Genomic DNA, 72,089 nt, shown 5'->3' with positions numbered 1-72,089 from the left:
ATTTTTCTCAAATGCAATCTTGTTTCCTTCTTGTCTGAAACATAAACTAACCATATCACTGTAGGGAACATGTTACAGTATCATGCTTTCCGGTTACAGTATAGAATTTTCAAGATAGAGGATTATTTATGGGAAGAGAGGTAGGTGATTTTTAGCTCGACTATACGAAGTATATGGAGAGCTGTCCTACTCGCCCCGGCGTCCGCGTCCAGATTTCAGATTAAAGTTTTGGTGCAGTAAAATATTTTTCACTATAACTTTGTCATTTCTTAAGGTATCAACTTCAAATATATGTTCCTTATCATCAACCACATCTTATGTGACAAGTTTCATAACTCTAGCATCAATATTTTCAGATTTATCTCCCCTTGAACTTAGAATTTTTCTTAAAAAATACTGCTTTTTAGCTCGACTTTTCTATGAAAAGGGGAGCTATCCTACTCGCCCCGGCGTCGGCGTCGGCGTTGGCGTCACACCTTGGTTAAGTTTTTCGTACCACCCCACTTTATTTCAGAAGTATTACAAGTATGGCTTTGAAACTTACCATACTTGTTCACCATCATAACCTCCATCTACAGACAAGAGTACATAACTCTGTCAAGGTTTTTGACAGAATTATGGCCCTTTTTTGACTTAGAAAGTGTATTGAGCTTGGTTAAGTTTTTTGTACCACCTCACTTTATTTCAAAACCATTGGAGGTATTGCTTTGAAACTGACCATACTTGTTAACCATCACGACCTTCATCAACAGACAAGAGGACATAACTCTGTCAAGGTTTTTGACAGAATTATGCCCCTTTTTGACTTAGAAAATACATTGAATATGGGTAAAATCCACTTATTGCCTTAACCCTTTGAGATATTGCTTTGAAACTTTTAATGCTATTTCACATCATTACCCCCATCTGTACGCAAGAGAAGGTAACTCTGTCAAGGATTTGTTTTAAAAATTAAGGCCTTTTATCGACTTAGAATCTTGGTTAAGTTTTTAGTACCAGTCCACTTTTTGACTGAACTGTTTGATACAACTATTACTTGTATTATAAGGTAACTATAATACTTTCACATACAAAGTCAAATCTATATATTATGCTGATTGTACAAAAATATACTGCTTCCTTGGCATAGATTTCTTGAAAAATTATGTTATTATGTCATTTACCAAGGTGTTCTGAGTGACGTAAAAATACCTTATTCTCTCAAAGTGGGTTTAATACTATTAAATTTATTTAAGGCTCAACTCAGTTTTTTTTTCTTTCTTACCAGCCCTCTTTTGACTTAAACATTTCAAACTTTGCTGCAGTGTTCAAGGGTATCACACAATTCAGTAAAATAATTCTTCACTAAATATCTTAATGCTCATGGCCATTGTTCACTTTAAAAATACAGAGATTCTTGTATTGCCTTTTACTGCAAAAACTTTTTTTATTGGCAAGCAATAAAAAAGTCGAGCGCGCTGTCTTACGGACAGCTCTTGTTACTGTTACTTCTTTATTTCTTAAGGGATCAACCCCATACTTCAAATATATGTACCTTATCATCATCCCCATCTTATGTGACAAGGTTCATAACTCTAGCACAAATATTTTCAGATTTATCTCCCCTTGAACTTAGAATTTTCCTCAAAAAATACTATTTTTTACTGTTACTTCTTTATTATACCCCCAAAAACGAAGTTTGGGGGGGTATATAGGAGTCACCCGGTGGTCGGTTGGTCGGTCGGTCGGGCGGTCGGTCGGTCGGTCGGTCGGTCCAGACGTCCGTTGCATTTTCCTTGTCCGGACCATATCTTGAAGACTAATGGTTGGAATTCAATATAACTACATACAATGGTCAAGCACATTGAGAGGAAGTGCAGTGCACAAGAACCATAACTCTATCTTGACTAATTACAGAGTTATTGCCCTTTGTTACTTTTCCTTGTCCGGGGCATAACTTGAAAACTACTGGTTGGAATTCAAAACAACTTCATACAATTGTCAAACACAATAAGGGGAAGTGCAGTGCACAAGAACCATAACTCTATCTAAAGTAATTACAGAGTTATTGCCCTTTGTTACTTTTCCATTGCTTTCTTTTGTCCGGACCATAACTTGAAGACTAATGGTTGGAATTCAATATAACTACATACAATGGTCAAGCACATTGAGAGGAAGTGCAGTGCACAAGAACCATAACTCTATCTCGACTAATTACAGAGTTATTGCCCTTTGTTACTTTTCCTTGTCCGGGGCATAACTTGAAAATTACTGGTTGGAATTCAAAACAACTTCATACAATTGTCAAACACAGTAAGGGGAAGTGCAGTGCATAAGAACCATAACTCTATCTAAAGTAATTACAGAGTTATTGCCCTTTGTAACTTTTCCATTGCTTTCTTTTGTCCGGAGTATAACTTGAAGACTAATTGTTGGAATTCATTATAACTTCATACAATGGTCAAGCACATTGAGAGGAAGTGCAGTGCACAAGAACCATAACTCTATCTTGACTAATTACAGAGTTACTGCCCTTTGTTACTTTTCCATTGCTTTTTTTTGTCCGGAGCATAACTTGAAGACTAATGGTTGGAATTCAATATAACTTCATACAATGGTCAAGCACATTGAGAGGAAGTGCAGTGCACAAGAACCATAACTTTATCTTGACAAATTACAGAGTTATTGCCCTTTGTTACTTTTCCTTGTCCAGAGCATAACTTGAAAACTACTGTTTGGAATTCAATACAACTTCATACAGTTGTCAAGGACATTAAAAGGAAGTGCAGTGCATAAGAGCCATAACTCCATTTTGACAAAATACAGAGTTACTGCCCTTTGATACTTTTCCTTGTCTGGAGCATAACTTAAAACGTACTGGTTGAAATTCAAAACAACTTCATACAATGGTCAAGCACAAAAAGAGGAAGTGAAGTGCACAAGAACTATAACTCCATCTTCAGTATTTATAGAGTTATTGCCATTTGTTCCTTTTCTTTGTCTTTCTGGACTTATTACAGAGTAATTCAATAAAACTTCATCAATGGCCAACCACATTGAAAGGAAATGCAATATACAAGAACCACAACTATCTTTAATTGCCCACAACCATAACTCTATATTTCAATTCTTTTACAAGATATTCTGTTACTAGTAACATCCTCATTTCCGAAGCAGTCTTGTGGGGGTATTAATCACATTTAGTGATAGTTCTAGTTTCTTAAGGGATCAACCTCATACTTCAAATATATGTACCTTATCATCATCCCCATCTTATTTGTCAAGGTTCGTAACTCTAGCACCAATATTTTCAGATTTATCTCCCCTTGAACTTAGAATTTTCCTTAAAAAATATTGTTTTTTACTGTTACTTATTTATTTCTAAAGGGATCAATTTCATACTTCAAATATATGTAACTTATCATCATCCACATCTTATGTGACAAGGTTCATAATTCTAGCACTAATATTGCAAGAATTATCTCCCCATACACTTAGATTTTTTTACTAGAAAAATGTTATTTTTTACTATAACTTTTTTAGTTTTAAAGGTATCTACCTCAAACTTCAAATACTTATTCCTTATCATCAATTACATTTTATGTGACAATGTTCGTAACTCTTGAAGCAATATTTACAGATTTATCTTTCTTTGAACTTAGGATTTTCTTTAAGATATATTATAACTTCTTTACTTTTTAGCTCAACTATTCGAAGAATATGAGAGCTATTGTAGTCGCCCCGGCGTCGGCGTCTGCGTTGGTTAAAGTTTTTTGTAAAGTCAAATATCTCAATTATTACTTGAGATATTCAATTGAAACTTACAATACTTATTTATAGTAACAAGGTACATCAGATTGACAAGTTGGATAACTCTGCCTACAATATTGACAGAATTATGCCCCTTTTTAACTTAGAAATTTTGGTTAAAGTTTTTTGTAAAGTCAAATATCTCAATTGTTGCTTGAGATATTCAATTGAAACTTACAATACATATTTATAGTAACAAGGTACATCAGATTGACAAGTTGGATAACTCTGCCTACAATATTGACAGAAATATGCCCCTTTTTAACTAAGAAATTTTGGTTAAAGTTTTTTGTAAAGTTAAATATCTCAATTAATGCTTGAGATATTAAATTGAAACTTACATTACTTATTTATAGTAACAAGGTACATCAGATTGACAAGTTGGATAACTCTGCCTACAATATTGACAGAATTATGCCCCTTTGGAACTTAGAAATTTTTTGGTTAAAGTTTTTTTGTAAAGTCAAATATCTCAATTATTGCTCGAGATATTCAATTGAAATTTAAAATACTTTTTTATAGTAACAATGTACATCAGTTTGCAAAATTGCATAACTCTGCCTGCAATATTTGCAGAATTATTTGCCCCTTTGAAACTTAGAAATATGGGTAGATGGCAGTCTGGAGATTATGCACATCTTTTCTTTTCTTCCTATGTTGAAAATTCTGGTTGCTATGGCAACAAATAGTCTGAAAATATGGCAATTTAACACATAAACTGGATCCAGCGATAACTCAAAAAGTACTGAAAATATTTTTATGAAACTTAAAATATGGGTAGATGGCAGTCTGGAGATTATGCACATCTTTTTTTTTCTTCCTATGTTGAAAATTCTGTTTGCTATGGCAACAAATAGCCTGAATTTCAAGATTTCTAATTTAAATTTTTCAGCTTTTTCACTATAAGTTCTTTATTTCTGTAGATGTTTACTTCAAACTATAAGTATAAGTTTCTGGTCATCAACCACATCATATGTGACAAGGTTTACAACTCTAGCACAAAAATTATCAGTATTACCTCCCTTGAACTTAGAATGTTTATAAAAAAAAAGGTTGTCTTTTTAGCTCACCTGAGCTTGCTCAGGGTGAGCTATTAGGATCGGTGAATGTCCGTCGTACGTCGTCCATCGTACGTCCACAATTGCTTGTGAACACACTAGTGGTCACACTTATGACTCAATCATCATCAAACTTTGTCAGGATGCTTGTTTAGTCAATTGCTCGGATGAGTTTGAAACTGGGTCATTTCGGATGGAAAACTAGGTCAAAGGAGCTAAAAATAGAAAAACCTTGTGAACACTCTAGTGGTCACATTTTTGACCCAATCATCATCAACCTTTGTCAGAATGCTTGTTTAGATTATTGCTTGGATGAGTTCGAACATGGGTCATCTCCGATGAAAATCTAGGTCACAGGAGCTATAAATAGAAAAACCTTGTGAACACTCTAGTGGTCACATTTTTGAACCAATCATCATCAAACTTGGTCAGAATGCTTGTCTAGTCAATTGCTTGGATGAGTTCGAACATTGGTCATCTCTGATGAAAACCTAGGTCACAGGAGCTAAAAATAGAAAAACCTTGCGAACAGTCTAGTGGTCACATTTTTGACCCAATCATCATCAAACTTTGTCAGAATGCTCGTCTAGTCGATGCTTGGATAAGTGTGAACATGATTTATCTCGGATGGAAAACTAGGTCACAGGAGCTAAAAATAGGAAAACCTTGTGAACACTCTAGTGTCACACTTTTAGCTCACCTGTCACAAAGTGACAGGGTGAGCTTTTGTGATCGCTTTTCGTCCGGCGTCCGGCCGTCCGTAAACTTTTACTTTAAATGACATCTCCTCATAAACCACTGAGCCAATTTCATCCAAACTTCACAGGAATGTTCCTTTGGAGGTCACCTTTAAAAATTGTTCAAAGAATTTAATTCCATGAGAACTCTGGTTGCCATGGCAACCAAAAGAAAAAACTTTAAATATCTTCTTTTAAAGAACCCAAAGAGCTAGAGCTAAGATATTTGGCATGAAACATCTTCTAGTGAGTGTCTACCAAGTTTGTTCAAATAAAAGCCCTGGGGTCAAAATTGGCCCCGCCCCAGGGGGTCATTGATTTTCCCTATATGCATATAGTAAAAACTTATAAAATCTTCTTTTAAAGAACCCATAGAGCTAGAGCTAAGATATTTAGCATAAAACATCTTCTAATGGGTGTCTACCAAGTTTGTTCAAATAAAAGCCCTTGGGCCAAAATTGGCCCCGCCCCAGGGGGTCATTGATTTTCCCTATATGCATATAGTAAAAACTTAAAAAATCTTCTTTTAAAGAACCCAAAGAGCTAGAGCTAAGATATTAAGCATCAAACATGTTCTAATGGGTGTCTACAAAGTTTGTTCAAATAAAAGCCATGGGGTCAAAATTGGCCCTGCCTTGGGGGTCATTGATTTTCCTTATATGTGTATAGCAAAAACTTAAAAAAATCTTCTTTGAAAAAACCCATATAGCTAGAGTTTAGAAATTAAGCATGAAACATCTTCTAGTGAGAGTCTACAAAGTTTGTTCAAATAAAAGCCCTGGGGTCAAAATTGGCCCCGTCCCAGGGGGTCATTGATTTTCCCTATATGCATATAGTAAAAACTTAAAAAATCTACTTTTAAAGAACCCAAAGAGCTAGAGCTAAGATATTTAGCATGAAACATGTTCTAATGGGTGTCTACAAAGTTTGTTCAAATAAAAGCCCTGGGGTCAAAATTGGCCCCGCCCTAGGGGGTCATTGATTTTCCCTATATGCATATAGTAAAAACTTAAAAATCTTCTTTTAAAGAACCCAAAGAGCTAGAGCTAAGATATTTAGCATGAAACATGTTCTAATGGGTGTCTACAAAGTTTGTTCAAATAAAGCCCTGGGGTCAAAATTGGCCTCGCCCCGGGGGTCATTGATTTTCCTTATATGTGTATGGCAAAAACTTAAAAATCTTCTTTGAAAAAACCCAAATAGCTAGAGTTTAGATATTAAGAATGAAACATCTTCTAGTAAGTGTCTACAAAGTTTGTTCAAATAAAAGCCCTGGGGTTAAAACTGGCCCGCCCCAGAGGTGTCATTGTTTTTAACTACTATGTGTATAGTAAAAAGTTAAAAAATCTTCTTTTAAAAAACCCAATGAGCTAGAGGTTAGATTTTAAGCAGGAAATATCTTTTTGTTGGTGTCTACCAAGTTTGTCCAAATAAAAGCCCTTGGGTTTAAATTGGCCCTGCCAAAAGGGGGGGGGGGAGGTCATTGTTTTTCATTATATGTGTGTAGTAAAAACTTAACATCATGAAACATCTTCTAATGTGTGTCTTCCAAGTTTGCTCAAATAAAAGCCCTGGGGTTTAAACTGGCCCCGCTCTGGGGGCCTATATACAGTTGAGCGACCTCAGGGCCATCATGGCCCTCTTGTTGACTCAATTATCATCAAACTTGGTCAGGATGCTTGTCTAGGTAATTGCTCGAATGTCAAGCTCGAATATGGGTCACCTGTGGTCAAAAACTAGGTCACACTGCTCAAATATGGATAATCGTTGTAAACACTAGTGGTCACATTTTTGACACACCTGTCATGAAACTTGGTCAGAACGCTTGTCTAGGTAATTGTTCGGATGAGTTTGACGGGTCAGGTGAGCGATCTAGGGCCATCTTAGCCCTCTTGTTTAAATAACTTCTTTATTTCCTAATGTATCATCTACTTCAAACTTAATATATATGTTTATTGTTATCACTCAACATTTTTGAGAAGGTTAAATACTCTAGCAAGACTATTTCCAGAATTATGTCCCCCTTGAACTTAGATTTTTTTCGAGAAATTGGTATTTTTATGCCCCCACAAAGTGGGAGCATATAGTGTTGCACTGTCTTTCCGTCTGTCCATCCGTACGTCCCGAAATCTTGTGAACGCAACTCCTCTTAAACTGGATGGCAGATTTTGCTTAAACTTACAGGAATGAACAACCTTAATGTGTAGATGGTAGTAAATGAAAGAATTTTTGCTTTGACCAAATTTAACAGAATAATCGCCTTTTGTTGACTTTTCACTTTATACTATGTAGAAATTTTGTGAATGCAACTCCTCTTAAACTGGATGGCAGATTTTGCTTAAACTTACAGGGAAGAACAACCTTAATGTGTAGATGGTAGTAAAGGAAGGAATTTTTGCTGCGACCAAATTTAACAGAATTATGGCCCTTTGTTGATTTTTTCACTATATACCATATAGAAATTTTGTGAACGCAACCCCTCTTAAACCGGATGGCAGATTTTGCTTAAACATCCAGGGAAGAACAATCTAATGTGTAGATGGAAGTTAAGGAAGGAATTTTTGCTGCGACCAAATTTAACAGAATTATGGCCCTTTGTTGATGTTTTCACTATATACTATGTAGAAATTTTGTGAACGCAACTCCTCTTATTTAACCGGATAGCAGATTTTGCTTAAACTTCCAGGGATGAACAACCTTAATGTGTAGATGGTAGTAAATGAAGGAATTTTTGCTGCGACCAAATCTAACAGAATTATGGCCCTTTGTTGATTTTTGTGCCCCCACGTTAGTGGCGGGCATTTAGATTTACCCTTGTCCGTCCGTCTGTCCGTCCGTTCACTTTTGTGTCACACGTAACTCAAAAAGTATTTGACCTAGAGTCATGAAACTTTACAGGAATGTTGATCAGCATGTGTTGTTGTGCACCTGAGTATTTTCGTTTGGATATTTTTAGTATTTTCAGAGTTATTGCCCTTGACTTAGTAAAATTTTGCAATTTTCAACATGTGTCGCACGTAACTCAAAAAGTATTTGACCTAGAGTCATGTAACTTTACAGGAATATTGATCAGCATGTGCGGTTGTGCACCAGGTATTTTCGTCTGGATTTATTAGCTCACCTGTCACAAAGTGACAGGGTGAGCTTTTGTGATCGCTTTTCGTCCGGCGTCCGTCCGTCGTCCGTAAACTTTTTCTTTAAATGACATCTCCTCATAAACCACTGAGCCAATTTCATCCAAACTTCACAGGAATGTTCCTTTGGTGGTCACCTTAAGAAATTGTTCAAAGAATTTAATTCCATGCAGTACTCTGGTTGCCATGGCAACCGAAAGAAAAAACTTTAAATATCTTCTTTTAAAAAAACCATAAGAGCTAGAGCTTAAGAATATTTGGCATGAAACATCTTCTAATGGGTGTCTACCAAGTTTGGTTTCAAATAAAAGCCTGGGTCAAAATTGGCCCTGCCCCGGGGGGTCATTGATTTTCCCTATCATGCCATATAGTAGAAACTTAAAAAAAGTTTCTTTTAAATCAACTCAAAGAGCTATGGCTAAGATATTGAGCATCAAACATGTTCTAAAAAGGGGTCTACCAAGATTGTTCAAAAATAAAAGCCCTGGGGGTCAAAATTGGGCCCCGCCCCCAGGGGGTCATTGATTTTCCCTAGTATGCATTATAAAAAACTTAAAAAATCTTTCTTTTAAAAGAACCAAAAGAGTTAGAGCTAAGATATTTAGCATGAAACGATGTTCTAATAAGGTGTCTACCAAGTTTTGTTCAAATAAAAGCCCTGGGTCAAAGATTGGCCCGCCCGGGGGGGGGGGTCATTTATTTTCCCTATATGCATATAGTAAAACTTAAAAAAATCTTCTTTTAAAGAAACTCAAAGAGCTATGGCTAAGGATTTTAGCATCAAAACATGTTCTAATAGGTGTCTAACCAAAGATTTGTTCAAATAAAAGCCTTGGGGTCAAAATTGGCATCGCCCCTGGGGTCATTGATTTTCCATTATATGTGTATAGACAAAAAACTTTTAAAAAATCTTCTTTTGAAAAACCCAAAAATAGCTAGAGTTTAGATATTAGAGCATAGAAACATCTTCTAGTAAGTGTCTACAAAGTTTGTTCAAAATAAAAGCCCTGGGTCAAAACTGGCCCGGGCCCAGGGGTGTCATTGTTTTTTAAATATATGTGTAAATTGTAAAAACTTTAAAAAAATCTTCTTTTTAAAAAAAGGCCCAATGAGCTAGAAGCTTTAGATGTTTAGCATGAAAACATCTTCTATGGGTGTTCTTCCAAGTTTGTGCAAATAAAAGCCCTTGGGGTTTTAATTGGCCCTGCAACGTTGGGGGGGGGGGGGGGGGGGTTGGAGGCCCCTATGTACAGGTGAGCGACCTCAGGGCCATCATGGCCCTCTTGTTTAGTATTTTTAGAGTTATTGCCCTTCACTTAGAAAATTTTTGCAATTTTTGCAACTTGTGTCGCAAGTTACTTCAAAAGGATTTGACATAGTCCAAAAAATATTTGAGTCATAAGATTGACAGAAAAGTGGCGTGTGGGGGCATCTGTGTCCTATGGACACATTTCTAGTTTACTCCAAACTTCTTCATTCCTTATAGGATTTACTTTAAAATCTCACATCGTAATAATATAAACAAGGTTGTATAAACATAATTCCTTCGTAACTAGGCAAGGGAAAACTTAGCACATTACTGTGATTATAGACCAAACTTAGAACTCAAAAGATTTAAGTTGTCATTTCATGTCATTCATCACTGGTAAAAAATTGAATTTGGCCCATTCAAAATTTGTTGCTGGGTTTCTAACACGGTTTAGGGACTTAAGTGGAATGCTTGCAATACTATGATAATTGCTTGTTAATATTATTAAGTAGTAGACACCCTTTTTTTAATTATTAATATTATTAAGAACACTATCCACCCTTCCTGACAAGACCTTATCCATTCAAGTTGGCCCTTTTACTTATATTTAGAGTATTTCAATAATTTGGAAGTAAATCCTCCAAGTTTACACCAACAACCTTTTCTTTTCTTCTTTTTAGTGAAGACTTATATAGGTAAATGAAAACATTTTCCTCTGAATGAGATAAATTTTAACTTGTTATACCCCCGCACAACAAAGTTGTAAGGGGGGTATACTGGAATCAGCTTGTCCGTCCGGCCATCCGTCCGTCCGTCGGTTTTTTCTTGTCCGCCCAATAAATTAGGATTCCTTTGACCCTTAGTCTTCATATTTTGCATGGAGGTTAGTCATGATTAGCAGATGACCCCTATTGATTTTGAGGTCACTAGGTCAAAGGTCAAGGTCACAGGGGCCTTGACTTCAAAAAGCTTGTCCGCCCAATAACTTAAGATTCCTTTGACCTACAGTCATCATAGTTGGCATGGAGGTTAGTCATGATTAGTAGATGACCCCTATTGATTTTGAGGTCACCAGGTCAAAGGTCAAGGTCACAGGGGCCTTGACTTCAAAAAGCTTGTCCGCCCAATAACTTAAGATTCCTTACACCCACAGTCTTCATATTTGGCATGGAGGTTAGTCATGATTAGTAGATGACCCCTATTGATTTTGAGGTCACCAGGTCAAAGGTCAAGGTCAACAGGGGCCTTGACTTAAAAAAGCTTGTCCGCCCAATAACTTAAGATTCCTTTGACCCACAGTCTTCATATTTGCATGGAGGTTAGTCATGATTAGTAGATGACCCCTATTGATTTTGAGGTCACCAGGTCAAAGGTCACAGGGACTTTGACTTCAAAAAGTTTGTCTGCCCAATAACTTTAGATTCCTTTGACCCACAGTCTTCATATTGGCATGGATGTTGATCATGATTAGTAGATGACCCCTTTTGATTTTGAGGTCACTGGATCAAAGGTCAAGGTCATAGGGACCTTTGACTTCAAAAAGTTTGTCCACCCATTAACTTACGATTCCTTTGACCCACAGTCTTCATATTTGGCATGGATGTTTGATCATGACTATAAGGTGAACCCTATTTATTGAGGTCACTGGGGTCCAAAGGTCAAGGTCACAGGGACCTTGACAAAAAAAGCTTTTCTTCCCAATTGCTAAAGAATGTCCTGTCCGCGATGTATTGATTTTGACATTTTCACATTTGAAGCATGTAGAATACATAACTTAGCAATGCACTGGCTTAGTAACCTCAGATTTGGCAGGGAGGTTGTTCTTGAGCTCTAAATGGCCACTTTTGATTCTGACAAAGTGGTATGCGGGGGTATTCAAGCCATGATAGTGGCAGTTCTAGTTTTTGTTTGTTCCACATACTTGTTGCTTTAAATTCAATAACTTACATGTATATGCAACGCTGCTGTGTAGTAATATCTTTAGTATTTTGTTTTAAATTGAGGTTATCTTTACTTTGTCTTCTTTCGCATAATTTATAATTCGAAGAATAAAGGAAAATGTTAATTCAGCAATAGACTACTTTAAAAATAAAAAAAAAAACCTATTAACATATCAATATTGTATCTATTTATTATACCCCCGAAACGAAGTTGGGGGGTATATAGGAGTCTCTCGGTGGTTGGTCGGTCGGTCCAGCCGTCCGTTGCATTTACCTTGTCCGGAGCATAACTTGAAAACTACTGGTTGGAATTCCAAACAACTTCATACAATGGTCAAGCACAATAAGGGGAAGTGCAGTGCACAACAACCATAACTCTATCTAAAGTAATTACAGAGTTATTGCCCTTTGTTACTTTTCCATAGCTTTCTTTTGTCCGGACCATAACTTGAAGACTAATGGTTGGAATTCAATATAACTTCATACAATGGTGAAGCACATGGAGAGGAAGTGCAGTGCACAAGAAGCATAACTCTATCTTGACTAATTATAGAGTTATTGCCCATTGTTATTTTTCCTTGTCCGAAGCACAACTTGAAAACTACTGGTTGGAATTTCAAACAACTTCATACAATGGTCAAGCACAATAAGAGGAAGTGCAATGCACAAGAACCATAACTCTATCTAAAGTAATTACAGAGTTATTGCCCTTTGTTACTTTTCCATTGCTTTTCTTTTTGTCCGGAGCATAACTTGAAAACTAATGGTTGGAATTCAATATAACTTCATACAATGGTCAAGAACATTGAGAGGAAGTGCAGTGCACAAGAAGCATAACTCTATCTTGACTAATTATGGATTTATTGCCCTTTGTTATTTTTCCTTGTCCGAATCACAACTTGAAAACTACTTGTTGGAATTCCAAACAACTTCATACAATGGTCAAGCTCAATAAAAGGAAGTGCAGTGCACAAGAACCATAACTCTATCTAAAGTTATTACAGAGTTATTGCCCTTCGTTACTTTTCCATTGCTTTTTTTTTTTGTCCGGAGCATAACTTGAAGACTAATAGTTGGAATTCAATACAACTTCATACAATGATCAAGCACATTGAGAGGAAGTGTAGTGCATCTAAGAAACCATAACTCTATCTTGACTAATTATAGAGTTATTGCCCTTTGTTACTTTTTATTGTCCAGTGCATAACTTGAAAATAAATGGTTGGAATTCGAAGAAACTTCATAAAATGGTCAAGGGCAGTAACATGAAGTGCAGTGCACAAGAACCATAACTCTATTTGGACAAATTACAGTTTTTACCCTTTGTTACTTTTTTTGTTTAGTGTATAACTTGAAAACTAGTAGTTGGAATTCAAAACAACTTCATACAATGGTAAAGGGCAATGAGAGGAAGTGCAGTGTACAATAACCATAACTCCATCTTCAGTATTTGTAGAGTTATTACCCTTTGTTCTTTTTCCTTGTCTGGTGCATAATTTAAAAACTAATGTTTAATGCAACTTCATACACTGGTCAAGCACAATGAGAGGAAGTGCAGTGCTCAAGAAGCGTAACTCAATATGGATTTATTACAGAGTAATTCAATAAAACTTCATCAATGGTCAACCACATTAAAAGGAAATGCAACATACAAGAACCACAACTATCTTTAATTGCCCACAACCATAACTATATTTCAATTCTTTTGCAAGGTATTCTGTTACTAATAACTATTACTATTAACTTCCTCGTTTCCAAAGCAGTCTTGCGGGGGTATTAATCACATTTAGTGTTCTAGTTTTAAATTTAATGTGATGACATATGCCATGAAATAATTATGTAAGGTACAGTAGGGGATGGCTTTCCGACCCCACTGCACCAGTTTCGGGGAAAATAAATGGGATATCTATGTTGCTGAAAATTTAAAAAAAAAAAAATTCTTCTTTTTAAAAATCACAAGACCTAGTGATTTGATATTTGGTATGTAAGGTCATCTAGTTGTTTAAAAAAAAAAACACATTTAAACAACATCTAATCCACTGGTTCAATTTTGAAATAATTTTACAGTGTACAAAAATTGTTTAGATTCAGCTGTCCCTTGTTTTCAAATTGTGCTTCTTGGGTGGAAAGAGGCTCCAATGTGACCTTTTGACCTATTTCTCAGGTGAGCGATCCAGGGCCCCTTGTGCCCTCTTTTTGTGCCCCCACTTTAGGGGGGGGGCATTTAGATTTACCCTTGTCTGTCCGTCCGTCCTTCCTTCCATCTGTTCTCTTTTGTGTCGCACGTAACTCAAAAAGGATTTGACCTAGAGTCATGAATCTTAAAAGGAATGTTGATCAGCATGTGCATTTGTGCACCTGGGTATTTTCGTTTGGAATTATTCAGTATTTTTAGAGTTATTACCCTTGACACCTAGCAAAAATTTTCAATTTTCAACTTGTGTCGCACGTAATTCAAAAAGGATTTGACCTAGAGTCATGAAACTTTGCAGGAATGTTGATCAGTATGTGTAGTTGTGCACCTGGGTATTTTTGTATGGATTTATATAGTATTTTTAGAGTTATTGCCCTTGACTTAGTAAAATTTTGTAATTTTCAACTTGTTGCATGTAACTCAAAAAGAATTTGACATAGAGTCATGAAACTTTACAGGAATGTTGATCAGCATGTGTAGTTGTGCACCTGGGTATTTTTGTGTCTATTTATATAGTATTTGTAGAGTTATTGCCCTTCACTTTGTAAAAATTTGCAATTTTCAACTTGTGTCACATGAAACTGACAAAAAGGATTTGACATAGAGTCATGAAACTTTACAGGGATGTTGATCAGCATGTGTAGTTGTGCACCTGAGTATTTTTGTGTGGATTTATTTAGAATTTTTAGAGTTATTGTCCTTGACTTAGAATTTTTTTGCAATTTTCAACTTGTGTCGCACACATAACTTAAAAAGTATTTGACCTAGAGTCATGAAACTTTACAGGAATGTTGATCAGCGTGTGTAGTTGTGCACCTGGGTATTTTCGTTTGGATTTATTTTGTATTTTTAGAGTTATTGCCTTTGACTTAGTAAAATTTTGCAATTTTCAACTTGTGTCACATGTAACTTAAAAAGGATTTGACATAGAGTCATGAAACCTTATTGGAATGTTTCTCAGCATATGTAGTTTTGCACCTTGGGTTTTGCTTGTGAATTTATCCAGTATTTGTAGAGTTATTGTCCTTGACTTAGTAAAAAGTGTTTCATTATGTTGAGTTATTTGTTCCTTGAGTGCTTGAGTTAGAATCAGCCAACTTTACAGGAATAATGATCAACATCACTGTGAAGCTATGCACCTGGGACTTTGCATATGGATTTTTTTCAGTTTTATTAGAGTTATTGCCCTTGACTTCGTAACAGTAGTATAAATTTGCAATTTTCAACTTGTTCATGGATAGCTCAAAAAGTATTTGACTTGTAGGCCTGAAAGTTTACAAGAATGTTGGTCAGCATGTGTACTTATGCACCTTGGGGTTTGCTTGTGTATTTATTCAGTATTTGAAAAGTTCTTGACCTTTACTTAGTAAAAGATTTTTAGTTTTCAACTTGTGGCACATGTAGTCCAAAAAATATTTGACCTAGAGTCATAAGATTGACAGAACAGTGGCGTGTGGGGCCACCCATGTCCTATGGACACATTTCTAGTTTATATAAACATATCTATGTACATATGTATTATATATATTTTTTTCTTCTTCTGTAAATGGCTTTGGCTTTAAAGGATACCAATGGTAGTACCTACATTTATGTGCCATTATTTACAAAGTGGCACATAGCATCTTCACTTTCAGTTAATAATGGAAGAAGCATTTTTGGCTTTCTTCAACAAATCAAACTTTGTTACCGTATAACCATAGCAATTTTAGTAAAAATAAAACAAAAATAATATTTCAGATGTCCGGATGATGTGTATGCAACATTACGAACAACGGCACAGAATAACATACAGAGAGATGGTATTCTAGCAACTCAGTTATGTACACATAAAGAAGATGTCAACCAGATAAATAATTTCCAGCTGAAAAAGCTATCTGGTAGGATTTAGCACTTTCTACAATGAACTTGTCCTGCTTAAAATTAACTATTGTGGACTTAAGGGATAATGATACTGTACCTTGAGGTATGTCAGTGTGAACAGTTTAAGACCCAAAATGTAGTGGGTTGTTTTGTGTAGCCTTGAAAATAGGCGACATATAGGGGTTACTTTTGTCAGCGTTGTTGGTGTTTGCGTTCCCTTAAGCTTGTCTGGAGCATAAGTCAGCCACTATAAGTCCGATTGACTCCAAACTTGGTATGCATGCTTCTCATAATGACTCAAAGTGCAGTGCAAGAGAATCGTTACTTTGCACTTCTTAATTTTTTAGAAATTGCACTTTGTTAATTTTCATACTTTATTTTTGTCCGGGTCATTTCTCCTAAAGTATAAAAGCTATGAACTTGAACTTCATAGGATGACAGATCTCGTGATCTTGTGGCACAGAACTGTGCAGTGCACAAGAACTGGTACTCTTCACTTCTTATTAGCTGACCTGTCACAAAGTGACATGGTGAGCTTTTGTGATCGCTTTTCGTCCGTCCGTCCATAAACTTTTACTTTAAATGACATCACCTCATTAACTGCTAAGCCAATTTCATCCAAACTTCACAGGAATGTTCCTTTAGTAGTCAACTTTAAAATTGTTCAAAGAATTTAATTCCATGCACAACTCTGGTTGCCATTACAACCATAAGAAAAAACTTAAACAATCTTCTTTTAAAAAACCGAAATAGCTAGAGCTTAAATATTTGGCATGATACATTGTCTGGTCAGTGTCTACCAAGTTTGTTCAAATAAAAGCCCTGGGGTCAAAATACCCCCGCCCCGGGGGTCATTGTTTTCCTTATTTGTATATAGTAAAAACTTAAAAATCTTCTTTTAAAAAACCCAAATAGCTAGAGCTTAGATGTTAAGCATGACACATCTTCTAATGGGTGTCTACCAAGTTTGTTCAAAGAAAAGCCGTGGGGTCAAAGTTGGCCCTGCATGGGGGTCATTGTTTTTCCCTATATGTGTATAGTAAAAACTTAAAAAATCTTCTTTTAAAAACCCCAAAGAGCTAGAGCTTAGATATTTATCCTGAAACATCTTCTAATGAGTGTCTACCAAGTTTGTTCACATAAAAGCCCCTTGTTTAAAAATGATTGTTTTCAGGGCCATCATGGTCCTCTTGTTTTTTTAGCCCGACTATTCGAAGAATATGGAGAGCTATTGCAGTCGCGTCGGCGTCTGCGTTGGTTAAAGTTTTTTGTAAAGTCAAATATCTCAATTATTGCTTGACATTTTTAATTGAAACTTACAATACTTATTTATAGTAACAATGTACAGGTACATCAGATTGACAAGTTGGATAACTCTGCCTACAATATTTACAGAATTATGCCCCTTTTTATCTTAGAAATTTTGGTTAAAGTTTTTTGTAAAGTCAAATATCTCAGTTAATGCTTGAGATATTCATTGAAATTTACAATACTTTTTAGCTCGACTTTTCTATGAAAAGGGGAGCTATCCTACTCGCCCCGGCGTCGGCGTTAGCGTTGGCGTCACACCTTGGTTAAGTTTTTCGTACCACCCCACTTTATTTCAGAAGTATTACAAGTATGGCTTTGAAACTTACCATACTTGTTCACCATCATAACCTCCATCTACAGACAAGAGTACATAACTCTGTCAAGGTTTTTGACAGAATTATGGCCCTTTTTTGACTTAGAAAGTGTATTGAGCTTGGTTAAGTTTTTTGTACCACCTCACTTTATTTCAAAACCATTGGAGGTATTGCTTTGAAACTGACCATACTTGTTTACCATCACGACCTTCATCAACAGACAAGAGGACATAACTCTGTCAAGGTTTTTGACAGAATTATGCCCCTTTTTGACTTAGAAAATACATTGAATATGGGTAAAATCCACTTATTGCCTTAACCCTTTGAGATATTGCTTTGAAACTTTTAATGCTATTTCACATCATTACCCCCATCTGTACGCAAGAGAAGGTAACTCTGTCAGGGATTTGTTTTAAAAATTAAGGCCTTTTATCGACTTAGAATCTTGGTTAAGTTTTTTGTACCAGTCAACTTTTTGACTGAACTGGTTGAGATATTAAATTGAAAGTTGGAATACTTGTTTACCATCATGGTCCCAAACATGGGCAGGAGAAGGTAATTCTGTTAAGGATTTTATTTGAATTATGGCCCTTTTTGACTTAGAAACTCAGTTAAAATTTTCATTCTTGTCCACTTGTTGACCTAACCATTTGAGATATTACTTTGGAAGTTGGAGTTCTTATGTGCCATCATGAGACCTATCTGTAAGCAAGAGAAGATAACTCTGTGAAAATGTTTCTTGATTTGTACTTAGAAATTCCTAGTTAAAGTCTTGTGTGCCCTTAACTGTCAAAGTTTTGTTTTATAGGCAAGCACTAAAAAAGTCGAGCGCGCTGTCCTTCTGACAGCTCTTGTTTATAGTAACAATGTACATCACTTTGCAAAGTTGCATAACTCTGCCTGCAATATTTGCAGAATTATTTGCCCCTTTGAAAATGTTGGTTAAAGGTCTTCAAAGATATTTACTTGAAACTTTACACATATACTAAGGGTCATAATTGAAGGTCACATCTCAAGATTCATTACTCTGCCATGTATTTTTAGCTCAACTTTTTTTTTAGAAGTAGAGGTATTGCTATAGTCGCGGCAGCGTTGCCGTTCTTGTTCCCGTTCCCGTCCGCAAACTTGTACCTGGATCATAACTTTTTTATTTCTTGGTGTATTGTCTTCATACTTGGCCACAACAACCCTTGGGACAAGACCTTTCAGTAAACCACACTAACCTTGACCTTCATCCATAAATGACCTTGACCTTCAAGGTTAAAAATCCAAATTTGCCTTGTTCTTGCTGTTATTGGCTGTAACTTTGTTATTTTAAATGGATTGTCATCAAACTTGAACACCACCACGTGGCACAACCACATGTCACCACCACATGTCACCACCACCACAGGTCGCCACCACCACGTGTCGCCACCACCATGTGTCATCAACACCATGTGTCACCACCACGTGTCACTGTCACCATGTGTCAACACCACATGTCACCACATGTCAACACCACATGTCACCACCACATGTCGCCTCCACCCAGGCTTTCTACTGGTCCCTACTTTTCCTACTTTTCCCTACTTTTTTCTTTTGATCCCTACTTTGCCCTACTTTTATCTGAAATAGCCCTATTATCCCTACTTTTTCATTTTGAAATGAAATGAAAAAAGAAGATATATAAAATGGTATTTCAGTTGTATTTTCAGTTGCAATTGTAGTTCAGGTGTGTGTGTTTGTCTCCTTGTGATGTCCATCCTTGAAAGACTCATGGTCAGAGCTGCATTACTGGTACTGGTACTGCAGTATGTACTGCAGCGATTTTGCAAGTACTGGTACTGATACTGAATTACTCTTACAAAATTTAGCTACTACTCAGGTACTGTTAGCGCGGAGGAAGGTAGTCTAGTACTGGTGTAACTCTCCAGGAACGATGGTTAGGAAACTACCCGCTTATATGACTGAAATACTGTTGGAAAAAGGCGTAAAATGAAACAAACAAACAAACAAACAACTCAGGTACTGGTACTGCATTACTGTCTTAAAAAAGTGGTACTGCTACTGCATTACTAGGCAGTATTTTTGGTTTTGACAAAAATTTTATTATTTTTACTCATAAAGTAAAGCTGTAAATTCCATGTATTATTTTATTTTTGTGAAAAACTAAGTTATCAAATTTATAAATAATTTGCTGCAATGTTCCTTCAAATGTTAAAATAGTATTCATCATAAAAAAGCACCAAAGACTTAAAGTAAAATTAAATTGAGATAAACAGTCAATAACTCTTTACTGGTAAAATATCCTTATTGCAATCTTATTACTTTGTATTTACTAGTAAAAAAAGAGCAAAATAAACACTAATTAATTACTTCTATTCTAAATAATCCTATATCAAGTGATATTGTTAGCACCATAAAAAGTTGTTATTTACTTTGGTATAAATTGAACAGAGGTGTTAAGGTGTGAAAGGCAACAAAAAGACTGGTGGGTTTAAAATGTAAAATTTTTGCATTCAGGGCTTTTTTTTCGCAAGTTGGGGAAGCAGCCCAGCCCTTAATTTTGGGGGAAAATTACATGGTATATTTGCAAAAGGGGAAGACAAAACTTGATGTAAATTCAATTTCTGGGGAAAACTGCATGATTTTAAAGAAATTTTCTTTGGGGAAGCAGCCCTATACCAGCCCCTGTTATAGAAGGAAAAAAGGCCCTGGCATTGTAGTACAGTTGACTGGTTACTAAACAATAACATATGACATGAATATACATGTATGTTGTAATTGTTGTTTGTAAAAGTTATGTTCGTTCATTTAAGTTGTAAAAGTGTAATGTCAACTTTAAAGTAAATGATTTTATTTCTTTGTTGAATAATGTTTGCAATTATTTTGAATGACACTGTGTATTTATTCAAACTTTGATGAATATATAAAAGTATTAGTACTGATACTTAATTACTTCCCCCAAAAAAGTACTGGTACTGCAGTACCAAGCTAAAATCTAGTACTGGTACTAGTAGGTACTGCATAACTTGGCAAGTACTGGTACTTAAGTACTACACCCTTAGTACTGATGCAGCTCTGCTCATGGTGCCTTGGCAAAACATTCAGCAACATTCTGCCTATGAGGTGCCTGTCTTTCAAGCATGGACTGAACTTAAGATACACACAGCCTGATGTGGTCTTGGTGATGGTATGTTTTGCTAATTCTAAACTGAAACAGTAAGAAATTCCTACTTTATCCCTACTTTTGAACATCAGAAATCCCTACTTTGCCCTACTTTTTGGTAAAAAAATGCCCTACTTTTTCCCTAGTTTTTTTGGTAGAGGCAGTAGAAAGCCTGCACCACCATATGTCACCACCACCATGTGTCACCACCACCACGTGTTACCACCACCATGTGTCACCAACACATGTCACCACCACGTGTCACCACCACCACGTGTCACCATGTGCCAACACCACTTGTATATATATATTATCATCATCATTATCAACAACACGTGTCACCACCACCATGTGTCACCACCACATGTCACCATGTGCCAACACCACTTGTCACCACCACCACATGTCATCACCACGTGTCACCACCACCACGTGTCACCACTACCATGTGTCACCACCATCATATGTCACCACCACCACATGTCACTGTCACCACATGCCAACACCACGTGTCACCACCATGTGTCACAACCACCATGTGTCACCACCACAGGTCACCACCACCACATGTTGCCACCACCAATTGTCGTCACCACCACGTGTCACTGTCACCACGTGTCAACACCGCATGTCACCACGTGTCACCAGATGTCACCACCACATGTCACCACCACCACATGTCACCACCACAACGTGTCACCACCACCACTTGTCACCACCACAACGTGTCACCACCACCACTTGTCACCACCACCATGTGTCACCACCACGTGTATCTATTTATAGAATTTTCTATTATAGAATTGCGTGTTTCTATTTATAGAATTGCGTGTTTCTATTTATAGAATTTTCTATTTATAGAATTGCGTGTTTCTATTTATATATATATATAAATTAGTATATTTATATATACAAAATATATAGACAAAACTTATGTGACAAGACAGACCGATAATTTATAAATAGGAAACGTTAAGATTTTGTTCAAACATTTCTTTGTTTGCTTTTAGAGAAAGTAAAAAGTCGAGCGTTGCCCCCGCCCGGTGGTGGCTCTTGTTACTTTTGTACTAAAAAATCTCCTTTTTGTGTCGCCTTGAAAAAGGCGACATATAGGGGTTACTTTTGTCGGCGGCGTCGTTGTCGGCGTCCCCTTAAGCTTGTCCGGAGCATAAGTCAGTCATTATAAGTTGGATTGACTTCAAACTTGGTATGCATGCTTCTTATAATGACCCGAAGTGCAGTGCACAAGAACCGGTACTCTGCACTTCTTATTTTTTGAGTTATTGCCCTTTGTTAATTTTCATACTTTATTTTTGTCCGGGCCATTTCTCCTAAAGTATAAAATCTATGGACTTGAAACTTCATAGGATGATAGATCTCATTAAGAAGAAGTGCAGTGCACAAGAACTGGTACTCTGCATTTCTTATTTTTTGAGTTATTGCCCTTTGTTAATTTTCATACTTTATTTTTGTCCGGGCCATTTCTCCTAAAGTATAAAAGCTATGGACTTGAAACTTCATAGGATGATAGATCTCATTAAGAAGAAGTGCAGTGCACAAGAACTGGTACTCTGCATTTCTTATTTTTTGAGTTATTGCCCTTTGTTAATTTTCATACTTTATTTTTGTCCAGGCCATTTCTCCTAAAGTATAAAAGCTATGGACATGAAACTTCATAGGATGATAGATCTCATTAAAAAGAAGTGCAATGCCCAAGAACTGGTACTCTGCATTTTTTATTTTTTGAGTTATTGCCCTTTGTTAATTTTCAAACTTTATTTTTGTCCAGGCCATATCTCATAAATTATAAAAGCTTTAGACTTGAAACTTATTATCTTATTGATAAGAAGTGCAGTGCACAGAAACTGCTGCTCTGCATTTCTTATTTTTTGAGTTATTGCCATTTGTTGATTTTCAAATTTCATTTTTGTCCTGGCCATTCCTCCTAAACTATATTGTTTACAAGGTGACACATCCGACTTGCGGAGTTCTAGTCTTGGTTAAGTTTAACATGCAAGTTGTGCATATCTCTGAAACAATTAAAGATACAAACTTGAAACTTCATATGTATATTTGTGGTCATAAATAATGATCACTGAACAGCACTCATATCTGTGTCATGTATTTAGGCTGATTTATCTGCCCCTTTTTTAGCTCGACTATTCGATAAGAATAAGTAGAGCTATTGCAGTCACCCGAGCGTCGGCGTCGGCGTAACCACTTATGTTAAAGTTTTTGTAATAGTTCAAATATTTTCAAAGTCCATTGACATATGGCTTTGAAACTTTGCACACTTGTTCACCATCATGACCCAAACCTGTAGACAGGAGGAGGTAACTCTATCAAGCATTTTGACAGAATTATGCCCTTTTTCGACTTAGAATTTACGTTAAAGTTTTTGTAATAGTTCAAATATTTTCAAAGTCCATTGACATATGGCTTTGAAACTTTGCACACTTGTTCACCATCATGACCCCAACCTGTAGACAGGAGGAGGTAACTCTATCAAGCATTTTGACAGAATTATGCCCCTTTTTCGACTTAGAATTTACGTTAAAGTTTTTGTAATAGTTCAAATATTTTCAAAGTCCATTGACATATGGCTTTGAAACTTTGCACACTTGTTCACCATCATGACCCCAACCTGTAGACAGGAGGAGGTAACTCTATCAAGCATTTTGACAGAATTATGCCCCTTTTTCGACTTAGAATTTACGTTAAAGTTTTTGTAATAGTTCAAATATTTTCAAAGTCCATTGACATATGGCTTTGAAACTTTGCACACTTGTTTACCATCATGACCCCAACCTGTAGACAGGAGGAGATAACTCTATCAAGCATTTTGACAGAATTATGCCCCTTTTTCGACTTAGAATTTACGTTAAAGTTTTTGTAATAGTTCAAATATTTTCAAAGTCCATTGACATATGGCTTTGAAACTTTGCACACTTGTTCACCATCATGACCCCAACCTGTAGACAGGAGGAGGTAACTCTATCAAGCATTTTGACAGAATTATGCCCCTTTTTCGACTTAGAATTTACGTTAAAGTTTTTGTAATAGTTCTAATATTTTCAAAGTCCATTGACATATGGCTTTGAAACTTTGCACACTTGTTCAACATCATGACCCCAATCTGTAAACAGTAGGAGGTAACTCTATCAAGCATTTTGACAGAATTATGCCCCTTTTTCGACTTAGAATTTACGTTAAAGTTTTTGTAATAGTTCAAATATTTTCAAAGTCCATTGACATATGGCTTTGAAACTTTGCACACTTGTTCACCATCATGACCCCAACCTGTAGACAGGAGGAGGTAACTGTATCAATCATTTTTTTTACTATCAAGCACTAAGAATAGTCGAGCGTTGCTGTCCTACCGACAGCTCTTGTTACTTAGTCTCTTGGTTAATGTTTACATGTAAGTTTTACATATCTCAATAACTATCAGAGATTTTGATTTGAAACTTCACATATGCATGAAGGGTCATAATTGTATGTTACTGACCAAGTTCCAAAACTCTATCTTGCATTCAGGCTGCTTTATCTCCCCTTTTCTACTTAGTCTCTTGGTTAAGGCCACCCTTAAAAAATTGTTTGTTTGTAGTGCTCTGACTCTAAGTTCAAGCGGTGGGTAGGTAGGGGAATTTTTTTTTTTTTTTAATTGCAATTGTTATAAAATTTGAGCATACTGAGCATAGCAATACACAGTATATAGTCATGAAAGACAGTTAACCACTCTATTTTTAGCTCACCTGAGCATGCTCAGGGTGAGCTTTTAGGATCGATGATTGTCCGTCGTCCGTTCATCGTCCGTTCACATTAAGTTGTTAACACTCTAGCGGTCGCATTTTTGCCTCAATCATCATCAAACTTGGTCAGGATGCTTATCTAGTTGATAGCTCGGATGAGTTCGAACATGGGTCATCTCGGATGAGAAACTAGGTCACCAGAGCTAAAAATAGAAAAACCTTGTTAACACTCTAGAGGTCACATTTTTGCCTTAATCATCATCAAACTTGGTCAGGATGTATGTCTAGGTGATAGCTCGGATGAGTTCGAACATGGGTCATCTCGGATGAAAAAGTAGGTCACCGGAGCTAAAAATAGAAAAACCTTGTTAACACTCTAGCGGTCACATTTTTGCATCAATCATCATCAAACTTGGTCAGGATGCTTATCTAGTTCCGGTCAGACACTCTAACTCAGAGTTATGGCCCTTGATTAGTTATGCAGTATGCATATAGAGAAAAAATTGTTTCCGCGCTACTTCTCTGCATCTACTGGCTGGAATTCAATGAAACTTTATGGGAACCTTCAATACCAAGAGAAGATGCGCATATCATTGCCTTGTTGGGGTGAGACACTTTAACTCAGAGTTATGGCCCTTGATTAGTTATGCAGTATCCATATAGTAAAATATTCGTTTCCTCATTACTTCTCTGCAACTACTGGCTGGAATTCAATGAAACTTTATTTGAACCTTCAATACGAAGAGGACATGCGCATATTGTCGCCTTGTTCCGGTCAGACATTTTAACTTAGAGTTATGACCCTTGATAAATTTGGCAGTATACAACCAGAGCAATAATCGTTTCCGTGCTACTTCTCTGTAACTACTGGCTGGAATTCAATGAAACTATGGGATACTAAGAGGAGATGTGCATATAGTTGCCTTGTTCCGGTCAAATACTTATAACAAATTTATGGCCCTTGAATAGTTATGTAGTATGCATACATCTCATTGGCATAAAAATAGAAAAACCAGATATTACTATTTAACACGAAGTTATGGCTCTGTTATTTCCCTGAATATTTATCAGGTTCAAAGAATATTACTGTTTATGCCATGATTATTATATAAAGAAAGCCTTATGTCTTCAGTTGTTGTGTTAATAATAACCAGTACTCGGCGGGGGATATAAATTCAACGAATTTGCTTGTTGTTTTTTTTATTGGTGAGTTTCATCTTTGTATGATGATTTTGAAATATTTAATAAAATTGAAAATTGAAAGTCATCATACTGTTTTGAATCTTACCATACTGTTACATTTAATCATATAGTATGTAACCTTATTAATTTTAACCTGTGGTTTTGAATTTTATAACCTGTGGTTTTGAATTTTAATGCAACTTCTACTATTTTCTTACTTAATGTTTGTAAATTTACAGATACAAAAATCTGTAAAGTTATGGCTCGTCCAAAAATTTACAGACTGTCCGTAAATATCATGAAATCCTAGACCTGTTTATTCTGCATTATTTCTACATAGTCTCATGGGAACACACTTGCAACATAGATATTTCTAACAAAGCCTCCAAAATATTAGGGCAAAATATTTAAATAATTCGAAGGGCAAGTAAAAGTTGAGCTGGACTGATCTTTCAGCAAGTTCTTTGAAAAATAACACTGAAAAACAGTTGTTTCTGGTGAGCTACTCAGGGCCATCATGGCCCTCTTGTTTCAAAATTTCCAGGGGGTGCATGCCCCCGGACCCCCCTAGATAAATCGCACCTTTGTTGCTCAAATCAAGTGGCCTCCTCAAATTCTGAAATGGCTTCCTACATCAAATCCTAGTAAAAACCCTGTGTCAGCAATAAAGTTCTTCTGGTATTATTTTGTGTAAAAATATATGTATATTGTGGTGGCCTATGGTTACAGAGGGTAGTTCATTTTACACTCTTTTTTTTCACTTTTATACCAAAAATAAATCAATTTTTTTTCTGGTTAAATATGTCCTCTCTAAAGTTTAAAGACCAAAACTTTATATTTGTAAAAATACCTTCTCATGAGGGTATCATTTCCATAATTATACTGTACATATATATAGGCAGCGTTTAGTGGAATGAACAGGAAAATCGAGTACAGCTTCACACAGTGTGTAAGAGATTCATCCGATCGGCAATTATTTTAGCAAATATCTTCAAAAGGGATCAACTTTTATAAGATTTAAATGTTGATTAAATAACAAAAGAACAATTCACTCACATGTTTGGCTTGGAAACTGGGAATTTTTTATGTCCTTTGCGAAATTTTAGGGTTTCTGGCCATGTGAAATCGCCGATGTTTGGGATCAAATTTTGGCTAAATATCGATGAAAAGCGTGCGTTATTTTGGTTTTGGGATAACTTTCTTTTACTTTTCTACTTCTCAGTTCAAAATTTGTCTGAAAAGTTATTGGAGAAAGTTCTTTTTAACCCTTTCCCCCATGAGCATATTGTGAAAAATGGCCATTTTCACTGAAAAGCCTCCTCTTACAAGTTCAAACTGCTATGAAAAATGCTTCAATACTAATCAAACTTGGCACAAATGTTGACTAGACCATTGCCTTTGTAACGACATGCTCAGTCTTAAATTTCCTGTTACCATGGCAACGAGGGGACATCTCAAAATTGCCAAAAATCACTATTTTGCCTCGATTTTTTCCATCAAAATTTATTTCAAAGTGCTGCAACTTCTCAAGGGATTGAGATAGAGTCAAAGGCTTTTCAGCGTTGGTTACACGTTACCTTATGATCGACCTGGGGTCATTTTAAGCCTCTCACAAGTTCAAAATTTTCTTGGCCCTTCAAACCCCCTGATGTATCTTTTGGATAGGGGGCGGCGCCGAAAAAGTGCTCACTGTTTTTAGCAACATTTCTTTAACGAAAACATGTGTTTGGGGCCCAAATAGGACATTTTTTCACTATTTCAGGCCTTAAAAAAGGGTGGGGGTCGAAAGTGCGTTGTTTCGCGTATATATAAGGTAAAGGGTTAACAGAATGGGTGCATCATGATCTCAAAAAAAAAAAAAAAATCCTGGAAGATGTTAAAAATTTTAGAGTTGGGCCATTTTCATGGGTCGGTCGGAGCACTACAAACAAACAATTTTTTATGGATGGCCTACTGTTTACATGCAAGTTTTACATATCTCAATAACTATTAAATATATTTATTTAAAACTTCACATATGCATTTAGGGTCCTAATTGTAGGTCACTGACCTATATCCATAATTCTATCTTGCATTAAGGCTGATTTTTCTCCCCTTTTTCAACTTAGAAATTCATGGTAAAGTTTTGCTTGTAAGCTGTTATCTCCATAACTAATGAAGGGTTTGTGCCTTTTTTGCATTCTTTTTTATGCATTCATAATAATAAAGCAGTGATTACTTGATAAAACATTTTAATAACAAGCCTTTTTACCTTTTCGGTCAATTTTATGTATTCATAGGTAAGCATTATTATACTCAATAAAACACCCTTGTGACAACTTTTTCGAGTAGTCGAGCCTTACTGTCCTCCGATAGTTCTTGTTTTTTAGTAAAAATTGTTAAAACTATTTCTCCTACATTTCTAATGGAATTTCAATTAAATTTTAGGAATGATATTTATCAAAGGCTGTTGGGGGTATATTACCCGTATTTTGGAATATATTTCGGATTTTATGTCCAAGTTTCCTTTTGGGGGCATAAGTCAATTTTCATTGACATCTCTTTTTCTTTTATGTATATAGTAAAATACTTTAAAAATCTTCTTTTAATTAATAAAACCCAAAAACATCTTCTATTGAGTGTCTACCAAGTTTGTTCAAATAAAAGCCCTTGGGTCAAAATTGGCCCCGCCCCAGGGGGTTATTGGTTTTCCAGATATGTATATTATAGTAAAAGCTAAAAAATCTTCTTTTAATAAAAAAAATTACAAAACAACAATTTTTCTTCAAATTTATATTTAAGGCCATATTTAAACATGGAAAACGCGATTATGGGTACTTTCAGGTATTTTTATCATTTTTTGTTGCCCTATTTAGGCCCCAAAGACTGTTTTTTGTTTGAGAAATTTTCTTTAAAAAAGTGACCATTTTTTCGGCTCGGCCCCCCATCCAAAAGATACATCAGGGGGTTGCCAGAAGGGGGATGTGCCCCCTTCTGTTAGGGGGGTTCGAAGGGGGGCGGCAGCCCCCCTCATCGTCAAGAAAATTTTGGACTTGTGTGAGGCTAAAAATGACCCCAGATCGATCATAAGGTAACGTGTAAGCTACGCTGAAAAGCATTTGACTCTATTCTCAATCCATTGAGAAGTTGCAGCACTTTAAAATCATTTTTGATGGAAAAAATCAACGCAAAATAGTGATTTTTGGCAATTTTGAAATGTCCCCTCGTTGCCATGGTAACAGGAAATTTAAGCCACAAAGGCAATGATTCAGTCAACATTTGTGCCAAGTTTGATTAGTATTGAAGCAGTTTTTATAGTTTTATAGCAATTTGAACTTGTAACGGGAGACTTTTCAATGAAAACAGCCATTTTTCACAAAATGCTCATGAAGTAATGGGTTAAAAAAACCCGGAGCTAGAGCTTAGATATTAAGCATGTAACATAATTATTCTAGTGTTGTCTACCAAGTTTTTGTGTCACCCTTGAAAGGCGACATCTAGGAGTTCCCCTAAAGCTTGTCCGGGCATAACTCAGTCTGATTGCCTCCAAAACTTGGTATGCATGCTTTTTTTAATGACCTAAAGTGCAGTGCACAAGAATCATTACTCTGCGCTTCTTAATTTTTGAGTTATTGCCCTTTGTTAATTTTCATACTTTATTTTTGTCCAGGCCATTTCTCCTAAACTATAAAAACTGTGGACTTGAAACTCTAAGGATGATAGATCTCATTTATAAGGAAGTGCAATGCTCAAGAATCAGCACTCTGCGCTTCTTATTTTTGAGTTATTGCCCTTTGTTAATTTTCTTACTTTATTTTTGTCCGGGCCATTTCTCCCTAAACTATAAAAGCCCTTTATATTTGAAATACTTCCATAGGGCATCATAATATTTTAAATATATAGGCACGTTTAGTGGATGACAGAAAATGGTACAGCTTCACTACAGTGTTTAAGAGTTATCGCGGCTTATTTTTAAAATTTTCATAATTCAACTTTTGTCGGGGATTTCTTGTTAAATAACAAAAGCTTATAAGGGGAAACGGGGAAACCTTTCAATTTAGGATTAGAGGAAGAGCATGTTACAAGCAAAATCGATACTCGTTACTTTTGGTTTAAATTTTTACTTTTTAATTATCCGGTCAGCCAAGCGAAAGTAGGCCGGTTTTTAACCTTTAGAGATATTAATTGAAACCAACTAAAAGCTCCTAAATTTCCAACGCATAAAATTTAATCTAATCAATTTAAACAACACCCTTTGGGAAAAATTAGCGCCCCAGGGGGATTTTTTCCGATATGTTAAGGCTTTTATTTAAAAGCTAACCTTGTATTATACTCAATTACATCAATCTGACTTGTAAACATTGTTACAATCAGTTGCAAATGGCCACTAAAGGGGTTCAAGGGGGTCAGTCACTGTACAAAATTATAGAGTCCCGTGTTTATAAATAAACCCCAATATTTAAGAAGTTCTACCTAAGTTTTTAAAATAAAGTTGAGCACCAATTCGAGGAAAATCGTAGTTTTTAAATGAAAAGCCTTGGCCCGTCAAAAAATTTAAGCCACCACACTGTGTCTTATGTATTACCCATAAAAAAAATTTAAAATCTTCTTTTAAAAAAATAAAGAGCTAAGATCTGAGATATTTAGCATGAAACATCTTCTAGTGAGTGTCTACCAGGTTTGTTCAAATAAAAGCCCTGCAAGGGTCAAAATTGCCCCCCCCCCCCTTCCCCACGAGGGTTATTGATTTTCCTTGTGTACACATCTTTGCAAACTGTTATTTTCCCTTAGCATTAGCAACCAGTTATTTTTTTACACATGCACTATTTAAGATACAAATATGAACTTTGTGATATTAGTTGAAGATGTAGATTTTATATCTGCTTTTGTTTATATTTAACAATACTACTTTTTTCTTGTCATGTAGAGTTTTTAGCTCACCTGTCACAAAGTGACAGGGTGAGCTTTTGTGATCGCTTTTCGTCCGGGGTCCGGCCGTCCGGCATCTGTTTGAAAATTGTTCAAAGAATTTAATTCCATGCAGAACTCTGGTTGCCATGGCAACCAAAAGAAAAAACTTTAAATATCTTCTTCTAAAAATCCAAATGCAAATATTGGCATGAAACATCTTCTATGAGCTAGAGGTCTTAGATATTTTCCATAGCAAAACATCTTCTAGTGAGTGTCTAACCAAAGTTTGTTCAAACTAAAAGCCTGGGTCAAAATTGGCCCCGCCCCAGGGGGTTCATTGATTTTTCCCCATATGCATATAGTAAAACCTTAAAAAAATCTTCTTTAAACGAACCCAAAGACTATAGAGCTAAGATATTTAGCATGAAACATTTCTAATGGGTGTCTACCAAGTTTGTTCAAATAAAAGCCCTGGGGTCAAAATTGGCCCGCCCCAGGGGGTCATTGATTTTCCCTATATGCATATAGTAAAAACTTAAAAAATCTTCTTCTAAAAAATCCAAAGAGCTAGAGCTTAGATATTTGGCATGAAACATCTTCGAGTGAGTGTCTACCAAGTTTGTTCAAATAAAAGCCTTGGGGTCAAAATTGGCTCCGCCCCAGGGGGTCATTGATTTTCCCTATATGCATATAGTAAAACCTTAAAAAATCTTCTTTAAACGAACCCAAAGACCTATAGCTAAGATATTTAGCATGAAACATCCTGTAATGGGTGTCTACCAAGTTTGTTCAAATAAAAGCCCTGGGGTCAAAATTGGCCCCGCCCCAGGGGGTCATTGATTTTCCCTAAATGCATATAGTAAAAACTTAAAAAATCTTCTTGTAAAGAACCCAAAGACCTAGAGCTAAGATATTTAGCATGAAACATCTTCTGATGGGTGTCTACCAAGTTTGTTAAAAAAAAGCCCTGGGGTCAAAATTGGCCCCGCCCCAGGGGGTCATTGATTTTCCTTATATGTATATAGTAAAAACTTAAAAAATCTACTTTTAAAGAACCCAAAGAGCTAGAGCTAAGATATTTAGCATGAAACATGTTCTAATGGATGTCTACCAAGTTTGTACAAATAAGAGCCCTGGGGTCTAAATTGGCCCTGCCCCACGGGGTCATTGATTTTTTGATGTGTATAGCAAAAACTTAAAATATCTTCTTTGAAAAAAACAAATAGCTAGAGTTTAGATTCTAAGCTTGAAACATCTTCTAGTGAGTGTCTACCAAGTTTGTTGTAATAAAAGCCCTGGGGTCAAAATTGGCCCCGCTCCGGGGGTCATTCATTTTCCTTATATGTGTATAACAAAAACTTAAAAAATCTTCTTTGATAAAAGCCCTTGGGTCAAAACTGGCCCTGCCCCAGGTGTGTCATTGTTTTTAACTATATGTGTAAAGAAAAAACTTGACCAGCTAGACCTTAGATGTTTAGCATGAAACATCGTCTAATGGGTGTCTACCAAGTTTGTTCAAATAAAAGCCCTGGGGTTTAAACTGGTTCCGCTCCGGGGGGCCTATATACAGGTGAGCGACTTCAGGGCCATCATGGCCCTCTTGTTATATTCAGGTATGCAATATTAGGGCCATCATGACCCTCTTGTTTCACAAATGCAATCTTGTCTTATACATGTATATAAAACAGTATCACTTTTAAAAATCTTTTTCTGTGAAAGTCAAAAAGCTAAAACTTTGATATTTTGGATGAAACATTGTTTAGTAGATAACCATTATTGTTCTTGAACTTACAGTACTAGTGTTGTATAAGAAAACATTACATGGTCCTGATGATTCTTGACTTGAACAGTAGAAAACACCAATGGTCCCCATATTATATTTCAAGATCATCTTGCTTGTGTTTTTGTGCTAAAGTCTCTCTTACATATGTTCATTCAGGACAGTCAAGGAAATATGAAGCAACAGACAGTGATGCAGCCTACCTGAAACAGATCAACTATCTCTCTCCTGTGCCTGCCATGCTTGAACTAACAGCTGGTGCCCAAGTCATGCTAGCAAAGAATGTAGATGTATCTCAGGGGTTAGTGAATGGTGCAAGAGGTGTAGTTGTGGGGTTTGAAAAAGGAGGAGAAGGTAAACTGATAATATTCATAGGAGTCTAAAATATGGAAGCATTTTGTTTATAAATACAATTACAGTACATAACCATGCACTAAGGTTTTTCTGGTAAATTGGACTTTGTCAAACTAAATTCTTCAGTACCTTGTTTCATTCCAGTCTGGAAAAGTCTTTAGAAGATTAATAGATGTCCTGTTGGAAGCTTTTGTATTGATGAAAATTTCCAGAATATTTTGTATTAAAGGTTGTAAAGCTTTATCTACTGAATTATTATGCCCCCCCCCTTCATAGAAGAGGGGGTTTATTGTTTAGCAAATGTGGGTCGGTCTGTTGGGGTCTGTTAGTCGGTAGACCACATGGTTTCCGCTGATTATCTTGAAAACTATATATCACAAAGTCTTCATATTTAACATAGTGATTGGTCATAACTAGTAGATGGCCCCTTTTGATTTTTGTCACTAGGTCAAAGGTCAAGGACACGGGCCTTAAATGTCAAAATGGTTTCCGCACATTATCTTAGTTTCTATTGATAACAAAGTCTTGATATTTCACATATTGATTGATCATAACTAGTTGATGACCCGTTTTGATTTTGGGGTCACGAGGTCAAAGGTCAAGTTCACAGGGGCCTTGAATGACATAATGGTTTCCGCTCATTATCTTGGTTACTATTGATAACAAAGTCTTCATATTTCACATATTGATTGGTCATAACAAGTAGATGACCCCTATTGTTTTTGGGGTCACCAGGTCAATGGTCAAGGTCACAGGGTCCTTGAATGGTAGTATGAGTTCAGCTCATTATCTTGAAAGCTGATTATTACAGTCTTCATATTTCACATATTGATTGGTCATAACAAGTAGATGACCCCTATTGATTTTGGGGTCACTAGGTCAATGGTCAAGGTCACAAGGGCCTTAAATGTCAGAATGGTTTCTGCTGATTATCTTGAAAACTATATATCACAAAGTCTTCATATTTTATATAGTGATTGGTCATAACTAGTAGATAACCCCTATTGCTTTCGGGTCACTAGTTCAAAGGTCAAGGTCACAGGGACCTTAAATGTCAGAATGGTTTCCGCTTATTATCTTGGAAACTATTTATCACAAAGTCTTCATATTTGACATACTGATTGGTCATAAATAGTAAGTGACCCCTATTGATTTTGGGGTCACTAGGTCAAAGGTCATGGTCACAGGGTCCTTGAGTGGTAGTATGGTTTATGCTTATTATCTTGAAAGCTTTTTATCACAAAGTCTTCATATTTCTAATATTGATTGGTTATAACTACATGTATTAGTTGACACCTTTTGATTTTTTGTCACTAGTTCAAAGGCTAAGGTCACAAGGGTCTTAAATGTCAGAATGGTTTAACTTATTATCTTGAAAAATCACAAAGTCGTCATTATTTTTATTTTTCCATAACTGAACACTTCCATGTACCCATTTATGGCAAGTTTCTATAACAAAATAACCAATAATGTGAGTCAAGTGATAGAAAGGGGGGCATATGTGTCGTTCGACATTTCTTGTTTTGATAAAATTCATAAAAGGTAAAATTATGCTATTCACTTGATTTTATGGTAGATTCTCATAAAGAGTTTTAATGACTCTTGTTATTTAATACTCATGAATATTTAATGTGAACAGAATAAAATATTCTGGAACAAATTTTTATGATACAATTTAAAGTAGATTTTAACTGTTTAACAATAGTTTTATGCATTTGCCATTCATTTGGAAATTTACAAACATATTTCGTTTATACAGGTATTTTGGAAGTACAGTCAACTCCACTTATAATGAACTCGCTTATAAAGAATTATGTCTCCCAAATTTTTGGGAGACATATTATTTTTGCCCTCGCCGTCTGTCCGTGCTTTTTAAGAGAAGTAAGGGGCAATGTAACTGTAAACAGAACAAAAGAGAACAATAGAGTTCATTCCGTAACAATAGAATAAGCGGCCATGGCCCTCTATTAAACAAAAGAAAATAACAAAAGAAATGGCCCCTTAGTCCATTTAAGTGGAACGTCCGTCAGTCAGTCCATCCTTCTGCATTAAGTTTAAGTTTGTCCGGCCTTCACAGGTCAAACTACTGGTGGGATTTCAACCAAACTTTACAGGAGTGATCAGTACTATCCCTAGTTGTGGATTACTCCAGCATGTTCCATTTCGCTGCACAAAATGGCCGCCAGAGCTAAAAATTGAAAAATCTTGTCCAGCCTCCACAGGTCAAACAACTGGTGGGATTTCAACCAAACTTCACAGGAGTGATCAGTACCATCCCTTGTTGTGCACATCACCAGCACATTTGCTTCACTACACAAGATGGCTGCAAGAGCTAACAATAGAAAAATCTTGCCTGGCCATCACAGGTCAAACTGCTCGTGAAACACAGAAAAAAATCTTGTCCGGCCTTCACAGGTCAAACTACTGATGGGATTTCAACCAAACTTTACAGGAGTGATCAGTACCATCTCTAATTGTGTAGTTATTGGCACGTTCCGCTTCGCTGTACAAAATCGCCGCCAGAGCTAAAAATAGAAGAATCTTGTCCGGCTTTCACAGGTCAAACTACTGGTGGGATTTAAACCAAACTTTACAGGAGAAATCAGTACCATCCCTGGTTTCTCATGTTGTCAGCATGTTCCGCTTCACTTCACAAAATGGCCGTCATAGCTATTAATAGAAAGATATTGTCCTGCTTTCACAGGTAAAACTGCTAATGGGATTTTAACCAAACTTCACAGGAGTGATCAATACCATCCCAAGTTGTGCACATCGCCAGCACATTTTGTTTCGCTGCACAGAATTGCCACCAGAGCTAAAAATAGAAAAATCTTGTCTAGCTTTCACAGGTCAAACTACTGTTTGGATTTCCACCAAACTTTACAGGAGTGATCTGTACTATCCCTGGTTTTGCATGCTGTTGCCATGTTCTGCTTCACTGTACAAAATGGCCATCAGAGCTATTAATAGAAAGATATTGACCGGCTTTCACAGGTCAAGCTACTGTTGGGATTTCAATGAAACTTCATGTAATATATTGACTCGCTATTGGTCAGCTAGTATTAGCCACTAGCTGATAAGCCCCACCTAAATTCACCTGGCATCACCTCTCTGTAGTATCATTAGTAAATAGATTTAGAAACCAGATGGCTGCGTTGTTTAATCTCTTTACCCATGCTTGTCCAGTAACTATGATATAGCAGACATTACACTTCACATGAATGACCATACATAGTCAGGGCCAAAAAACCCTTCTTTGTAGAAACCGAATATAGGCTGCTTCCCCAACCAAAGTAGCCTCTTTTTTTCCCCAGTTTGGTCCTCAAAATTCCCCAGTCTTTTGAAATTTCCCATAGAATTTAGAACAAAATTAAATGATGGTGTAACTGTTGAATTAAGGTCTTTTACTGCCTTATTAGTATTTCCCAGTCCTTTTTGCTTTTCTGTTTTGAAGAACTTGTTAAAAGTTTGTGTTAAATTTGAGACACCTTTTCCCAAAGTATGCCAAAATTACGCATATTTTCCCCAAGAAAAAGGCTGAGGCCCCTTCCCCAAAAATGGTGTTTTGGCTCTGATAGTTTTGGGAGACATATGTTTTTGTGACAAAAACCCTTCTAGTTGTTAATAGCGAACTAAATCTGAAATTCCCAGCCGATTCCTTCTTTATTTTATATAAAATCACATCGCATAATATGTACTGTGGTCAAACGAATTATCGGTTGTAGTGAACCATTTTTTCAAGTTCTGAACAGCGAAAAATGTGTAAATTTTCTCAGTTTTAAACAATCTGTTATAATTGAATGATTGGGATGCCCTAAATTAAAGGTCAGTACATAAATACTGCTATTTGATAATTATTCAATTGAGTGATTGCATAGGTAAGTTATGGCTTCAGGTAATAAAGATTTTGGTAAAATATTCTCACAAAGTATTACATTACAATTGCTTCGCTAGTGATGATTTCACTCAGAGCTTGAGGAATTTGGTTATGAACCTTAAAATGAGAATAGAAAACAACCCAAAATAACTGATTTCTTTTGCACTTTTATAGATGGTGCCTTAATGAATGTGTTAATGTAGTTCATCATTTTATTTGATTAAAATACATGTATAAATTATGCTTATAAACTGAAATGTACATAATATATTGATCAATAAAATGCCTCGCATAAAATTACCACTGACGTAAAATACCGATTACACCAGTGACAGGTATGGCTTTTTCTCAGCAAATTTACCCACCCAAACAAATTCACGAAAGTTGTTGCTACTTCACTTTTAGCGAACTTCGGATATAACGAAAGATATTTAAGTGTCCCCTTAAGTTCGTTTTAAGTGGAGTCAACTGTATTCTTTTTCAAAAAAATTAAAAAATGATTTTGAAAATGATTGTCAGCATATATAAATAGCTTTATATACTTTAAGTATATGTATTTAACACATGTAATTACTAAATCTATTAATATTTGGTCCGTCAGATATGTTTATTGACAAATTACGTTAGGATTTAAATGCAGGAAGAGGCCTCAGTGGCCAGGTCAATGACTTCAAATGACTTCCTCCTCACGGCTGTTGGATCCAGTTCTGCCAGAGACTTTAGATTATTTAATGTAAAAAATGCCATCCAGCTAGTTTATGAAAATGTTTTACCTGGTAGTGTTAGAAAGAATACATGCTGTTCTACTCAGGTACCTGGTAGTGTCAGAAAGAATACATGCTGTTCTACTCAGGTACCTGTTAGTGTTAGAAAGAATACATGCTGTTCTACTCAGGTTCCTGGTAGTGTTAGAAAGAATACATGCTGTTCTACTCGGGTACCTGGTAGTGTCAGAAAGAATATATGCTGTTCTACTCATGTACCTGGTAGTGTTAGAAAGAATGCATGCTGTTCTACTCGGGTACCTGATAGTGTCAGAAAGAATACATGCTGTTCTACTCAGGTACCTGGTAGTGTCAGAAAGAAAACATGCTGTTCTACTCAGGTACTTGGTAGTGTCAGAAAGAATACATGCTGTTCTATTCCGGTACCTGGTAATGTCAGAAAGAAAACATACTGTTCTACTCAGGTACTTGGTAGTGTCAGAAAGAATACATGCTGTTCTATTCCGGTACCTGGTCATGTCAGAAAGAAAACATGCTGTTCTACTCAGGTACCTGTTAGTGTTAGAAAGAATACATGCTGTTCTACTCAGGTACCTGGTAGTGTTAGAAAGAATACATGCTGTTCTACTCGGGTACCTGGTAGTGTCAGAAAGAATACATGCTGTTCTACTCATGTACCTGGTAGTGTTAGAAAGAATACATGCTGTTCTACTCAGGTACCTGGTAGTGTCAGAAAGAATACATGCTGTTCTACTCAGGTACCTGGTAGTGTCAGAAAGAAAACATGCTGTTCTACTCAGGTACTTGGTAGTGTCAGAAAGAATACATGCTGTTCTATTCCGGTACCTGGTAATGTCAGAAAGAAAACATACTGTTCTACTCAGGTACTTGGTAGTGTCAGAAAGAATACATGCTGTTCTATTCCGGTACCTGGTAATGTCAGAAAGAAAACATGCTGTTCTACTCAGGTACTTGGTAGTGTCAGAAAGAGTACATGCTGTTCTACTCAGGTACCTGGTAGTGTCAGAAAGAAAACATACTGTTCTACTCAGGTACCTGGTACTGTCAGAAAGAGTACATGATATTCTATTCAGGTACTTAGTAGTGTCAGAAAGATTACATGCTGTTCTACCACGGTACCTGGTAGTGTCAGAAAGATTACATGCTGTTCTACTCAGGTACCTGGTAGTGTCAGAAAGAACACATACTGTACTACTCAGGTACCTGGTAATGTCAGAAAGAAAACATACTGTTCTACTCAGGTACTTGGTAGTGTCAGAAAGAGTACGTGCTGTTCTACTCAGGTACCTGGTAGTGTCAGAAAGAGTGCATGATGTTCTAATCCGGTACCTGGTACTGTCAGAAAGAGTACATGATATTCTATTCAGGTACTTAGTAGTGTCAGAAAGATTACATGCTGTTCTACTCAGGTACCTGGTAGTGTCAGAAAGAATACATAACACTTAATTAAGTCAAATAAATAAAAGAAACATAGAGGTCATTGCTTTCATACTGGAAACAAGAAGATTCCATATGTCACATTCAAATGCTAATGCAGACTTAATACCACTATATATACAACACTCATCTTTCACGACTTTGTATGCCCGCCGTGTGGGTATGTGATTTCTTCTTTTAACATTTTGAATCTCATAACATTGATAGGTTTACCAATTGTAAAGTTTCTTTGTGGTCAAGAAGTGACAGTTAAACCAATGAGATGGACATTCAAGTTGGCAGGAGGTGTTTTCTTCACCAGGAAGCAAGTTCCTTTGAAGCTTGCATGGGCTATATCAATACATAAAAGCCAGGTAATTATTTCTTTGTCTTTGGTTTACAAAATTGATTTCTTTATTAAATGTACTTTAAGGTTGATTAAGAAATTGATAATTTTTTTCATGCATCTCTTTACGAAGGATTTCAAAGTAATATTATCAGAATTGCTCAATTTATTTTGTTCACAATCATAAGACATTGCATAGATTAAACTTTTGTTCAAAGGCAATTTATGAAAGTGCTGATCATAAATGACTTGTAAAATATAATATGTAAACTCTTCTTCTCTGAAAGTGCAAGGCCTAGAGCTTAGATATTTTGTGTTAGCATCATCTCATGAAAATTTGTTCAAATTATAGCCTTGGGGTCAAAATTTGCCCGGCCTTGGGGGTCTTTGATTTTCATTATAGGAAAAACAAAATCTTCTCCTCTGAAAGTGCATGGCCTAGAGTTTAGATACTTATGTCTCTCAAAAACTTTTTACGAGTAAGGGGCCATTGGCCCTCTATTAAACAAAAGAAAATAACAAAAGAAATGGCCCCTTTTCCATTCTGTCCGACCACATTAAGCTTGTCCGACCTTCACAGGTCAAACTGATGGTGGTATTTCAACCAAACTTTACAGGAGTGGTCAGTGCCATCCCTAGTTGTGCACGTCACTGCCACGTTCCGCTTCGTCGTACAAAATGGCCATCGTAGCTTAAAAAAAGAAAAATTTTGTCCGCCTTTCTCAGGTTAAACTGATGGTGGGATTTCAACCAGGAGGAGTGATCAGTACCAACCCTAGGTGTGCACATCGCTGCCATGCTCCGCTTCGCTGCACAAAATGGCCGTCAGAGCTATAGATAGAAAAAGTTTGTCCGGCCTTCAAGATCAAACTGATGGTGGGATTTAAACCAAAATTTACAGGAGTGATAAGTACCATCCCTAGTTGTGCACGTCACTGCCATATTCCGCTTCCGTGCACAAAATGGCCCCCAGAGCTATAGATAGGAAAATCTTGTCTGGCTTTCACAGGTCAAACTGGTGGTGGGATTTCAACCAGACTTTACAGAAGTGATCAGTACCATCCTTAATTTTGCACATTCCCAGCAGGTTACGCTTCTCTGCACAAAATGGCCAAAAGAGCTAAAAATAGAAAAATCTTGTCCAGCCTTCACAGGTCAAACTACTGATGGGATTTAAACCAAACTTTACAGGAATGATATGTACCATCCCTTGTTGTGCACATTACCGGCATGTTCTGTTTCCCTGCACAAAATGGCCACCAGTGCTAAAAACAGAAAGTCTCTTCCGGCCTTCACAGGTCAAACTACTGGTGGGATTTCAAAGAAACTTTACAAGAGTGATCAGTACCATCCATTCATGTGCATGTCGCCGCCAGGTTGGGCTTCGCTGCATAAAATGGCTGCCAGAGCTATAAAAATTGAAAAATATGTCCGACCTTCACAGGTCAAACTTCTTGTTGGATTTCAACCAAATTTTACAGGAGTGATCTGTACCATTCCTAGTTGGGCATCTTGCCAGCATGTTCTGCTTGCTGCACAAAATGACCGCCAGAGCTTAAAATAGAAAAAATCTTGTCCGGCTTTCAGAGGTCAAACTACTGGTGGGATTTCAATGAAACTTCACATGAGTGACCATACAATTTTTTTATGAGACATGTTTTTGTGACAAAAACCCTTCTAGTTTCTATGTAGTATCATCTAATGAAACACTACGAAACATGTTCAAATTATAGCCCTGGGGCCAAAATTGGTCTTGCTCCAGGGGGTCCCCGTCCATCCGCCCGCTTTTCTTGTCTGGGACATAACTTTGAAACAACAAGAGGTATAAACATGAAACTTTGTAGGTAGATAGATCTCATTGAGTAGGTGTGCTTTGCACAAGAACCTTAACTCTGCCTTGCCTAATTTTTGAATTATTGCCCTTTGTTTATTGTTACACTTTGAACTTTGTCCGGGACATAACTCTAAAACTATAAGAGGTATCAACATGAAATTTTGTAGGTAAATAAATCTCATTAAGAAGGTGTGCAGTGCACAAGAACAGTAACTCTGCCTTGCCTATTTTTTTTAATTATTGCCCTTTGTTTATTTTTACACTTTGAACTTTGTCCGGGACATAACTCTAAAACTATAAGAGGTATCAAAAAGAAACTTTGTAGGTAGATAGATCTCATTGAGTAGGTGTGCATTGCACAAGAACCTAAACTCTGCCTTGCCTAATTTTTAAATAGTTGCCCTTTTTTGAGCTTTTGTGATCGCTTTTCGTCCGGCGTCCGTCCGTCCGTAAACTTTTACTTTAAATGACATCTCCTCATAAACCACTAAGCCAATTTCATCCAAACTTCACAGGAATGTTCCTTTGGTGGTCACCTTTAAAAATTGTTCAAAGAATTTAATTCCATGCAGAACTCTGGTTGCCATGGCAACCGAAAGAAAAAACTTTAAATATCTTCTTTTAAAAAACCATAAGAGCTAGAGCTTAGATATTTGGCATGAAACATCTTCTAGTGAGTGTCTACCAAGTTTGTTCAAATAAAAGCCCTGGGGTCAAAATTGGCCCCGCCCCGGGGGGTCATTGATTTTCCCTATATGCATATAGTAAAAACTTAAAAAATCTTCTTTTAAAGAACCAAAAGAGTTAGAGCTAAGATATTTAGCATGAAACATGTTCTTATAAGTGTCTACCAAGTTTGTTCAAATAAAAGCCCTGGGGTCAAAATTGGCACCGCCCCGGGGGTCATTGATTTTCCTTATATGTGTATAGCAAAAACTTAAAAAATCTTCTTTGAAAAAACCCAAATAGCTAGAGTTAAGATATTAAGCTTGAAACATCTTTTAGTGAGTGTCTACAAAGTTTGTTCAAATAAAAGCCCTGGGGTCAAAACTGGCCCGGCCCCAGGGGTGTCATTGTTTTTAACTATATGTGTATAGTAAAAACTTTAAAAAAATCTTCTTTTAAAAAGCCCAATGAGCTAGAGCTTAGATGTTTAGCATGAAACATCTTCTTATGGGTGTCTACCAAGTTTGTGCAAATAAAAGCCCTTGGGTTAAATTGGCCCTGCAACGTTGGGGGGTTGGGGGGGCCTATATACAGGTGAGCGACCTCAGCAAAAACTTAAAATCTTCTTTGAAAAAACCCAAATAGCTAGAGTTTAGATATTAAGCATGAAACATCTTCTAGTAAGTGTCTACAAAGTTTGTTCAAATAAAAGCCCTGGGGTCAAAACTGGCCCGGCCCCAGGGGTGTCATTGTTTTTAACTATATGTGTATAGTAAAAACTTTAAAAAAATCTTCTTTTAAAAAGCCCAATGAGCTAGAGCTTAGATGTTTAGCATGAAACATCTTCTTATGGGTGTCTTCCAAGTTTGTGCAAATAAAAGCCCTTGGGTTAAATTGGCGCTGCAACGTTGGGGGGGCCTATATACAGGTGAGCGACCTCAGGGCCATCATGGCCCTCTTGTTATTTTTACACTTTGAGCATTGTCCGGGACATAACTCTAAAACTATAAGAGGTATCAACATGAAATTTTGTAGGTAAATAGATCTCATTGAGTATGTGTACAGTGCACAAGAACCGTAACTCTGCCTTGCCTAATTTTTGAATTATTGCCCTTTGTTTATTTTTACACTGAATTTTGTTCGGGACATGACTCTAAAAGTATAAGAGATATCAACATGAAACTTTGTAGGTAGATAGATCTTATTTAGTAGGTGTGCAATGCACAAGAACCATAACTCTGCCTTGCCTAATACTTGAATTATTGCCCTTTGTTTTTTTTACACTTTGAACTTTGTCCAGGACATAACTCTAAAACTATAAGAATGACAGAATTTTCTTCAAACTTTACTCAAATGTTCACCTCAAGAAGGTAATGTGCAGAACCCATGTTACCTTTGTCCGGGACATAACTCTAAAACTATAAGAGGTATCAATATGAAATTTTGTAGGTAAATAGATCTCATTGAGTATGTGTGCAGTGCACAAGAACCGTAACTCTGCCTTGCCTAATTTTTGAATTATTGCCCTTTGTTTATTTTTACACTTTGAATTTTGTTCGGGACATGACTCTAAAAGTATAAGAGATATCTACATGAAACTTTGTAGGTAGATAGATCTTATTGAGTAGGTGTGCAATGCACAAGAACCATAACTCTGCCTTGCCTAATACTTGAATTATTGCCCTTTGTTTTTTTTTACACTTTGAACTTTGTCCAGGACATAACTCTAAAACTATAAGAGTCATCAACATGAAACTTTGCAGATAGGTAGGTCTCATTGAGTAGGTTTGCAGTGCACAAGAACCGTTACTCTTCTGTGCCTAATTTTTGAATTATTGCCCTTTGGTTTTTTTTCACACTTTGAACTTTGTCCTGGACATGACTATAAAAGTATAAGAGATATCAACATGAAACTTTGTAGGTAGATAGATCTCATTCAGTGGAATTGCATTGTTAAATAACCATAACTCTGTCTTGCCTAATTTTGTAGTTATTGCCCTTTGTTCATTTTTTTATACTTTCCTGTGTCCAAAAACTATACTTTCCTGTGTCCAAAACCTCCTCGGGGAGCATCACCCGCATCAACCGGTTCTTTTTTTCCTAGTTGTGCATTTCATCAGCATTTTCTGGTTCAATGATTTTTGTCAGAGTCATGGCCCTTTAATAATTATATCCCCACCACAAAATGTGGGGGGGGGGTGACTACAATGGATTCGCTTTTTCGCGTCGGTCGGTTGGTTTGTTAGTCTCCCATTATTGTGTCCGCTCTATAAATCTTATACTAATTGAAGGATTTTCTTGGCTCAAATGTTCACCTCAACAAGGGGATGTACAGAACCCATGTTGCCCATGTGTCAGCTCAAGGTCACAATTGAAGGTCAAATATCAAACAATCAAATATTAGACAGTATGTCGTGTCCGCTCTGTAAGTCCTACACTAATTGAAAGATTTTCTTCAATCTTGGCTCAAATGTTCACCTCAACTGGGCAATGTGCAGAACTCATGTTACCCTTTTGCTGGCTTAAGGTCAAGGTTACACTTGAAGCTCAAAAATTGACTTAGAAAATATTCTTAAATTATAAAATGTATTTGAATATTTCTGAAACTAGAAAAGGTATTTGCTTGAAACTTAAAATCTATATGAAGTGTCACAATTTAGATATGCTGGTCATAACTCTGTATTGCATTTTGACAAAGTTATGCCCCCTTTTTAAGTCTTCAAATTTACATACAATCAAATATTAGACAATGTGTCGTGTCCGCTCTATAAATTCTATACTTATGACAGAATTTTCTTCAAACTTTACTCAAATGTTCACCTCAAGAAGGTAATGTGCAGAACCCATGTTACCTTTGTGCTAGCTTAAGGTCAAGGTCACACTTGAAGGTCAAAAATTGGATTAGAAAATGTTCTTAAATTTTAACATTTACTTGAATATTTCTGAAACTGGCATAGGTATTTGCTTGAAACTTAAAAGATATATGAGGTGTCACAAGTAAGATATGCAGGCCAAGTTTCATAACTCTGTATTGCATTTTGACAAAGTTATGCCCCTTTTTTAGTCTTTAAATTTACATACAATCAATACTAGACAATATATCATGTCCGCTCTATAAATCCTATACTAAGGGAAAGATTTTCTTCAAACTTGACTCAAATGTTCACCCCAACTGGGCAATGTGAAACCCATCTTACCCTTGTGCCAGCTTAAGGTCAAGGCCACACTTGAAGGTCAAAAATTGACTAAGAAAATTTTCTGAAAATATAATGTACTTGAATATTTCTTAAACTAGGACAGATAATCATTTGAAACTTTAAATATGTACGAAGTGTCGCAAGTAAGATATGCCGGTCAAGTTTCATAACTAAAAAAAAAGTGGGGGTGGGATAACTTTGTATTGTATTTTGACAATGTAAAGTCCATATTTATGTCTTTAAATTTATTTCCTATAATATTTCTTAAACCAGAACAGATATTTACTTGAAACTTAAAATTTACTTGAAACTTAAAAAATATATATAGATTATGTAGTGAAGTTAAAAAAATCTTCTTGTGAAAAGCCTCTACTTCAATTTCAACCACACTTGGCAGGATTGATCCTTGAGTGAAGGGCTTCCAAAGTTGTTCAAATAATTCGTTCCATGCAGAAATCTGGTTACCATGGCAACTAAAAGGAATTATAAGAATGAATTTAAAAAATCTTCTTGTAAAGACCCACAAGGCCTAGAGCATAGATATTTTGCATAAGACATTGTCTGGTAGACCTCAACTAGGTACAAGGCTTAGAGCTTTGATATTTGGTATATGATATCATCTACAGGTACTCTACCAAAGTTGTTAAAATTTTGCCTCTAGTGTCAAAATTAGCCCGCCCTGGGGGTCATAGGTTTTCCTTATATTAATATAGTAAAAAATTTAAAAAATCATATTCTAGAAATTGACAATTGCTAGAGGTTAGATATTTTGCATATGAAACATTATGTGTTGTGAACCTGTACCAAGATTGTTCAAATTATAGCCCTGGGTGAAATGGTCATTGATTTTCACTATGTACATATAGTGAAAAAATTAAAAAATCTTATTGTCTGAAGGTACAAGGCTTAGAGCTTTGATATTTGGTATATGATATCACCTATAGGTACTCTACCAAAGTTGTTCAAATTTTGCGTCTAGTGTCAAAATTAGCCCCGCCCCGGGGTCATAGGTTTTCCTTATATGTGTATAGTAAAAACTTTAAAAAAATCATCTCTTAATTGACAAAGGCTAGAGGTTAGATATTTTGCATGAAACATTGTGTAGTGAATCTTTAGCAAGATTGTTCAAATTATAGCCCTGGGGTCAAAATTATGCCGCTAGTGTTAAAATTGCCATGCCCCAGAGGCGATAGTTTTCCTTATATGTATATAGTAAAGACTTGAATAATCTTCTTCTCTGAATTGACAAAGGCTAGAGGTTAGATATTTGGCATGATACTTAGTGTAGTAAACCTCTATCAAGATTGTTCAAATTATAGCCCTGGTGTCAAAATTGACCCTTCCCCGGGGTCTTTGATTTTCACTATGTAAAAAATTAAAAATCTTTTTTTCTGAAGGTACAAGGCTTAGAGCTTTGCTGTTTGCTTTATTATATCATCCATAGGTCCTCTACCAAAGTTGGTCAAATTTTGACCGGGGGCATTGATTTTCATTATGCACACATAGTAAAAACAGAAACTAAAACAAATGTTTTCTGAATTGGAGAAAGCTACAGCTTAGATATTTGACATGAAATGTTGTTTGGTGGACCGGTATCAAGATTGTTTGAATTAAACCCTTGGGTTAAAATTTTGCCTCTCCCAAGGGGACAGTGACCTACTTTCTTGTACCTTTGATGTACAGCCATGAAATTTGGACTATGTGCACAGTTTTAGTTGTAAAATTGAACTTTGACATCAGGTGACCTAGATTTTGATGATGTGACCTACTTTCTTGTCCTTTGATGTGCAGCTATGAACTTTGAACCATGTGCACAGATTAAGATGTAAAGTGAATTTTGATCACCTGGCCTGGATTTTGACAAAGTGTCTTACTGTGTTGTTCTTTGATGTACAGTCATGGAATTTTGGCCATGTGAAATATGACCTTCACCACCAAATTCATAAGACTCAATTGCATTGATATATTCCTACTCTGATCTTTTATTATGCCACTGCAGCATCTGCGATGCGGTGGCATATAGCGATTCACCTGTGTGTGTGTGTTTGTGTGTGTGTTATATAGATTAATCATTATATAGTGAACTTAAAAAATCTTCTTGTGAAAAACCACTAGTCCAATTTCAACCAAACTTTGCAGGATTGTTCCTTGGGTGAAGGGCTTCCAAAGTTGTTCAAAGAATTTCATTCCATGAATCTGGTTGCCATGGCAACCAAAAAGATATAAGAATAAATTTAAAAAATCTTCTTGTAAAGACCCTTAGATATTTTGCATAAGGCATTGTCTGGTAGACCTCTACCCAGATTGTTCAAATTATAGCCCTGGGGTCAAAATCGGCCCGCCCCAGGGGTCATTGGTTTTCCTTATATGTATATAGTAAAAACTTAAAAAAAAATTCTTCTAGCAATTGACAAATGCTAGAGGTTAGATATTTTGCATGAAACATTGTGTTGTAAAACTCTAGCAAGATTGTTCAAATAATAGCCCTGGGGTCAAAATTGCCCCCGCCTTCGGGGTCATTGATTTCAATTTATACATATAGTAAAAAATAAAAAAATCTTATTGTCTGAAGGTACAAGGCTTAGAGCTTTAATATTTGTTAAATAATATCATCTAAAGGTACTCTACCAAAGTTGTTCAAATTTTGCCTCTTGTGTCAAAATTAGCCCCGCCCCTGGGAGCCCAAGATTTATCTTATATGTATATAGTTAAAACTTAAAAAATCATCTTCTCTAAATTTACAAAGGATAGAGTTAAGATATTTTGCATGAAACATTGTGTAGTGAACCTCTAGCAAGATTGTTCAAATTATAGCCCTGGGGTCAAAATTGGTTCCGCCCCGGGGGTCATTGATTTTCATTATGTACATATAGTGAAAAAAAAAATTTTTGTCTGAAGGTTCAAGGCATAGAGCTTTGATGTTTGATATATAATATCATCTATAGGTCCTCTACCAAAGTTGTTCAAATGTCAAAAATTGGCCCTGCCCGGGGGCAGTGATTCTCATTTTGTACACGTAGTAAAAACAGAAAATAAAACAAATGTTTTCTGAATGGGAGAAAGCTATAGCTTAGATATTTGACTTGAAATGTTGTTTGGTGGACCTGTATCAAGATTGTTATTAAACCCTTTGGTCAAAATTATGCCTTGCCCAAGGGGACAGTGACCTACTTTCTTGTCCTTTGATGTACAGCAATGACATTTTGACCATGTGCACAGTTTTAGTTGTAAAATTGAACTTTGACCTAGATTTTGATGATGTGACCTACTTTCTTGTCCTTTGATGTACAGCTATGAAATTTGAACCATGCGGTGGCATAGCATTTTTCTCAAATGCAATCTTGTTTGAATAACAATAGATTTAACCACTAATCTGATAATAAGAATTAGATAGGTCAGTGATCTATCACTATGGCAATCTTCATTTTTATTGAAACAAAAAAATTTTGTTTCTACATTGCTATTTAGTGTTGTATTAATGCGGTGGCATAGCATTTTTCACAAATGCAATCTTGTTGGATCTCATATCAAAGCCCACATAAATGTTGGGCCTGATCTGGGTCTAAACTGTTTGCATGAGTCATAAATAGTACATCTAATGATCTGTATTAGCCCATCATCATGGCAATAATTAATGCAGCACATTGTTAAGTAACTTAATATATTGAATTTAGGTAGTATTACTTGTTGAAGGTCACTGGAGATCACTTTAAAGGAGTTAACTGTTGTATGATTAACAAAGAACTTGTTTATGTCATGAAAATTGAGCCCTAAATTTAGTAAAAAAAAGGCCCTAAATTTATGTATTAGAGGTCTGTATGAACCATGGTTTATAATATTACTTTTTCCTTGTCGTGGAGAGTATCAATATTCAGGTGACCGATATTAGGCTCTCTTGTTTTGTGTTGCCAGCTACACAGGCGATTGTTTCGACTACTCCTCAGAAATTATTGGTGCAATTTCATCCAAACTTTACAGTTATGATCAATACCATGTCTTGTTGTGCATCTCATCAACATATTTTCGGTTTAATGATTTTTGTTAGAGTTTTGGCTCTTTAATGATTATAATTTAGAAACTGCTTATACCACTTATGCAATTTCAATGGATCTTTACAGGATTGATCGGTAGCTCAAGTAGAGCATATTTCACAGGTCTTCTGGTTGAAGGATTTTTAGTTGAGTTATGGCTCTTGAATAAAAACTCCGTTCTGCACTGTTAATGATTTATGTGTCTCCTGCTACACAGTAGCTGCAACATGAATTAGCTTTCATGAGGCGACACCTGATCACTGATTGCCCTTTTTTAGTCCCCTACTGGTTTAACCGGAGGGGACTTTAGGTTTACGTCTGTCTGTCTGTCTATCTGTCAGTCCGTCCGTCCACAAAACTGGATCCCATGATAACACAAAAGTACTGAAAATATTTTTATGAAACTTGATATATAAGTAAATGGCAGTATGGAGATTATGCACGTCTTTTTCTTTTCTTCCTATGTTGAAAATTCTGGTTGCTATGGCAACAAATAGACTGAAAATATGGCAAATTTTACTCATAAACTGGATCCAGTGATAACTCAAAAGTACTGAAAATATTTTTATGAAACTTGAAATATGGGTAGATGACAGTCTGGAAATTATGCACATCTTTTTCTTTTCTTCCTATGTTGAAAATTCTAGTTGCTATGGCAACAAATTGACTGACTTTCAAGATTTCTGATTTGAATTTTTACTCTTTTCATATGCCCAAAGAATTTTGGGCATATTATGTTATACCCCCTGGCGTCCCTCTTCCGTTAGCAATTTGGTTTCCGGAGCATAATTTAAGTTCAACAGTGTTCAAACTTCATAGGATGATTGTCCATATTGAGAAGAAGACCCCAATTGATTTTTGGGTCACAAGGTCAAGGTCACTATTACCTTAAAACTGAAAACAGTTTACCGAGCATAACTTAAGTTCCATTTGGCCCACAGTGTTCAAACTTCATAGGATGATTGTCCATATTGGGTAGAAGACCCCTATTGATTTTGGGGTCAAAGGTCAAGGTCACTATGACCTTTAAAGTGAAAACAGTTTCTGGAGCATAACTTAACTTCCATTTGGCCCACAGTGTTCAAACTTCATAGGATGATTGTCCATATATGGAAAAAGACCCCTTTTGATTTTGGGGTCACAAGGTGAAAGGTCAAGGTCACTATTACCTTAAAACTGAAAACAGTTTCTTGAGCATAACTTAAGTTCCATTTGGCCCACAGTGTTCAAACTTCATAGGATGATTGTCCATATTGGTTAGAAGACCCCATTTGATTTTGGGGTCACAAGGTCAAAGGTCAAGGTCACTATAACTTTAAAACTGAAAACAGTTTCCGGAGCATAACTTAAGTTCCATTTGGCCCACAATATTCAAACTTCATAGGATGATTGTCTATATTGGGCAGAAGACCCCTCTTGATTTTGGGGTCACAAGGTCAAAGTCACTATTAGTTTGAAATTGAAAACATTTTCTTGAGCATAACTTAAGTTCCATTTGGTCCACAGTGTTCAAACTTCATAGGATGATTGTCGATATTGGTTAGAAGACCCCTTTTGATTTTGGGGTCACAAGGTCAAGGTCACTATAACTTTAAAACTGAAAGCAGTTTCCGGAGCATAACTTAAGTTCCATTTGGCCCACAGTGTTCAAACTTCATAGGATGATTGTCCATATATGGAAAAAGACCCCTTTTGATTTTGGGGTCATTAGGTGAAAGGTCAAGGTCACTATTACCTTAAAACTGAAAACAGTTTCTTGAGCATAACTTAAGTTCCATTTGGCCCACAGTGTTCAAACTTCATAGGATGATTGTCCATATTGGTTAGAAGACCCCATTTGATTTTGGGGTCACAAGGTCAAAGGTCAAGGTCACTATAACTTTAAAACTGAAAACAGTTTCCGGAGCATAACTTAAGTTCCATTTGGCCCACAATATTCAAACTTCATAGGATAATTGTCTATATTGGGCAGAAGACCCCTCTTGATTTTAGGGTCACAAGGTCAAAGTCACTATTAGTTTGAAATTGAAAACAGTTTCTTGAGCATAACTTAAGTTCCATTTGGCCCACAATATTCAAATTTCAAAGGATGATTCATTTTAGGTAAAAGGTTTCAAAGGATGTTATTTGAAGGAGGTCCATGTCTTTAGCTCAGCCTAGAAGACCCCCCCCAATTGATTTTTTCTGGTCCCGTAGGTCAAATGGTTTCCGAGTGATAACTAAAGAACCCTTAGGCCTAGGAACTTCAAACTTGGTATGGTGATTGGTCTTGACCAGTAGATGACCCCTATTGATTTTGGGTCAAGGGGTCAAAGGTCAAGGTCACATTGACCTTGTAAGTAAAAACGGTTTCTGATCAGTAACTAAAGAACGCTTAGGCCTAGGAACTTCAAACTTGGTATTGTGATTGTTCATGATCAGTAGATGACCCCTATTGATTTTGGGTCAAGGGGTCAAAGATCAAGGTCACATTGACCTTGTAAGTAAAAACGGTTTCCGATCAATAACTAAAGAGCCCTTTAGGCCTAGGAACTTCAAACTTGGTATGGTGATTGGTCTTGACCAGTAGATGACCCCTATTGATTTCGGGTCAAGGCGTCAAAGGTCAAGGTCACATTGACCTTGTAAGTAAAAACGGTTTCCGATCAGTAACTAAAGAACGCTTAGGCCTAGGAACTTCAAACTTGGTATGGTGATTGGACATGACCAGTAGGTGACCCCTATTGATTTTGGGGTCAAGGGGTCAAAGGTCAACATTGACCTTGTAAGTAAAAACGGTTTCCGATCAAAAACTAAAGAATGCTTAGGCCTAGGAACTTTAAACTTGGTATTGTGATTGTTCATGATCAGTAGATGACCCCTATTGATTTTGGGTCAAGGGGTCAAAGGTCAAGGTCACATTGACCTTGTAAGTAAAAACAGTTTCCGATCAATAACTAAAGAACGCTTAGGCCTAGGAACTTCAAACTTGTTATTGTGATTGTTCATGACCAGTAGATGACCCCTATTGATTTTGGGTCAAGGGGTCAAAGTCACATTGACCTTGTAAGAAAAAACAGTTTCCGATCAATAACTAAAGAACGCTTAGGCCTAGGAACTTCAAACTTGGTATGGTGATTGGTCATGACCAGTAGATACCCCTATTGTATTTGGGGTCAAGGGGTCAGAGGTCAAGGTCACATTGACCTTGTAGGTAAAAACGGTTTCCGATCAATAACTAAAGAACGCTTAGGCCTAGGAACTTCAAACTTGGTATGGTGATTGGTCATGACCAGTAGATGACCCCTAATGATTTAGGGGTCAAAGGTCATGGTCACATTGACCTTGTAGGTTAAAACGGTTTCCGATCAATAACTAAAGAACGCTTAGGCCTAGGAACTTCAAACTTGGTATGATGATTGGTCATGAGCAGTAGATGACCCCTATTGATTTTGGGGTCAAGAGGTCAAGGTCACATTGATCTTGAAGGTAAAAACGGTTTCCGATCAATAACTAAAGAACGCTTATGCCTAGGAACTTTAAACTTGGTATGTTGATTGGTCATGACCAGTAGATGACCCCTGTTGATTTTGGGGTCAAGGGGTCAAAGGTAAAGGTCACATTGACCTTGTAGGTAAAAACGGTTTCCGATCAATAACTAAAGAACGCTTAGGCCTAGGAACTTCAAACTTGGTATGGTGATTGGTCATGACCAGTAGATGACCCCTATTGATTTTGGGGTCAGTGTCAAATTGACCTTGTACTTTAAGATGGTTTCTGACCAATAACTCAACAACTCAAGTTGCCTTGGTTGATATTTTTATATTAAACTAAAAATGCTTTTGGTATACACTTTTGAAGGTCTTATGCAACTTGGCTGTCATTAATGAGGCCTATGGTCATGATTCATAAAATTTATGCATTTTTTTTTGTAAGATTTGTAATAACTTAAATTGCTGCACACAACCTATGGGGTCACAATAATTATTACCTTGTGACTAGTCATGACCAGTAGATAACCCTTATTAATTTTTTGTTCACTGGGTCAGAAGTCATGCATAATAACCTGATCACATGACTAATTGGCTGCCCATAGGGGGCATACATGTTTTACAAACATATCTTGTTTCTTAAGGTGTTTACTTCAAACTTTAAATATAAGTTTCTGGTCATCAACCTCATGATATGTGACAAGGTTTACAACTCTAGCACAAAATTTATCAGAATTACCTCCCTTGAACTTATGTATGTATGTTGTATTTTTTAAATAACTTCTCTATTTCTTAATGTATCTACTACCAACTGCATATATATGTTTCATATTATTACGTTAAGGTCGTTGACTCTAAACCACTTGCCCCTCACCGCTGTGGGTTCGAATCCGGACAGGGAATTTGATTTCTTTCATGTGAGGAAGCTATCCAGCTAGCTTACGGAATGTCGGTGGTTCTACTCAGGTGCCCGTTTGTGCCTGAAATAATGCACGGAAGGGCACCTGAGGTTATCCTCCACCAGTAAAAGCTGGAACGTCGCCAAATGGCCTATATTGTGTCGGTGTGACGTAAAACCCAAAATAAACAAACAATCACTCAACATTTGTGAGAAGGTTTAATACTCTAGCAAGAATATTTCTAGAATTATGTTCCCCTTGAACTTAGATTTTTTTCGAGAAATTGGTATTTTTTACTCCAACTTCTTCATTCCTTATAGGATTTACTTTAAAATGCCACATCATAATAATATGACAAGTTTATAAATCTAGATCCATATTTCCAGAATTATCTCCTCCTTAAACTTTGAATTTTTCTTATTCATTCTTAAATTTCTTATTTCTTCATGGATTTTCTTCAAATTCAAAATAAACATTCATTATCAACACCTACATTATAATTTTGTTTTTAATTTTCATCTTTGTTACTTACTATACATTATAGTTAATGTTATATTTGAAAATTGTTATTTTTTTACTTATCTTCTTTGTGACTATAAATGGTATCTTTAAACTTAAAGTAAAACTCACATCAATGTTCATAAATCTAGCATCGTTTTTTCAAGAGTTATCTCTTCTTTAAGAATTTTGTATTAAAATATGTTATATTTTGGTAATAGGGATGTTTAAAAAAAATAACTTTAAAGTCACCTTCAGTCTATCTGTCTGTTCATAAAAACTGTTTCATGAGATCACTTTAAATATTTTCCAACAAATTTACTTAAAATAGAGAAAAGTTGAAACATTAGTTATACTTATTCATCCTGAGAAAAATGGACCTTTTGATTATCTGTTGTATAAACATAATTTCCTTACTAGGCAGGGAAACTTAACACATTACTATGATATAGACAAACTTACAACTCAAAAGATTTAAATTCATTTATGTCATTCATTCACTGGTAAAATTGAATGGCCAATGGCCCATCAGAATGTTGCTTGAATGGCCAATGGCCCATCAGAATGTTGCTGGGGTTCTAACCGGTAGGGGACTTATGGATTGCTTGCAATACTATGATAATTGCTTGTTAAGTTTGTCTGGACTATTCCTCTTATACCACTTCTGCAATTTCAATGAAACTTTACAGGATTAATTAGTAGGTCAAGTACACGCGCATCTTACAAGGGTTTTCTGGTTGAATGATTTTTGGCAGAGTTAAGGTCCTTGAATAAAAAAGGTATTAATACAATTGTCAGGACTAGTCCTCTTATACTACTAATGCAATCTCAGCCAAACTTTACACGATTGATTGGTAGGTCAAGTGCTTGCGCATAATACACAATTTTTTCGCTTAAATGATTTTTGGTAGAGTAATTGCCCTTGAATATAAAAGGTGGTTTTTTTATGCCACCTCTGTGTGTGTGTGTGTGTGTGTGTGCGTGTGTGCGTGCATGCTTGTGTGTTTTCTGTAGATTATATAGTAAACTTAAAAAATCTTCTCCTAAAAACCATTAAGTCCAAATCCAACCAAACATGCCAGGATTGTTCTTGGGTGAAGGACTTATAAAGTTGTTCAAAGAATTTGATTTTATGAAGGAATCTGGTTGCCACTGCAAGAAATTATAAGAATTAAAAAAAATTCTTCTAAATACCCACAAAGAATAGAGCTTAGATATTTTGCATAAAGCATTGTCTATTGGACCTTTACCAAGATTGTTCAAATTATAGCCCTGGGTTCAAAATTTGCATGAACTTTACAGGAACGATCAATACCATGTCTAGTTGTGCATCTCATTGACATTTTTATATGCCCGAATGAATTTCGGGCATATTATGTTACACCACCTGGCGTCCATCCGTCCGTCCGTTAGCAATTTCGTTTCCGGAACATATCTTAAGTTCCGTTTAGCCCACAGTATTCAAACTTCATAGGATGATTGTCCATATTGGGTAGAAGGCCCCTATTGATTTTGGGGTTACAAGGTCAAAGGTCAAGGTCACTATTACTTTTAAACTGAAAACAGTTTCCGGAGCATAACTTTAAGTTCCATTTGGCCAACAATATTCAAACATCATAGGATGATTGTCCATATTGGGTAGAAGACCCCTATTGATTTTGGGGTCACAAGGTCAAAGGTCAAAGTCACTATTACCTTGAAACTGAAAATAGTTTCCGGAGAATAACTTAAGTTCCATTTAGCCAACAATATTCAAACATTATAGGATGATTGCCCATATTGGGTAGAAGACCCCTATTGATTTTTTGGTCACAAGGTCAAAGGTCAAGGTCACAATTACCTTGAAACTGAAAATAGTTTCCGGAGAATAACTTAAGTTCCATTTGGCCCACAATATTCAAACTTCATAGGATAATTGTCCATATTAGGTAGAAAACCCCTATTGATTTTGGGTCACAAGGTCAAATGTCAAAGTCACTATTACCTTAAAATTGAAAACAGTTTCAGCTCAGTAACTTAAGTATTAATCAGCTTACAGCTGTAAAATTTTGTTGGATGAACAGCCATGTCCAATTCATGACCCCTATTGATTTGAGGGTCATATTGTCAAAGGTTGGGGTCACAATGATCTTTACACTGAAAATTGTGGTTTCTGGGGCATAACTTAATTCCATTTGGCCCAAAGTGTTCAAACTTCATAGGATGATTGTCCATATTGGGTAGAAGACCCCTATTGATTTTGGGTCACAAGGTCAAAGGTAAAAGTCACTATTACCTTAAAACTGAAAACGGTTTTCGCTCAATAACTTAAGTATTAATCAACCTACAGCTGTAAAATTTTATAGGATGAACAGCCATGTCTAATACATGACCCCTATTGATTTAAGGGTCATAAGATCAAAGGTCATGGTCACAATGACCTTAACACTGAAAATTTGTGCTTTCTGGAGTATAACACAAGTTCCATTTGGCCCACAGTGTTCAAACTTTATGATGATTGCCTATATTGAATAAAAGATCCACATCTATATTAGGGTCACAAGGTCAAAGGTCAATATCAAATGACCTTAATATTGTTAACAGTTTTACAACTGTCAAACTTCATAGGATAATCACTTATATTGAGTACATTAGTTATATGCCCTAAAAAATTTGCTTATATTATGTTATACCCCTGGCGTCTTTCTGTCCATCCATCATAGCATTTTTACTTACAAGATAACAATTTTATGGTGGTGCTTTGGAAAAGCGCAACTGTATGTATGTATATATATATATATATATATATATATATATGATGGTTCTTCAGCTATAAAGGAGGATTGCTTTTTGAAGAAGGTAATACTTTATTTAATTCCCATGCCTTACAAATGCTTCATCCTTACTAAAAAGAAACACTTTAGGGCATATAATGCTCCGCCTAGCGGTGCTCTTGTTTGGTTTACATATAATGCAATTTCAATTAAACTTTACAGGATTTATTGGATAGCTCAAGTTCTTATGCATATAACATATTACTACAAATAACGGCCCTTTAATAAAAATAGTTTTTTGGCCTGGTTAATGTTTTTTGTGTCTCCTGCTACAAGGTAGCTGCAGAATGTAATAGGCTATCGTGAGGTGACACATGTAAACACTCTTGTTTATTTGCAGCTATGAAATTAGGACCATGTTTGTAATATACTTAAAAAATACATTTTGCATGAAGTATTGTCTAGTGACCGATATTGATTAAATTCTTGTAATCAACACTAGCTTTCACACATAACAGTGCCCTGTTACTGAAATGAATCTGGGTTGGGGGCGTTTATGTTCACCAAACACGTTCTTGTTTTCTTAATATTTTTGAAAGTGGTTCTAAGAGGATTGCTTAATGCAAACATTGTTAAATGGTAGTGAGTGCAAAAGATCAGCCCAGGTTTTCCCAGCTGGGGTTTCTGGGGCAGTACATAGTCTTAGGGAGTCTACTTTGTCAACCTTGTAAGGAAGATTAAGTAAATCTTTCTGTGGTATAAGTTTGAAAAAATTAAAGGTACATATGTTTACAAAGACCATCTTTTTTATGTTATATTTGAAGGGTATGACACTAGACTGTGTGGAAATCTCTTTATCCAAGGTGTTTGAATCTGGCCAGTCGTATGTAGCGTTATCCCGTGCCAAGAACCTGGAAGGATTACGGGTGCTTGATTTTGACAAGAAATGTGTCCGTGCTGATCCAGATGTACTCAGATTTTATCATAGAATGTCCCTGAGAAAAAAGATGATGGCAGGAAGTATGGAACAGGAGAGTGCAATGAAACAACAAACATCTATAAAACGACCAAAACATTGGTGACAAACATCAATGAAACGACCAAAGCATTGACGACCAACATCAATGAAACGAACAAAACATTGGTGACAAACATAGATTTTGTTGGAACTTATATAAAAACTATTTTTAAAACATCTCTGGTAATATTCTTTAAGCAATCATTTTTATGCCACCACAGCATCTGTGATGCGTTGGCATATAGCGATTCACCGTCAAGTGTGTGTTTGTGTGCGTGTGTGTTATATTGTGAACTTGTAAAAAGTACTAGTCCTATTTCAACCACACTTGCCAGGATTGTTTCTTTGGTAAATGGCTTCCAAAGTTGTTCTAAGAATTTGATTCCATGCAGAAATCTGGTTGCCTTTGCAAATAGAATGGATAATAAGAGTTTTGTTTTTCAATTTTGTCAAAAACCACAAGACATAGAGCATAGATATTTTGCATCCGGCATTGCCTGGTGGACCTGTACCAACATTGTTCAGATTATAGCCGTTTGGTCAAAATTGGTCCTGCCCCAGGGTAATGTGTTGTCTCTTGTATGTATATAGTAAAATGCTAAAAATCTTTTTCTGCAAAACTGCAAGGGCTTTAGCTTAGATATTTAGCATGAAAGATTGTCCGGTGAACCTTTATTAAGATTATTAAGTCTCACAAAATTTTTGGGAGACATATTGTTTTTGCCTTCACCGTCCGTCCATCCAGTGGTCTGTCTGTCCTCATTAAGTTTGTCCTGCCTTCACAGGTAAAACTACTGGTGGGATTTCAACCAAATTTTACATAAGTGATCAGTACTATCACCAGTTGTGCACGTCAACAGCATGTTCCACCTCGCTGCACAAAATGGCCGCCAGAGCTAAAAATAGTAAAACCTTGTCTGGCTTTCACAGGTCAAACTATTGGTGGGATTTTAACCAAACTTTACAGGTGTAATAAGTACCATCCCTTGTTGTGCATATCCCAGGCTTGTTCTGCTTCACTGCACAAAATAGCCACCAGAGCTAAAGATAGAAAAATCTTGTCCAGCTTTCACAAGTCAAGCTGCTGGCGGGTTTTAAATGAAAACTGCCCAGGAGTGTTCATTACTATCCTTTAAGTTGTGCATATCACAGCTGCATGTGGGTTTTCAATGAAACTTCACAGGAATGATCAGTACCATCTTTAGTTGTGCATATCACCAGCATGTTCCTTTTTGTGCACAAAATGGCCACCAGAGCTATGAATAGAAAAATCTTGTCCTGTTTGCACAGGTCAAACTGCTGGTAGGATTTCAATGAAACTTCACATGAGTGATCATATTACCATCCCTTGCTGTGCATATTGCAGACATGTTCTACATCTCTGCACAAAATAGCTATCAGAGCTAAAAATTGAAAAATCCTGTCTGGCTATCACAGGCTAAGCTGCTGTCGGGATTTCAAGCAAAATTCACAGGAGTGACCATACATAGTTTTGTGAGACAATATTGGCAGGCCCAGGAGGTCATGGCTTTTGATCAAATCATAGTTAAATAGTGAAAGGGAAACAACTTATTTTGGAATGTCTTATGTATGTGTACATGTAATGCAATTTTTATGCCACCGCAGCATCTGCGATGCGGTGGCATATAGCGATTCACCTGTGTGTGTTTGTGTGTGTTTGTGTGTGTGTTATATAGATTATATAGTGAACTTAAAAAATCTTCTTCTGAAAAACCACTAGTCCAATTTCAACCAAACTTGGCAGGATTGATCCTTGGGTTCCAAAGTTGTTCAAAGAATTTCATTCCAATCAGAAATCTGGTTGCCATGGCAACCAAAAGGAATTATAAGAATAAATTTAAAAAATCTTCTTGTAAAGACCCAAAAGGCCTAGAGCTTAGATATTTTGCAAAAAGCATTGTCTGGTAGACCTCTACCAAGATTATTCAAATTATAGCCCTGGGGTCAAATCGGCCCGCCCCGGGGGTCATTGATTTTCACTGTATGTACATATAGTAAAAACTTAAAATACCTTCTTGTAAAGACCCAAAAGGCCTAGAGCTTAGATATTTTGCATTAGGCATTGTCTAGTAGACCTCTACCCAGATTGTTCAAATTATAGCCCTGGGGTCAAAATCGGCCCCGCCCCGGGGGTCATTGGTTTTCCTAGTATGTATATAGTAAAAACTTATAGTAAAAACTTAAAAAAAAAAATTTCTAGCAATTGACAGATGCTAGAGGTTAGATATTTTGCATGAAACATTGTGCAGTGAACCTCTAGCAAGATTGTTCAAATTATAGCCCTGGGGTCAAAATTGCCCCTGCCCCGGGGGTCATTGATTTTCAATATAAACATACAGTTCAAAATCTTATTGTCTGAAGGTACAAGGCTTAGAGCTTTAATATTTGTTAAATGATATCATCTATAGGTACTCTACCAAAGTTGTTCAAATTTTGCCTCTAGTGTCAAAATTAGCCCCGCCCCTACCATATGTTTTCCTTATATGTATATAGTAAAAACTTAAAAAATCATCTTCTATAAATTTACAAAGGCTAGAGTTAAGATATTTTGCATGAAACATTGTGTAGTGAACCTCTAGCAAGATTTTACAAATTATAGCCCTGGGGTCAAAATTGGCCCCACCCCAGGGGTCATTGATTTTCACTATGTGCATATATTGAAAAAAAAAGTTCTTGTCTGAAGGTACAAGGCTTAGAGCTTTGGTATTTGGTATATAATATCATCTATAGGTCCTCTACTAAAGTTGTTTTAATTATGCCCCTAGTGTTAAAATTGCCCTGCCCAAGAGGCGATAGTTTTTCTTATATGGATAAAGTAAAAACTTGAAAACTTCTTCTCTGAATTGACAAAGGCTAGAGGTTAAATATATGGCATGAGACTTTGCGAAGTGAACCTCTACCAAGATTGTTCAAATTATAGCCTTGGGGTCAAAATTGGTTCCACCCCGGGGGTCATTGATTTTCATTATGTACATAATTATAGTAAAAAAAAATAAAAAATATTTTTGTCTGAAGGTACAAGGCATATAGCTTTGATGTTTGCTATATAATATCATCTATAGGTCCTCTACCAAAGTTGTTCAAATTTTTCCCTTGGTGTCAAAATTGGCCCTGTCGGGGGGCAGTGATTCTCATTATGTACACATAAAAACAGTAAAAACAGAAAATAAAACAAATGTTTTCCGAATGGGAGAAAGCTACAGCTTAGAAATTTGACATGAAATGTTGTTTGGTGGACCTGTATCAAGATTGTTTTGAATTAAACCCTTGGGTCAAAATTTTGCCTTGCCCAAGGGGAAAGTGACCTACTTTCTTGTCCTTTGATGTACAGCAATAAAAATTTGACCATGTGCACAGTTAAAGTCGTAAAATTAAACTTTGATATCAGGTGACCTAGATTTTGATGATGTGACCTACTTTCTTGTTCTTTGATGTACAGCTATGAAATTTGAACCATGTGCACAGATTAAGATGTAAAGTGAACTTTGATATCAGCTGACCTAGATTTTGACATAGTGTCTTACTGTGTTGTCCTTTGATGTAGTCATGAAATTTAGGCTGTGTGAAATACGACCTTCACCACCAAATTCACCAGACTCAAGTGCATTGATATATTCCTACTCTGATCTTTTATTGGATTAACAATAGATTTAACCACTACTCTCATAATAAGAATTAGATAGGTCAGGGATCTATGCATTATGACAATCTTCAATTGTATAGAAACAAAAAAAAATCTGTTCCTTCACTATTATTTAGTGTTGTATTAATGAGGTGGCATAGCATTTTTCTCAAATGCAATCTTGTTCTAAGGAAAGATTCAATAGCTTGGAGTGAATCTAAAGGTCATGACCTCTAGCAAAGGGGATCGATGTTTGCTCTAGCAAGAGAGATGTTTGCTTTGCAGGGATATTTATGAAATATTTTGAGCATAATATAAGGACATTATGATTCACACCATGTATATAATGATTTTAATCGTAAATGTTTTCAGAAATATTTAATTTGAAAGATTGTATTTAAGAAAAATACCAAAATTTTTGTCAAGTAATAATACTTTTATTTTGAATCAATTATTATACTATGGCCTTGACATGCTGAAATATGACTTTGACCCCAAATTCACTAGACACTAATGCATTATGGGAAAGTTTAATAGTATAAAAACAAAAAAAAATCTGTATATCTGTTCCTACTACTTAGTTTTGTATCAATGTGCTTGCATAGCATTTTTCACAAATGTAATCTTGTTATGGCATAAAATAATTTCAGTTTCCCACTGTTTGGGAATTTTTATTAGCTCATCTGAGATGGCTTCTCGTTAGTATTGCTTTTGGACCTCCTGCGGTCAAGGTTACCATTACTTGAAATAGAAAAATGCTTTCTTGACAATAACTAGAGCTAGGAATGAGATATTTTTTATCAAACTTGGTATACAGCAAGTTAATCTTAATACCCCAGTTGGGATAGCATTTTGACCCTCTAGTATCAAGACCACTGTTACTTAGAAATGGTTTTCGGACACTATCAAAAAATAGGAAGGAGATTTTGTTATCAAAACTTTTTATGCAACAACCTTATAAGAAGAGCCTGTTGGGATTGCTGATGGACCCCCTAGGGTCAAGGTTAATGTTACTAAAAATAGAAAAATGGTTTCCTGGAGTTAGGAATGACCTATTGTAATCAAACTTGGTATATAGCAAGCTTATATGAAGACTGGTTGGGTTTGCTTTTGGACCCCCTGCGGTCAAGGTCACTGTTACTAAAGATAGAAAAATGGTTTTTGGACGATAAAATTAGTTAAGAATGAGTTATTGTAATCAATCTTGGTATTTAGCAACCTAAGGTGAAACGCCGCTAGGATTGCATTTGGCATTGCAAGGGTCTGTGTTACTGAAAATAGAAAAATGTTTTTCAAACAATAATGAGAGTTGGGAGTGAGAAATTGTAATCAACTTAAGTATAAAGCAAGCTTTTATGAAGACCCTGTTTAGGATTGTAATTAATTGAAATAATTCTTTGTACACCGTGAGTTCAAACTTCTGAAGCAAAATTTGAACACAATCTATAATTTATTATAGATTGATTTAAAATTTTGCTTCAGACCCACTTATTTTTCAAAATGTCAAGGTTGCTGGTGGGTGTATTAATCATCTTTAGTGATAACTCTAGTTCAACAGGGTTCGTACAGTCTTAAAAAGTGCTTAAATTTGAGTCTCTTTCTTAAAAAGTGCTTAAAAATGTAAAAAAAGTGCTTAAAAGTCCTTGAATTTGATTACACTTTTGAAAAGTGCTTAAAAAGTGCTTAAATTTGCTAAAAATGTGCTTGAAAATATTTGAATCACAGAATGACATAGTTTTGATAAAAATCAACAGTTAACAAAATAAAAAAAGATCCAATTTAGTATCAAAGTCAATGAAATGTTTACTCAAGGTAACAGTAAGATGACAAATTGCAGTTGTTTTGAACTAATCTGTATTTGATGCACCCTTTGTTGTTCTTGTATAATGTCAGAAAATGTGTATTCAACAAAAAATGGTGAACAAACTATCCATCATAGGTTGAAGATTATGTTGGTATATATGCAACAACGAAATGTGCTTGATAAATGGGAGAACATGCTTAAATTATGCTTAAAAAGTCCTTGAATTTTGGCATTGGATGTCTGTATGAACCCTGTTCAAATAGAAGCTTTGCCCCAGGCAATAATCATTTCTCTCTTCAAATCATAGTTGAATAATGAAATATTAGAATGTCTTTTATACATGTGTTCATGATGCATTTTTTAGGTCACCTGAGTAAACTAGGTCGGGGCTCTGTTGAATATAAAGTGAAAGTACATTATTTCTTACAAAATCTTCTCTGCTCCTGGGTATTTAGGAAACAAAGTAAATACATAGTTATGATGAAAAAAGATGTCTTTTCCAAAAGTTTGCATTTCATGGCCGCATGGACAGGGGTTCTGTTCTTTTTTCTGGGGGGGGGGGGGGGGCTCTAATGATTATGTAGTGAAGATGCATTAATTCTATATATGGATATATATCAGCTTATCACTCAGTCAGTTCTTCGGTCGGTTAGTCTCCTCCATGGTTTCCGGATGATAACAAGTTTGGAATGAGGTACTGTTATCAAACTTGGTATATAGCCACCTTATGTGGAAACCCAAATTGTTATTGCTTTTGGGCCCCCTGGGGTCAAGGTCACTGTTACTAAAAATAGAAAAATGGTATTCGGACAATAGAGTTAAGGAATGAGTTAATGTAATCAAACTTGCTATATAGCAAGCCTATATGAAGACTTGGGTTAGTATTGCATTTGGACCCCCCTGAGGTCAAGTTCACTGTTACCAAAAATATAAAAATATATTTTCCGGACAATAACTAGAGTTAGGAATTAGTTAAGGTAAGAAAGCAAGCTGATATAAAGAGCCTGGTTGGGATTGCTTTCGGAACCCTTGGGTCAAGGTCCAAGTGACTGTTTTTAAAATTAGATAAATGGCTTTCAGACAAATACTAAAGTTAGAAATGAGATATTGTTATCAAACATGGTATATAGTAAGCTTATATGAAGATCTGGGTTGATATTGGGGTCTAGGTCCAAGTTAGTAAAAATAGGAAAATGGTTTCTGGACAATAACTAGAGTTAGGAATGAGATATTATAATCATACTTGGTATTTAGTAAGCTTATATGAAGACCTGGCTTGGTATTGTATTTGGACCCCCTGGGGTCAAGGTCACTGTTACTTAAAATCAAAAAGTGGTTTATAGACAATAACTAGAATTAGGAATGAGATATTATAATCAAACACTGTATATAGTAAGCTTATATTAAGACCTGTGTTGTTTATTTTGCTTTTGGACCCCTTTGGGTGTATGTCACTGTTACTTAAAATAGAGACTATAACTACAGTTAGGTGAAAGAGTATTGTGTAATAATCATTTAACATGTTTATTATTATAATTTTTAGATAAAAAACAAACACAAATTGAAACAAATAGACATGAATTTCCAAAATTTAATAAAATAGTGCAAGATGCATGGCATCCTTCTACATTAACCTTTTAAGATTGTTCAGTAGAGCACTGGACTGACCTGCCAGTGGTCTTGAGATTTAATTCAAAGTAGAGGCATATGCATGTCACTTTTTCAGTAGTTTAGAATTACCTTTTACCAAGATACTTTCAAAGTGTAATGTGTACAGTAGAACTTTTTGAAACCAAGTATATAAAACAAATAAACAAATGTGTAGAAAGTATTGTTGTGCCCCCACTTTAGGCGGTGGGGGGCCATTTAGATTTACCCTCGTCCGTCCGTCCGTCCTCTTTTGTGTACCTGGGTATTTTCATGTGGATTTATTTTGTATTTTTAGAGTTATTGCCCGTGACTTAGTAAAAATTTGCAATTTTCAACTTGTGTCGCATGTAACTCAAAAGGATTTGACCTAGAGTCATGAAACTTTACAGGAATGTTGATCAGCATGTGAAGTTGTGCACCTGGGTATTTTCATGTGGATTTATATACTGTAAATCCGGTATTTTTCGCGATGTTTTAATTTTCGCTATTATTCGCGAATTCATGATGTCGCGTAAATTTTATAACATAACATATTTATAAAAAATAAATCTGATGACAATTTTAGTTTTATAATTAATACAATAACTGAATGCAAATAATTAATATGTGTAATGTTTTATATACATCATAATAAAGATATGAAGGTTAAAGATTTTCCCATTCCTTTTACCTCATGAATACTTGCATGTAAAACCAAAAAGAGACACTATCCACAAATTTTGCTCTTTACAGACAAATGTGAACACATATTGTTTAGATGACAATAGATTAATGGTAAAACAGTGATCAACGGACAATATCCATATGGTAGATTAAGAATCATAAACACGTATATAACACCTTACGTTTTGTCAAGCACGTTATTTGCAAACAAAAAACAAATTTGACAAATGATTAGAAAAACCGTTTATATTAAGTCAATTACATGTATATAGGTACATTTTGCATATAAAACAAATAGATAAAAACTGTCTCTAATTAACACCATTAACATTTTCCTTGCATAAGAACGACACAGTATAGGAATTCACTTCAACCTACCCTGTTATATTGCAAAAATAAAATTCAAATAATCGCGAATATAAATTTCTGACCCTTCTATCGCAAATTCATGAATATGCGAAATAATCCGGGGGTGGGGTTTTCGTGAAATAAAGATTACGCAAATATAAAGTGATTTACAGTAGTATTTTTAGAGATATTGCCCTTGACTTAGTAAAATTTTGCAATTTTCAACTTGTGTCGCATGTCACTCAAAAAGGATTGGCATAGAGTCATGAAACTTTACAGGAATGTTGATCAGCATGTGCACCTGAGTATTTTCATGTGGATTTATATAGTATTTTTAGAGTTATTGCCCTTGACTTAGTAAAATTTTGCAATTTTCATCTTGTGTCACATGTAACTCAAAAAAGATTTGACATAGAGTCATGAAACTTTACAGAAATGTTGATCAGCATGTGTAGTTGTGCACCTGGGTATTTTCATGGATTTATATAGTATTTTTAGAGTTATTGCCCTTGACTTAGTAAAGATTTGCAATTTTCAACTTGTGTCACATGTAACTCAAAAAGGATTTGACATAGAGTCATGAAACCTTACAGGAATGTTGCTCAGCATATGTAGTTGTGCACCTTGGGTTTCGCTTGTGGATTTATCCAGTATTTGTAGAATTATTGCCCTTGACTTAGTAAAAACTGTTTCATTATGTTGTGTTATTTGTTCCTTGAGTGCTTGAGTTAGAATCGACCAACTTTACAGGAATAATGATCAACATCACTAAATTACAGGAATAATGATCAACATCACTGTGAAGCTATGCACCTGGGACTTTGCATGTGGATTTTGTTCAGTTTTGCTAGAGCTATTGCCTTTGACTGACAGTAGTATAAATTTGCAGTTTTCAACTTGTTGATGCATAGCTCAAGTGTTTGACTTGTAGGCCTAAAAGTTTACAAGAATGTTGGTCAGCATGTGTACTTATGCACCTTGGGGTTTGCTTGTGAATTTATTCAGTATTTGTTAAGTTCTTGCCCTTTACTTAGTAAAAGATTTTTAGTTTTCAACTTGTGGCCCATGTAATCCAAAAAAATATTTGACCAAGAATCACAGGATTGACAGGACAGTGGCGTTTGGGGGCACCCGTGTCCTATGGATACATTTCTAGTTTAAATCGAGTTAACACATTTAACTAAACTAAGATTTATGAAAAAAATATTGGTTAAAAAATGTATCTATTTTTTGTGCCCCCACTATAGGGGGGGGGGCATTTAGATTTACTCTTGTCTGTTTGTCCTTCTGTCCATCCGTTCTCATTGTGTTGCACGTAGCTCAAAAACTATTTGACTTAGTCATGAAACTTCACAGAAATGTTTCTCAGGATGTGTAGTTGTGCACCATGGTATTTACGTGTAGATTTATTCTGTATTTGTAGAGTTTTTGCCCTTGACGTAGTAAAAATATATGATACTAAGTGTGATCTTCACATGAGAAAGGTCAAACCTGCGCTCTGCACATCATCTCATTATGGAAAACATTTCTGCCAAGTAGGTTCAACAAAATGACTAAGTGTGACCTTGACTTGAGAAAGGTCAAACCTGCGCTTTGCACATAATCTTATTATTACACTTAATCATTTCTGTATCAATGCCCTCTCTGTATCTTATAAACCAATAGAAAGAAATTAAAACTTTTTGGCAGAAATATTACTTATATTGATACGGTGTGCAGAACACAAATTCGGACTTCCAAGGATCAAAATTGGTCCTGCCATGGGGATTAATTGATTTATATAGACTTAAGTAGAAATTTTTGTGTCCGCTCTGCTTCTTTTAAACTGATTGTAGGAAATTAAATCTATTTGGAAGAAATAATTATACCACCCTTCAAAGAAGTGGGTGTAAATTGCTTTGCATAGTATATTGCTTTGGCTTTGCGTGTCAGTCCGTAGACCAAATGGTTTCTGTTCAATAACTTAAGAAGCCTAGGAACTTCAAACTTGGTATTGGGATTGTTCATGACCAGTAGATGAACCTTATTGTCTTTTGGGTCAAAGGTCAAGGTCACATTGACCTTGTAGGTAAAAACGGTTTCCGATCAATAAATAAAAAAAACCACTTAGGCCAACTTGGTATGGGGATTGCTCTTGGCAAGTAGATGACGTGTATTGATTTTTTTGTTTTAGGTCAAGGTCATATTCACCTTGTTGGTAAAAACGGTTCCGATCAATAACTAAAGAACACTTACCTGTAGGCCTAGGAACTTCAAAATTGGTATGGGGATTGTTCATGATCAGTAGATGACCCCTATTGATATTGAGGTCAAAGGTCACATAGACTTTGTAGGTAAAAACAATTTTCAATCTATAACTTGACAACCCATGCGCCCTTGGCCCTCAAACTGCATGGATGCATTGGTCTTGGCCAATAGATGACCCCTATTGATTTTGGGGTCAAGGGGTCACAAGGCCAAGGTCATAATTATTGACTTTGTAGGTAAAAACTGTTTTTGATCATTAACTTGACAACCCATGGGCCCTTGACCCTCAAACTGCATAGGTGCAATAGTCTTGGCTAGTAGATGACCCCTATTGATTTTGTAGTCAAAGGTCAAGGTCATATTGACCTAGGTAAAACGGTTTCTGATCAATAACTTGACAACCTATGGGCTGTTAGCCCTCAAACTGCATAGGTGAATTGCTCTTGGCCAGTAGATAACCACTATTGATTTAAAGGTCAAAGGCACATTGACCTTGTACGTTAAAACGGTTTGCGACCAATAACTCAACAACTCAAGTTGCCTTGGTTGGTATTTTCTATTAAACTAAAAATGCTTTTGGTATTCCCATTTCAAGGTCTTATATATTACAAATTTGCTTTCATTAAGGAGGCCTTCATTATTCATAAAATTTATGCATACATTATTATGCCCCCCTTCAAAGAAGAGGGTGTGTATTATTTTGCTAATGTCTGTCCGTCAGTAGACCACATGGTTTCTGCTGATTATCTTAAAAACTATTTATTACAATACATTACTTCGTATTTCATATATTGAATAGCCATATGTAGTAGATGACCCCTATAGATTTTGGGATCACTAGTTCAAAGGTCAAGAGGTCACGGTGTCCTTAAATGTAAGAATGGTTTCCGCTTCTAACCCTAACCTTGAAAACTTTTCAGTCTTCATTTTATTTATTTTAAGGGGGGTATACTGGAATCAGCTTGTCCGTCATGACGTCTCCCCGCCCGGCGGTTTTTCCTTTTCCGCCAAATTACTTGAGATTCCTTCGGCCCACAGTCTTCATATTTGGCATGGAGGTTAGTCATGATTAGTAGATGACCCCTATTGGTTTTGAGGTCACTGGATCAAAGGTCAAGGTCACATTCCTTTGACCCACAGTCTTCATATTTGGCATGGAGGTTAGTCATGATTAGTAGATGACCCCTATTGGTTTTGAGGTCACTGGATCAAAGGTCAAGGTCACAGGGGCCTTGACTTTAAAAAGCTTGTCCGCCAAATAACTTGAGATTCCTTTGACCCACAGTCTTCATATTTGGAATGGAGGTTAGTCATGATTAGTAGATGACCCCTATTGATTTTAAGGTTACTTTGACCCAGAGTCTTCATATTTGGCATGGAGCCTAGTCATGATTAGTAGATGACTACAATTGATTTTGAGGTCACTGGGTCAAGGTCACAGGGGCCTTGACTAAAAAAAGCTTGTCCGCCCAATAACTTGAGATTCCTTTGACCCACAGTCTTCATGTTTGGCATGGAGGTTAGACATGATTAGTAGATGACCCCTATTGATTTGGAGGTCACTGGGTCAAAGTTCAAGGTCACAGGGGCCTTCACTAAAAAAAAGCTTGTCTGCCAAATAAGTTGAGATTCCTTTGACCCACAGTCTTCATATTTGGCATGGAGGTTAGTCATGATTAGAAGATGACCCCTATTGATTTTGAAGTTACTGAGTCAAAGGTCAAGGTCACAAGGACCTTGATTAAAAAGCCTTGTCCGCCTCATAACTTGAGGTTCCTTTGACCCACAGTCTTCATATTTGGCATGAAGGTTAGTCATTATTAGTAGATGACCCCTATTGATTTTGAGGTCACTGGATCAAAGGTCAAGGTCACAGGGGCCTTGACTTTAAAAAGCTTGTCCGCCCAATAACTTGAGATTCCTTTGACCCACAGTCTTCATATTTGGCATGGAGGTTAGTCATGATTAGTAGATGACCCCTATTGATTTGGAGGTTACTTCGTCAAAGGTCAAGGTCACAGGGACCTTGACTAAAAAAGCCTTGTCCGCCTAATAACTTGAGATTCCTTTGACCCACAGTCTTCATATTTGGCATAGAGGTTAGTCATGATTAGTAGATGACCCCTATTGATTTTGAGGTTACTGGGTCAAAGGTCAAGGTCACAGGAACCTTGACTTAAAAAGCATTGTCCGCCTAATAACTTGAGATTCCTTTGACCCACAGTCTTCATATTTGGCACGGAGCTTAGTCATGATTAGTAGATGACTACTATTGATTTTGAGGTCACTGGGTCAAAGGTCAAGGTCACAGGGGCCTTGACTAAAAAAAACTTGTCCGCCCAATAACTTGAGATTCCTTTGACCCACAGTCTTCATATTTGGCATGGAGGTTAGTCATGATTAGTAGATGACCCCTATTGATTTTGAGGTCACTGGGTCAAAAGTTCAAGGTCACAGGGGGCCTTGACTAAAAAAAAGCTTGTCTGCCCAATAAGTTGAGATTCCTTTGATCCACAGTCTTCATATTTGGCATGGAGGTTAGTCATGATTAGTAGATGACCCCTATTGATTTTGAGGTCACTGGGTCAAAGGTCAAGGTCACAGAGATTTTTACTATAATAAGCATTCTGCTCAAATGCTTAAGAATACCTGTCTGCAGTGTATTGATTTTAACATTTAAAGCATGGAGAATACATAACTTAGCAATGCACTGGCTTAGTAACCTTAGATTTGGCAGGGAGGTTGTCCTTGAGCTCTAAATGGCCACTGTTGGAGTGATATGCGGGGGTATTCACGCCATGACAGTGGCAGTTCTAGTTAAATACTGATTAGTCATAATGGGGTCACTAGTTCAAAGGCCAAGGTCTTTATATTTCACATATTGATTGGTTATAACTAGTAGGTCATTATTTTTATGCCACCGCAGCAGCTGCAATGCGGTGGCATATAGCGATTCACCTGTGTATGCGTGTGTGTTTGTTTTTATATAGATTATATAGTGAACTTAAAAAAAATCTTCTTGTGAAAAACAACTGGTCCAATTTTAACCAAACTTGGCAGGATTGTTCCAGGGGGTCATTGATTTTCATTATGTACATATAGTAAAAATTAAAAAAACTTTTGTCTGAAGGTACAAGGCATAGAGTTTTGATGTTTGCTATATAATATCATCTATAGGTCCTCTACCAAAGTGTTTCAAATTTTTCCCCTGTTGTCAAAATTGTCCCTATTTGACATGGAACGTTGTTTGGTGGACCTGTATCAAGATTGTTTTGAATTAAACCCTTGGGTCAAAATTTTTCCTTTCCCAAGGGGACAGTGACCTACTTTCTTGTCCTTTGATGTACAACAATGAAATTTTGACCATGTGCACAGTTTAAGTTGTAAAATTGAACTTTGATATCAGGTGACCTAGATTTTGATGATGTAACCTACTTTATTGTCGTTTGATGTACAGCTATGACATTTGAACCATGTGCACAGATTAACTTTAATATCAGCTGCACTAGATTTTGACAAAGTGTCTTATTGTGCTGTGCTTTGATGTACAGTCTTGAAATTTAGGCTGTGTGAAATATGACCTTCACCACCAAATTCACTAGACTCGACTGCATTGATATATTCCTACTCTGATCTTTTATTTGAATAACAATAGATTTAACCACTAATCTGATAATAAGAATTAGATAGGTCAGGGATCTATGCATTATGGCAATCTTCAATTGTATAGAAACAAAAAAAATCTGTTCCTACACTACTATTTAGTGTTGTATTAATGCGGTGGCATAGCATTTATCACAAATGCAATCTTGTTCTCTTTTTTTCCCATAACTGAACACTTCCATGTACCCATTTATGGCAAGTTTCTATAACAAAATTACCAATAAAAAATAATATGAGTCAAGGGCTAGAAAGGGGGATATGTGTCGTTCGACATTTCTTGTTTGGTAAGATATGTGATAACTTTGTCATAAAATTGCTGCACACAACCTTTACGGTCACAATGACCTAGTGACTAGTCATGACCAGTAGATAACCCTTATTGATTTTTTGGTCACTAGCTCAAAAGTTTGTCACAATTCCCTGGCCACAATTGACTTACTGGTTTCTGATGGGGGGCATACATGTTTTACAAACATATTTTGTATTTACTGAGATGATGTGTAGAGGGCAGTTCTGGAATACCTCGGGTCAAGGTCACACTGACTCATTCAAAATCCTTAGTTACAATGTGTGAATTTAGTAATATGTTTCTATCCAATATATATGTATTTACCTCCCTTTATTT

The 72,089-nt window shown here is 36.2% G+C and overlaps 1 protein-coding gene and 1 long non-coding RNA gene across 2 annotated transcripts; both read left to right on the top strand.

The window, feature by feature from the left end:
• Positions 1-15,294: 15,294 nt before the first annotated feature.
• LOC132745074 (ATP-dependent DNA helicase PIF1-like) lies at positions 15,295-57,876 on the top strand. Its single transcript, XM_060733907.1, has 4 exons — positions 15,295-15,978; positions 32,501-32,695; positions 38,963-39,108; positions 57,253-57,876. Exons 2-4 carry the CDS (start codon positions 32,581-32,583, stop codon positions 57,508-57,510), a joined length of 519 nt encoding a protein of 172 aa, XP_060589890.1. The 5' UTR covers positions 15,295-15,978; positions 32,501-32,580; the 3' UTR covers positions 57,511-57,876.
• LOC132745075 (uncharacterized) lies at positions 51,043-52,924 on the top strand. The gene is made up of 2 exons (XR_009627785.1): positions 51,043-51,557; positions 51,697-52,924. It is a non-coding gene; the product is annotated as an uncharacterized LOC132745075 (long non-coding RNA).
• Positions 57,877-72,089: the final 14,213 nt, after the last annotated feature.

This window comes from Ruditapes philippinarum, unplaced genomic scaffold (genome assembly GCF_026571515.1).
Source record: "Ruditapes philippinarum isolate M1 unplaced genomic scaffold, ASM2657151v2 ctg2180_1_1_1_1, whole genome shotgun sequence".
NCBI classification, from domain to species: domain Eukaryota; kingdom Metazoa; phylum Mollusca; class Bivalvia; order Venerida; family Veneridae; genus Ruditapes; species Ruditapes philippinarum.
The sequence above is the reverse complement of the archived record's forward strand: the minus strand, read 5'-3'. Positions and strand labels throughout refer to the sequence as shown.

Excerpts from the sequence above, each read along its gene's own strand:
- LOC132745074 (XM_060733907.1), top strand. The coding sequence starts at position 32,581 with ATGCTTGAACTAACAGCTGGTGCCCAAGTCATGCTAGCAAAGAATGTA. Across the intron at positions 32,696-38,962 it reads GTTTGAAAAAGGAGGAGAAG|GTTTACCAATTGTAAAGTTT; the intron begins GTAAACTGATAA and ends TAACATTGATAG. Across the intron at positions 39,109-57,252 it reads TATCAATACATAAAAGCCAG|GGTATGACACTAGACTGTGT; the intron begins GTAATTATTTCT and ends TTATATTTGAAG.